General features: G+C 39.9%; 2 protein-coding genes across 4 annotated transcripts; both read left to right on the forward strand.

Annotated features, from left to right (window-relative positions):
• Positions 1 to 1,614: 1,614 nt before the first annotated feature.
• Positions 1,615 to 47,275, forward strand: PSMD14 (proteasome 26S subunit, non-ATPase 14). Of its 2 annotated transcripts, none has more exons than XM_052675499.1 (12): positions 1,615 to 1,976; positions 6,979 to 7,059; positions 9,988 to 10,039; positions 23,618 to 23,689; positions 24,027 to 24,146; positions 25,263 to 25,333; positions 26,258 to 26,408; positions 38,060 to 38,167; positions 41,177 to 41,251; positions 43,462 to 43,587; positions 44,721 to 44,783; positions 46,839 to 47,275. In XM_052675499.1, exons 3-12 carry the CDS (start codon positions 9,992 to 9,994, stop codon positions 46,935 to 46,937), a joined length of 933 nt encoding a protein of 310 aa, XP_052531459.1. In that variant the 5' UTR covers positions 1,615 to 1,976; positions 6,979 to 7,059; positions 9,988 to 9,991; the 3' UTR covers positions 46,938 to 47,275. The 2 variants fall into 2 exon arrangements, with proteins under 2 accessions (XP_052531459.1, XP_052531460.1); XM_052675500.1 differs by lacking the exon at positions 1,615 to 1,976 and adding an exon at positions 2,204 to 2,325.
• Positions 47,276 to 50,641: 3,366 nt separating this feature from the next.
• On the forward strand, positions 50,642 to 55,040 carry TBR1 (T-box brain transcription factor 1). 2 transcript variants are annotated; one of them, XM_052675487.1, is made up of 7 exons: positions 50,642 to 51,454; positions 51,735 to 51,889; positions 52,138 to 52,259; positions 52,476 to 52,634; positions 53,142 to 53,203; positions 54,072 to 54,189; positions 54,295 to 55,040. In XM_052675487.1, exons 1-7 carry the CDS (start codon positions 50,763 to 50,765, stop codon positions 54,913 to 54,915), a joined length of 1,929 nt encoding a protein of 642 aa, XP_052531447.1. In that variant the 5' UTR covers positions 50,642 to 50,762; the 3' UTR covers positions 54,916 to 55,040. The 2 variants fall into 2 exon arrangements, with proteins under 2 accessions (XP_052531447.1, XP_052531445.1); XM_052675485.1 differs by having other exon boundaries at positions 54,072 to 55,040.
• Positions 55,041 to 71,632: the final 16,592 nt, after the last annotated feature.

Consider the following 71,632-nt stretch of genomic DNA (forward strand, 5'->3'; position numbering starts at 1 on the left):
CACTGGGAGAATAAAATTATGAAAATACAGTGCAAATTAGAAAAATATAGAATGCATTTCAATATTTACCTCATTAATGTAATCTAAAAAAAAAAAAAAAAAAAAAAAGTTTTTGACCTTGTAATAATTTTAACAACTTTAGAAGACACTTAAATACACAAAAATCTTGAAGTATTAAGGACAAGACTGTAGCAGCTTGAATTTTCCAGGTAAAATAATAAAGAATGTAACTACCTGCTAGAAATATGTCTCATATTTTCTTTTGTGTGAGACAAACATGCAAACACACACATATACTCTCCGTTTTTTTTATTGTTGTTTTCGTTGTTGTTGTTGTTTGTTTTCCTTTTTTTCCTGAATAATCTGGCTGTGATTGCAATGACAAAATGCACTAATAGGTTTTGTCTTAATTGCATGTAATAGAGATGGCAGGTTCATGGTATAAACTACATTTCTATTCTTTATCTTTTTAAGAATATTTTGGGAATTTTAACTCTAGCAATTCTCTCAGACTAGCAAAGATTTGAAAAGAGATGGAAGAGACTATTAAAAGCATACTGTTTTTCACAGAGATCACCTTCTTAAAGAGCAGAATAGTAGATATGATGTTAATTGAATTTTTCTCTTTTCGTTCATTTTACACAGCGCAGTACAAAAACATAAGATTTCTGAAGAGGCTCATGTGCCATGGAAGGGGTAACTGTATCTGGCTGAAGTGTAATTTATAACACAGTACCTTTCCACTTGCTTCCTTGTAACCATCTGTGCGGTGAAGTGCTGACCATCTTCTAATTTTACATTCTCAATCCTTAAAGGAGCTTCAGAACCAAACTGTAATGCTGTTCTTGGTCATTCATTGTGGAAACACAAGAAATTGCCTTTTAGGTTCTTCAGTTGTTCAGTCAATAAATACTCATAATATTTTAGCAACTATTAGCAGCTTAAGAAAAGCGCTGTTCTAGTCAGAGTGAGTTCCTGAGACACCTAGATCCAGAACAGTCACATATTATCTGAAGAACTATTTGTGATTCCTCAGCCTTGTATTTTCCTCTTTTCATTTACCAATCTTTTTGTTGCTCATTTTTCTCCTGTGTACCATAAAGGTAACTGAAAACTCCAGTTTGTTTCCTTCACATCATTCATTAGTGTGCATGCTTCCATTTTATCTCAAATTTGTCTTCTTTGTATGGAAAAAAATTGTTACCATTCCACTCTTTTCCGTTTCTGCACATATGATTTTTCATATCTATGTGCATTTTATTACTTTTCTCTGAATCCTCTCAATCCTCATGACATCACTTTTGAGATGGCTGCATGCGGTGTTCCTACTAATCATTCTCTTTTTGATTTGATGATGCATTTTTGGAACATAAAACCATCCTATTTGCTGCTTATCTGCACATAGGTGCCAGTTGGACGCAGCCGGGCTCTGAGCTAGAGACAAGCTTAAGGTACAGTACTTGAGAGCAAAGCCTCCCGAGCATTTCACCTCAGCACTCAGTGTCACTTTAAGGACAGCGTCCTTCTGAACGTCACCGCTCCAAGAGCTCCAGGTAACTTTGTGACAGCTGCCGATTTGTAGGTGGACAGAATAACGGCCAACACGAGCGGAGCTGTGGCACCCGACGGTCCCCTGACTTCTCTCATGCTCTCAGGCCCGCAAGCCCCGCTCACGTCTCGCCTGCGCGCCTCGCGCCACACGAGAGGCGGTTTAACGGCCGCAGCAGCTCTCGCGCACGAGCACGAGCTCTCAGCGCGTTCCCGCAGACGGCACGCGCCGTTGCCAAGCAAACTGCTTTGCCACGGCTTCCTGCCCCCCACCCCCAAACCCTACTCCGGCACCGGAAGTCCCGCCGCGCGCCCTCTGAACCGGGAAGCACACGCGGGGGCCTGGGCGGACCGGCTTTGAATGAGATCCGGCTGATTCACGGCGGCCCGGGCCGAGGCGGCGCGCTCGGTGTGGGATCCGGACGGAGGTAAGGGGAGGCGGGGCTGCCCGCTCGTCTCAGAGAGGCGTCCGGGGCCTCGCCTGGCTGTGGGGTGGCCTCTCCGTGGCGGCGGGAGCGGGCCCGGGCGGCGGGCGGGACGGCGAGGGCCTTCTTCATGCGAGGCTGCGGCCGGGCGGAGTGCCGGGAGGAAAGGCGGCCGGGCCCCGGCGGGAGGAGCCCGAAGGAGCCGCGGCGGAGGGGCCGAGCCGGGCACCGGTCGGCACGGGCAACAGAGCTCCTCCGCCTCTTTCCTTTAGGCGGTGTCCAGCCGCTGCCTCAGCGCGGAGCTTCTAGGAGCTGTCTGTTGGGGACCTCGTGGGCCGAAGCGTTGCTGAAGGTGGGGAGAAGGAATGTCCGCGGCGGGCTGGGAGGTGTGAGATTGCGTAGGAACTGAGACACCATCACGAGCGGCAGCGCTGTTCCTTGCATGCGGCAGAGCTCACTCTTGTTCGTAGAACTTCAGTTAGGAAGCTGGCTGCTTGTAAACAGCAGACAGAGCTGAGTGCGGGCTGAGGTCATCGCTTAAAGAGGTATTTGTTTGCATTACAACCAGCAAGTCCTCCAGGACAGCAAGGACTGAGGTAGACATTTCTTTTTCTTGAGCTGTACAAAACGTATTTGAAAACTATAAATAGCCAGAAGGGTATGAGGCAATCTGAACAGCCCTATAGGTTTGCATGAAGCTTAAAAGCTTAGTCCTCCGAGCATGAATCCAAGGTGTACCTCACATACACGGGGTGCAGTTGGACAAAGTTTCTGCTTGGACAAAAAGAGCACTGGCTGAGATTTTCTGTTGTGCAGGCAAGGAAAGGATTTAAGCAGGTTCTGTTTATACCCTGTCCTCTGTGATAAGCCGACACCTGGGATAATTGGCAAGGACAGGTAGTTTGGCTATTTTGAACAGCAGGAATCTGCATGATGACTGCTTGGTGGGGAGGAACTGTTCTAGAACACCTGTATGTCTGCTCTCCCTACTGCACAGTTTTGAGGAGCTCATTGTCTATGTATAACTTTAAATGTTCATTTTAGGGTGATGCAATTTGTTAATGACTGTTCCCTTAACTGCTAACTTGTACTTCATGTACTTTAAACTTGTAAGTTGGTGTACTCAGCAGTACAGAGTGTTTGGCTTCACTCTGGGTTACCTCTGTAACTGCAGCTCAGCAATGGTGTTGCAGGATTAGACATGTTTGCTGTACTTTTGGAAAAAGCAGAATCAGGGGACCCAACCTGCCTGCTTTAGTGTGGTTCTGGTCTGTTAGTCTTTAAAGAACAAATAACTAAGAATTGTCTTAATAGATTTTTTTTTTCTTTTCATTTTTGTACAAAATATAAAAGAAGCTTTCTTTCTTCCCCCCCCACAAACATGTGAAACATCTGTTTTTGTTCAAGTTTTGCTTTTGTTCCATGTTTGTTGACTTTACCTGCATTGGATTTTTGTTCTTTTCTGAGTGAAATGATGCTTCTTTGCAAGTTGCAGTTCCTTAACTTTTTTTGCCTTCATAGCTGCTTCTTGGAATTGTGTTACATTTGCAGCAAAAACCTTAAACCACTTTTTCAGTTACTGTTGATAAAGTAGTTAATCTGTCTGCTGTGTAGGGCTTTTCAACGGGAGGTCTGACAGTATTTACACAAAACTGAGTCTTGTAGTCCTCCTAGGGCAGGTGGAGAAACAGTTACCAGAGGGGAAATGGAAGTTACACTGTGTAGCATGAAGCTACTCAATGTAGCAATTTCAGACTGGATTAAGTTCTTGTTACCTGAGCCTAGCCCAATGTTCTTGTTGCTGTTAGGGCACTCTGGTGGTGTTTTACCAACTCCAGAGTTTCCAATCCAGTAGAATTCTCTTTCGTTGAGGGCTTGCACCATGGATTTTTAGTACTGGATAGAAAGTAATTTACTGTGGTATGGAACTCATGCAAAGAGATTCAGCAATTTAAGACTATTTCAAGTTAATTTCAGAATGTGTGCTGAAATATGCTAAGTCACGTTCAATGTCTTTACTGATGATCTGGGTGAGGGGATTGAGTGCACCCTCAGTAAGTTTGCAGATGACAGCAAGTTTGGAGAAAGTGTTGATCTGCTTGAAGGTAAGAAAGCCCCACAGAGGCATGTGGGCAGTCTGGATAGTTGGGCTGAGGCCAGTAGGATGAAGCTCAATAAGACCAAGTGCCAAGTCCTATACTTTGGTCACAACAACCTTAGGCAACACTACAGACTTGGGGCAGAGTGGCTGGAAGACCATGTAAAGGAAATAGACCTAGGGGTGTTGGTTGATGCTTGACTGAACATGAGCCAGCAGTGTGCCCAGTGGCCAAGAAGGCCAATAACGTCCTGGCTTGAATAAGAAATAGTGCGTCCAGCAGGAGCAGGGAAGAGATTATTGCTCTGTACTCAGCTCTGGTTAGGCTTCATCATGAGTACTGTGTTCAGTTTTGGACCCCTCACTACAAGAAAGACACTGAGGCCCTGGGGCATGTCCAGAGAAGGGTAGCAAATATGATGAGGGGTCTGGTGCACAAGTCTTACAAGGAGCAGCTGAGGGAGCTGGGATTGTTCAGTCTAGAAAAGAAGAGGCTCAGCGGAGACCTTTTTGCTCTCTGCAACTCCTTGAAAGGAGGTTGTGGCAAGGTGGGGGTTGGCCTCTTCTCCTAGGTAACAGCGATAGGACTAGGGCTGAAGGCATCAAGTTGCACCAGGTGAGGTTCAGACTGGATATTAGGAAAAATTTCTTCTTCGGGAGAGTAATTAGGCACTGGAACAGGCTGCCCAGGGGGACAGTGGAGCCACTGTCCCTAAAGATGTTCAAGAAACTTGTAGATGTGGTACTAAGGAACATGTTTTAATGGACAGTATTGGTGGTAGGTGGACAGTTGGACAAGATGTTGTTAGAGATTTTTTCCAGCCATAATGATTCTATGCTTATTGAAATACTTTCTGTCCTTGGAAAAGAAGGGAATGAGAGATGCTATGAATTGTCTGTTTACTTTTCTCTGTTTTAATTTATATATTCATTTTATGAGTATAAAATATGAAATAAATGCAGGTAGGTGTGTAATCAATGCTAGCTTTTTGCATTTGTCAGCAGAGATGGGAAAACTTTCAGCTGTGTGTTACTGTGCTGTATGCATTCACCAGGGGAGAAGTGAGAGGACAGATCAGGCAGCTGGTATCAGGACAGAAGCATAAGCTGCATTCTGGTGCTTCTAAGCTTTCTCTCAGATATTATTGGATTGTGTTTGAAGTGGAAGATCTAGTTAAAATATGCTTTTTTGAAATGTGAATTGGTATCTGTACTTTTTGATGTCTGAATTGTCTGTATTTTACAGTAGTGTTCTGTGACAGGAGCTGCCCATAAAGTAGCATTAACACTGCTCATGAATGATAGACATGAGGAAGTGGAAGTGTGTGTGTGTGTATGTTTGTGGAGGGGTGTCAAATACAATAATGTAGGTTTTTGTGCATCTTTGGTAGCTGTGTGTATGGGAACTGCTGAGTCACGGCCTGAACTTCTGATTGATCATCTGAGGCAAGCCATGAGTCAGCCAGAGGAGCACAGGTGAAGGCAATTCACCTGTGCTGCCAGAAAAGGTGGAGCCAGACTCCACCCCTCCTAGACCTATTTAAGAGCTGACTACCAGAGGGGAAGGATCTCTTCTGGAGATCGCCTCTACTGGTGTTTTGTGGTGAGCCCAGCATAAGGGTAAGCCTTCCATTTATTCTCTTTTGTTACGTCTACTTTGCCTCTCTTGTTTATTTTGTGATTATAACATCTTAATATCCATTGATCATACACTGTGTCTGATGGCTGAAGGCTTGCCAAGCTGCTGTTCTGTGTCATCCTCTTTCCTGTGCTTACCTTTGTGCAACTGCATCTCTGTTACCCACTGTGCCCCAGACCGACCCAGGCAGAGATGGATAACAGTTGCTGTATTGCTGCACTTCATGGTCTAACACTAAATCAAGCATCTAGTGAACTATTTCTTATATCCCAGGAGGGGATGGAGAAGGGAGTGCAGGACTGCTAGGTGCCCAGCTGGCTGCAAGTATACAAACATAACAGACAGGCAGAGACATTCTTTGGGCAACTTTAGCTTCAAGGGTAGTTTGACATAAATTTCTTCTGGAATTTGGACTAGCTTTAGAGCGGCTGGCTCTTCCAAGACCTCATTTTCTGTTGTTGTAGGACAACTGCTTCTGGGATGCAGCATGAATTCTATCAGAGAAATGAATGGGGTTAAAACCAACGTTGTTCTTAGCCTATCAGTTTGTTGCAGGACTGCACAAACGGCTGCTCTGGCAGCACTGAGAAAAGCAGCATCAAGTTGTTAAGCAGCAGCAGCTTCCCCAGCGCTCCTTATGGTAGCAGTGACATTGCAAAAAAATGTCTATGAAATCATGGCCACAGATCTGTTTTAAAACACTGCACTGTGAGTGATTGAGTGGATGCAGTTAGTGGGCAGTGTTCTCTGGGAGAAAGATAACACAGGTATGAACTCCTACACTGGGTGTAAAGCGGCCTTCCTCAACTGGAGATCAGGTGAATGTGGAGGCCTCCCTCACTACTTGGTCACACCAAGGGCTCTGTACAGCACAGTTCTCAAATAGTAACGAGGAGCCGTACTTTCATTCTAACAGCACCAGAAATTATTCATTAGCTTTAAATTGTTAACACAGATTTGGTAGGATTTGTGAAGCTGTTAAGGTGGTATGAATGTGAAATTGTAAGTGGGTTCCCTTTGAAGCGCTTAATAATTACAGTATCCTTTCTTTCTTAAACTTCTTTCTGTATTGCAGAGGTTTGTGTTGCACATGGCAAATATACCCTTCAGAAATTTTATGGAAATAAAACTTCTAAAAAAGAGGATGTTTTGAAGTGATGCTTTATCCTTTCAGAGAACGTCAGTGCAACGTTTCTGGTTACATATGCTACTGTTTCTAATTTTACTATTTTTTCTCTCCTTCCCCTCCTTCCTTTTTTCCTTTGTAGGAAAGAAACTGACATCTTCATAATCAAACTGTGGGAGTTGCTGCTGAGTTTGTTCTGCAGTCACCTCTTGTTGAGCACCAGGTTAGAAATGCAGATTTGCTTTGTTTGTAAATCTGAAGTTATCTGAGTTAGAGTCTAAAATGTTGCTTAAGTTTTAAAAAGCATCATCACTCGCACTGAAATGATTGCTGAAATAATATTTGGGCATGGTGGATTGATTACCAATTTTTTTTAAATTTGGATGGTATATAGAAATTGTTCAGATGTGTTTACCTTTGTGCAACTGCATCTCTGTTACCCACTGTGCCCCAGACCGACCCAGGCAGAGATGGATAACAGTTGCTGTATTGCTGCACTTCATGGTCTAACACTAAATCAAGCATCTAGTGAACTATTTCTTATATCCCAGGAGGGGATGGAGAAGGAATTTATGAATGACTAAATATGTTCTAACCCACTAAAGCATCTTCACTTGCAAACAAGAAAGGAAGATATTAGTTGCCAAAGCTCTATCAGAGTCAATCTATGGAACTACTGAAATGATTTACGTAGCACCTACAATTCATTTCTGGAGATTCTGCATGTGCTGCTGCCTCGAGAATCTGAACATCTTCAGTGTAGTGGTAGCTATAGTATGTTATATCCCTACAGTTCCATTAGAAAATGGGATTTTTGATGTTCCAAAAACTGGGAATATACACTGACAAATAAACAGTTTGTGTAGCTAGTTGTTCCAGTCTCACTGTATATAAGCATGTTTTGTTGTATTAAACAATGTTCTTGCATAATTTCTACTTTAACGTTGAAGATATTCTGTTGGTTTTGAAACTAGAATAAATGCTATAAATAAAACATTAATGAGCTGGTAATAGCTGTTGTGTGTCACTTGCTAAAGCAAAAGGTAAGGAGGTATAAAATTTGTTATCTGATATTATTTCTTAAATGCAGGTAGGTAAAACACCTCTACCGCTTACAGGAAAAGCTTCCAATGCATTTTATGATTACTGATTACAGAGAGAGATTTCTCAAAATAAGCACACAGTCATGATTGATTAAAACTCTATTTTTAATACTTTAACTCTACTTTTTTTGCCACCACTTTTCAGCCATTGACAGTGTCATAAAGATGAATAATTGTTTTTGGATTTTAGTGGAGGCTTGTCTGCCCTAGAAAGTGAGACATTTGGCTTTAATTGTTTCCCATGGGTGTTTTGTAGAAGCCATTTATGATTTACTCACATAATAGCTTTAATCAGGAACTTTACCTTTTGATCAAAATTCTTGATTTGCAGTTTGTTGTGGTTTGGGACAAAGGGGTGTATACACTGTGTTTGACTTTTGCCTGTAGGAAAGAAACTGCTTTCATTGGCTACCTGAAGAGGCAGCTCTAACCTTTCAATAAATTCCTTTCTAATTCACGTAGTGCTGAGGTGGTTTTCAGAAAGCATTTACTAGTGGCTGAGGCTGCAGTTGTAAGGTTTGCTTGCCTTAGAAGCATGTCTTACAAATGCTGAACTGGAGTGAGATTAGCAAATAGCTTGTGTTATTGATCTGTGCCTTAGGTGGTGGTGTTTGAAATGGATGGATGGATATAGCTACAATAGGAGTTTAAAGAATGTATCTTGCTATAGGTTCTAATGGTGTTACTAGAAGCTCAAAATATTTGTTTTAAACTGAAATAAAGCCTGTTAGTATTTAATCAGTACAAATACTAACACATTTCAGAAGATAAAAATCCTAATTCCATCAGTATAAGGACTTCTATATTTTTAATGTACATAACCTCAGACTGTGTATAGTTCTGATATATGTGATGTAACATATGTTTTGAGGATGAATGTAGTTTGGGAATACCACTACTGATTTTTCTTGAATACTCTTACATCACTTTGCAGGCTTCGTTGTACTGGATTAAAACTTCTGCAGTTAAGAGTATGGTTTCTGATTCTTCACTACATTCCTTCTATTTTACAATTAAAATAAGCCCTTCTATTTTACAATTAAAATACAGTGTAATTTCTGTGAGACTTGGAACTGTAAAAGCAGTTGTTTTAAAAATAATATTCAGTATATCTTGTTTCCTTTTACTAAGAAACTGAATGAGTCAAGCAGGTTAAAGTACTGTTACACCTGGAACAGAATCCTTACTTAGATGATGAGGATGAAAGATTAAATTGCTTTTCAGCAATATAAGTGAATAAACTGCAGAGTAATAAGCATCTGCTCAATTCTTTAGTTGGACACCTAGGCATTTCTCATTCTTAGAGATCAATCCTTAAATCTGCAGCATAAAAATGACTTTTTTCTCTCCAAGACAGTAGCGAGTTGGTTGCCTTGATTGGAATAATCTTGCACTGAAGCAGTGCCACATGCAACACTGGAAATGTATTAAGTGACTGCACTGTCACTAATGTTCTAACTATATACACACTAAATGTTTACTTTACAGTATTTCTTTTAGTATAATGAGTTCATTAAAAAAAAAGCTTTTGATGCTAATTCAGAGATCCATAATCTGCTCAGTGTCTTTCACATGTAGTTTTGATGGTAACTGACAAGCTGTAAGTTAATTAGCACAGAACTTACTAATGAGGATGCTAAAATCCTTACTTTCACATTTTTATTGATGCTTTTTGAACAAATTAGAGTAAGCTTGTATGTATGTCTTAAGTTTTAGGAACTTCCTGGATGTAGGTGCTTTTCTTAAGCAACAAAACTCCTGCAGTTAATTGAATGATAGGAAAGTTTTGAGAAGTTGACAAGAGTACTCATCTTCAGAAATGGGGATAACCCAAAACCAAAGCAATAAAACAAGGTCTGTTAATTAGCATGGAAGGCAGCTTCTTGAATTAATATGTGGTGTTAATTAACAGGAAGTCTGATGTTGTGTTGTAATTACCACCAATATTTTTGACATACTGAGTGACTGAAGGTGAATTATATAGATAGCAATTTAGTAAACACTTCAGAGCCTGGGAACATTTTTTTCCTTTGTTTCTGTTTCTCTAGAAATATGGATAGACTTCTGCGGCTTGGAGGAGGTATGCCTGGCCTGGGACAGGTTAGTATATAGCTTGTCAACATCGTCTCTTTTTGATATTAATCAGTTACTGGAATATGCCTTTAATTATTTAAATCAACACCCTCCCCCCCCAAAAAACAGAATTCATAGGAATAATATCTGACTTCAGAGATGCTATATGTGTATGCAAATCACTGGTTGTTACAGTCTGACTGCTTTTGTTGGTGTGAACGCTTGTGTTGGCACTGTGGTTTTACAGAATGTTTATTAACCTTTAATTTAGTGTTTGAACAGTTCTAGTTTGAATTCAAAAGCCATGGAAATAGAAAACAAAATTCAAAATGGATTTCCAACAATAGGGGTTTTCAGAGCATTACTGTTGCTCTAAGTGACGGAGTGTTCCCGTTTGTTTCTTTGCAAAATAAAGAATTCAGTTTTTAAACGAGGTTGTGGTAGGCATTATGTCTGAATCATGTATGTATTTCATCACTTGAAGGTAGCTGTAGCCACCTGCATGTCGCTGGCTATTGCCCTTGCTCCTGTAACTCAGCTCACAGCAGAAAGGCCCCTCTGGCAGCCATTCTCTTCCAGCATGAAGCCCACATGTGTGTGGTTTCTCCTACCTCCTTTGTGTCTCAGGTGCTTTTTTTCTCTTGGCCAGTTGGCGTCTTCAAAAATAAAACGAAGCTGATTTTACCACATTGGGCTGCCAGGCTTTTTCCTGCCTACCATTGATACGGTGGGGTGGGGAAGGAAAAGAACTTCTTTGTCTGAGGCTTCTGGGAAGAATCCTTTCCTTTTGGACAGGACAGCACTCCATGGTCCCATTGGTTCCAGCTGTACACAGTAGAAGGCCTTTTCCTTCTCTCCTCCTCTGTTCTAAGCCTGGAATCCAGGCTGTTGTGCTTTGGGAAGAAACAGTTCTGTTTGTCTTAACCTTTGTGATGTGTGTGTTTGCTTCTGGAATCACTGAGATTGTGAAACCTACAGCTTCTTTTGGTTGCGTATGACGTGTCTGTGTCCGGTGATGTAATCCTGAAGCACTTGGTGCATATTCTAAACTGATTACAGCCTCTAGGTGTTTGGTTAAATTAGCTGCAACTTCTCATGAGTATTTTTTTTCCCTTTTTATAGCTAAAATTCTATTCACACTCTCTTAGTGAATCTTCAAGCAGTCCTCAGTTATTTTTAGTTTCACTTTCTTAAGCAGTTATTTCTCTTGTTCCTCCGAGCTGCCAGCCTGCTTCATGACTCTTCAGTTTTTTAACATCTGCGCAGTCTAATCACTCAAGCTTTCACTTCTTGGTCCTCTCTGAACTTGACGCATATCAAAGCTGTTTTTCAAATTTACAGTTAACTTTCTCGGGTGTTTTCTGAATTTCTCAGCTATAATTTAAGGCTTGATAGGAAACTGCAGCAGACAATAGAACATAACAGTTAAAAGAAGCTTGATGAACTCCTCTGGCAGCTTTGGCCTGCAAAGCTGCTCTGTTTGTTTAAATATGGAATTGTCTCTTAAATGAATTGATGAGAATGTGTTGGATTGAAAAGAAAGTGGAAAACTGAATTGCTCTTTATGCAAGTTGCTGCTTGCACTGAATCTCTTGGCTACTTCTGTAGTCTTTGGCTTGCTGAAGCAGTAGGAAGGATATTTAACCAGAATAATCTTGTATCCTTAGAATATGGTGTTTTGATGGACATTCAAAGATCACTTCTGTTCTGAGTGTTGACTGAGATGTAATTGAAAGTGAATCAGAGGACTTTGAGGTGGAAGAAAGAAGTTGGGCATTTATTTTCACGCTATAGGATAAATAGGGCAACCCATTGGAAGTAACTCTATAGTGTACTAAACAATTGTATAGAACTTTGTTTTTCTTTGAAAGTTTTGCTTTTAAGGTTGAACATAGTAAAACTACCTGTTGGAATTATGCAAGAAACATCTGTGTAGAGACATATGAAAAAAGAAGCACTTTTAAAGGAATGCCATCTAATTCAATTCAGCATTTGTTTTTTTTTTTTTTTAGCTAAAGTTTTGATTTCTTAGTGGGAGAACTGTATCAAATAAGATCAGTTAATAGTTGATTTGATTTACTTTTTAACAAATATTTGCGCATCAGCCTGATAAGCACAGTTACTGTTTGATCTCTACCATGGGATTCTTTTTCACTGACTTGCCTTAGTTTCTTCAACAGCACCTGTCTCTTTCACCCTTCTAATACCACCTATATTATATTATTTGCTTTCCACATTACTTCGAAACTCCAAGATGCTATTCCTACAGCCAGTTGGATTTGTTCTTACATCTTTCTTTTCAGAAGTCTTTAGATGTCTTGTATTCTACTTGGGACCTACTTCTAGCAAATCCATTTTTTTCTCTATTTACTGCTTGTTTATCAACATATTATTGAGTTGTTATTTGAAGGCAAATCATCTGCTTTCAATGTTGAATTGTCCAGAGGTGGTCAGTGCTAAATATCAATGACCATATATGCCTTCATGTGGCTGCTAAATATCTGAGAAAGACAACATCACTATAAGAATAACCACATGCATATTTTAGCTGTGTTTTCCACCCATTGACTTATGGTTTAGACATCTTATAAATAGTTTCTTTATTAGTCATATATTGACAAGGACTGTGTTCTTACAGAAAAGAGGAACGAAGATGCTTTGGCATCACATAAGCAATCCGCAGTGTTTTTTGTCTGTCAGTAAACTTAGTCATTTACTTTGTGTTCCTTGTATGAGAAGATACCTATGTTAGTTTTGACCTTGGTACGATAAGTAAGATCTTCTTTGAAGCAATTCTTTGTGCGTAATTTGGTTCCCAGCTGCCTGGCAGTTTAACATTTGAATTTCTGCTTGTGCTATATACACCGAGAAGAGTGAGTGGTTGAGGGATTTTAAAAAGATGTGGGGGACCTGTTAGAAAGGGATATGATACTTATTATTCCTTTCATTTTCCTTCTGTTGATCATCGGAGTTCAGATTTTGGAAATACCTTTATTTTCCTTTTCTTGTATGTTCTCTTCCAGCGTCTTTGCTTTGTCATGTTTTTTTTCTTCCCCTTTTCTGGTTTGTTCATTTCCATCTCGCTGTTGTTTCCCCTGAAATACTGCCCACCACTGTATTTCACTGGTGACTTAGTACTTGGTGCTGCATTGTACATTTGCTGCAGACAAATCAACAGGCTTTGTGGGGTACGTGAAAGCATTCTTCTTAAGCAGCAGGCAGGAATTTGGAGCAACACTCCTCTTCATTTTGTATGCTGAGCTATTGTTTGCTAGTGAAATGAGTTCCACATATGTCTCTATTAGACAATCCTACTGGATGTTGACTCAGAGTGTGAGTAAATGAAGAGAGCAGAGCTGTTTGCCTAAGACTACTGGAAGAGTAACCCAAACTATGCAAGTTCTTGTCCACATGAACACACCTGCTCTATTTCTGTCTAGGTGTAATAGGGAGCAGAGAAATAAGTAATACTTCTAAAAATTGTTTTTCATTTTATTTGAAAATAATGGTTTACATTGTTGTGTTGGTGTATATGAATGTTCTAGTGCATTAAATGGAAAATTTATTTGTGTCTTTCTGAATTAGCATATTTGATGGTGGGGGGAGGGGAGAATATAAAAATGGGATGGAAGGCAGAGAGGAGTGACCTGTTTCTTACAAGGAATGCTTACACCTTGACGTGGAATACAGAAAATAGAAGTGCAGATAGCTATTTTATTTGAATAATGGACTTGCCAATTAGCCATCAAGTGCTTCCATCTGTGAAATAGTTGATCAGATGGGTTAGCTGGGATGTTTCCAGATTAGGGCATTGTAAATGGCACTTGAAAACTGTCACTTTGATTATGAGGTTTAAAGCATTGCAGTGTCTGATTCAGTGGAACCTTTTCCCTCATGTTATCATGGGTTTTCAGAACATACTGATCCCATTGAGTAAATCTATGGCACCGTGGGAACTTGGGAGACCTGCCACTGATACGAAGTTCTGTTGCATCTGCTAATGTAGCCAGGATGGTTATTAGAAAAGAGCACTACTGGTTTGGTTTTCTGCAAGGCTTCAGAATAAGAGTTGGTGAGCTGGCAGACAAAGGAGGGTCAGACTCACATTAGCTCGTTTCCAATTATCAATTAAATGCAGGTTTTCTTGATTTACTTCATTGGAATAAACTGATGTGTCTTTAAGTAAATGGCATGTTCTAGCTGGCTAATCTGCATGCTAATATCCCCTTGTGTAATAAGGCAACTTATAGAACATTATTTTAGTTAATTGCTTTTTGAAACAGCTTGTTCTTAGTTTGGAGGATACAAGTGTGTCTGTTGAATGCTGTTGCCTTTAATGTAAGGAACTGGGTTGTTTTGTCTGCTTTTTCTTCAAAAAGCTTGGAGCGTTTCTTATAGTTTTTGGTATCTATTTCACCTCAGTGACTTTCTCGTTCCTGTGTCCCCTGGGTGTGTAAACTTTGTGGCCTGAATTGTGATGGCACACAATTCTCTGCTTCCCATGTATTTCAAACTTCTGATATTCCTTCTGAGAGTACTGTACCAGAGCAAGAAGTCTGAATTTGCAGCTCTAGAATTTATGCGTCTTTACTGTGCCACTGTTTGTGTGACGTTTTCCACTGAAGTCTCCAAGTACTCAATGTTTTTATTGCTAAAATAGTCAATATACATCCCAGCTGATTGGTGGAGGGAAGTTAAAAAAAAAAAAATAATAATAATAATAATACAGCTTGTGTGACTTCTGATTTTACTTATTTCCCCAGAAGATATCAATCCTTTTAAAGAGCAGCAAGCTTTAACATTTTCTCAGTGACAAACAGTAGTTGTCCACTGAAAACCATCCAACATCAATTCCTATAAAATTTTTGAAGAACTTAATGGCCTGCAGTATCTCCTACAGAAATTCTCAGCTTTCATATCTAAAATCACAGCATGGTTAAGATTGAAAGAGACCTCTGGAGGTCAGCTAGTCCCTCCTTGCTCAGGCAGATATACGTGCTTGTTATGTGTTTTATATAGCTGACCATTTTCAGGAAGGGAGAAAAGCACCTATGATAGAGTAAACCATGCTATTTTACTTCAATTGACTGAGCTGAGTATCTTATTGCATTGATTGGTTGAACAGTCCTTTGTTAAAGCAGCAAAAGTTGTGTGTCATGTTTAAGGCACCAGTGTGGCTCAGATCTGCTTATGCTCAGAAGATGCCAGCCTCGTGGATAGCGTAGGCTTACTTGAAAGTTGCTGGGAATTGCTAAAAGCTGACAGAGTTTGCCTACATTTGAAATATAGTTGAGTAATTGTAACATTATTTATATCCAACAGTGCTAATGGGGGCAGGGGTACAGGGGCATTCTGGAGTCACTTCAGGAACTGTCATACAATTGTCTAAGCTGACGGGGAACTTGCCCACAGTGTGTACTTTCTTCGTGGTGTAAAACATGCCTTAAAGTGCCACTCTACAGTCATGCTTTACTAAAAATAACAAAGCTAGTGGGTTGTGCCTGAGCATTATCAGCTTCCTGTGATCTACTATTTTCCTGTAAGCTTTGGAGACCATTTTTAGCACTCTACTCTTGGCCTCAGATTTTAAACTTCTTTATTTCTAATAATTAGGCAATTAGTTTCTCTTTCCTCAACATAATTGCCATTGCAGTCCAGCTGACTTTCCATAGAAAAGATAAAGGAAACTTAGGCAAGGAAATGAGTGTAGTCATAATGAGAAAACAGGAAAAAAGACTAAACGAGAGCAGTCATCTTTGTGCCTCTGTCATTATGCTTGTTCACTTGTAATATTTTCTTCTGTAAGCAGAAAACAGCTCCCATATAGTGATCAAAATTTTCTTCATCTGCAATGCTGTGCTGTTGAATAATAAGTTGCTGTGCCACTGTGCAGCCATTTAAAGAGTGCCATTTGAGCAATGGCCTGTTTTCTTCCTGTGGTGATGAAGGCTACTCTTCAGATTTTACTAGGACCATGTGTTAGAGGTGTTCTTTGTATTCTTTGTATTAGTATTGGTGGGTTTTGGTGTGCTTTAGGTTGACCTCAGGCATGGCCCACAGAGGGCAACCTGAACTGCTTGACACAGTTGTTTAGAATAAGACAGCGTCAAGCATAGCTTTGAGCACAGCTTCCTGGAGGAAGAGAAAAATTCACAAATCCTGATTCCTTCAGTGTTTCATTTCTAAACCTTAGTAGTTTATGTATTGATAGGAATAGATAATGAGTTAGTCTTAGTTCTATTCTGGAGTGAAACCAACATATAGTATTTTCTGAATTTTTCCTCTTTCTTTCCTCTATAATTTCAAGCTGTGAAGAGCAGTAGTTCTCAAAAACATATGTACACGCACAAAACAATATTTGCTTTGTCACCCTATTCATATGGATATCTGTAGTTAATGCAGTGATGCGGCATACTCATCATACATCAGACATACTCAAAAGCATCTCATGCTTTTCTGTGTGTCTCAACGAATTTTAAATGGGTAAATGTAAGCAGCCACTTCGTGCTACAGCTATTACTATTAGCAACGTAACAAAAATCAGAATATTGCAATTTGCATCAAATATGTAAATATCAGTGTATTTCTAATACATTTGAATATTGGATAATATATATTTCTTATAAAAACATTAACGAAAAGAATAATTAGAAAAAGTCTCTTTATACGAAGTACAGCGTAGCATAACTAAGCTTACCTTATCTCAAAATAAACTAAACTGGCACCATATCACTGCTAAATCCTGCTAAATATATATTTTCTCTTACTAAGCTGTAAGCCTCCACCTCAAATGATATTTCCTATGGGAATGTCAGAAACAGGAGCACTGTTGGTAAAAATATTATAATTTTGACTATTTTGGACATTGACTGTATGTGGGAAATCTTGCATTGCCCTTGTAGATGGATTGCTGTGCTTCCATGCAATTGTTAGTTATGCAAGGGATATCATTGAGGGTTCTTTTTTCTACTCAAGAACTTGTGAATGGACAGGCTAGAAACATAAGCTAAATTTTGTTGGATGATTCCTGTATATACACAAAACTAAAATTTTGGCCGTGTTCTCTGTTGGTAATTCTGTTTAATTTAAAACAAAGAAGTAGTAAAATTTTGGCTCTGCTGAAGGGGTGTTTGCAAACTGATGATCCCAACCCATTGAGCCAACTGCTCAGAGCTATACAAAGTTATGTGTTCTGTAACTTTGGGTTTTGAAGAGGAGGAAGGTGGGAAATGTTGAATGTTTCAAATCCGTCTATATTGTTGTTGTTGAGTTCTGCTGTAAATGTGAACCTGGATGATTTTTTTTTTTTTTTTTTTTTTTTTTTTGGTAGGAGACAGGGTTTTGTTAAACATACTGAGGCAGTTTTTCTTTAATCCAGCCTGTTAAAGTTTTTCACAAAGATATTTTTAATTTAAAGTAACGATTGATGCCATAATATTTCCCTAGCATCCCTACTCCATTTTGGAGTCTACAAGACTCAAACTAAACATATTACTGTAATTTTTATTTCATCTGACATATGGTGTAACAAGACAATGTGATCCTTTCAGAAATCTAGGCTGTTTGTTGAGGCTTATGGTATTTTGTGGTCTGTTATGTATGCTTGATTATAATTGGTATAAAGATGGGCCTAAACATACAAACTGTTTAGACATAATGCTTGCTTCAAAATATAATCCTGTTGGTGTGGAACTGACTGTAAAATTGTGTGTGTACTAGCTGGAAAATTGCAACAAAATTTTAAATTCCTATTAATTAGTGTGTGATTTACAGTGCAAATCAGTATATTTTCCCCTTCCTATGAATGCTATAGGATTTTATTTTTTTTTTTTTTTAATGAGTAAGATCATTTGCTCGATCATGACTGATTGCCCTGTGCTATGGGGAATAAAACGCATTGCTTCTGGTGTTTGTCATGACTGCATTGTTAAACCTTTGGGGCCCGGTTGGTGACTTATTCACTTTGTCACTTCCCCGATTGAACTCCAGTTGTTTGTTTTGAAGTGTATTGTCTCAGTACAGAGGAACTGTTCCACAGTCATAATTTAGATAAGATTTTTAAGTTTAGCAACGTGTAAAAAGAGGTATGGTTTTCTTAGTGTATATGTCAGCATATCAGGTTACAACTCTTCTCTACAAAGGCGAAGTACAGAAGAGCAGAAATGCTTAGGTGGCTTTTAAGTCTTTTTTTATTATCACCCCTACCTCTCTCTCTACTCACTTCTCAGGTTTTTGTGTCCTTTTTGCATGTATTCTATAGTGCTTTTCCTCCCATTCTGAGCTATACATTCACTACTGGGTTTACCTCAGTGAAAACAGTAGCTCGAAGCTCACTTCAAGTACCTGATCTTTACATGTATCCTTTAATATGCTAAATTACTGTTTTTTGATGGTTGTCATTGCTTTTATACCCTTAACGTTCCTTTTCTCCCACCTTCAAAACAAATGTGATTATCTGAAATGGTTACTATGAAGGAAGTAGAGGACTAAAGGAAAAGGGTTAGTGAATACTTACTTGCGTTCTAAAGTAGTGCAAGTTTTACTTTGTCTTTCTAAATTGTCTTGAGTTATAACAGCTGCAAATACGTACTGAAAGGGTTAAGTCGGCATGAAAGAATTCATTTCCACTTTAATGACCTAGCCTTGCTGGGTTAGGACGATGGGGAACATGCTTCTGACTTGTACTCCTATTGCCAATTAACACCTCCTATAACAGGTTGCCTCAGCTAGTCATTGAAGCAGAGGCAGTAGAAATAGTTTACATGCAGCTTGTTTTTCACACTAGTTGTTTAATACTCACAAAATTAAACTATTAAAAGGTTCTTTCTTCCCTTACTAGGGAAGAAATAAACACTACAGCAGTCAGTGTTTGCTTTTGTGTTCTATGTTCACATTTAAATTGTTCCAATTGCAGGAAAAAAAAGGAATGATGGTAGTGGTTCTTATATATTTTACACAGCAATGCTGTTTGACACAATAAAGATAAGATTTGCTCTACAGCACTTCACTTCACTTCGCTGCCTTTTTTATTTCAGCTGCCCCTGTAAAACCGTGTTTCTTTGTTGGAACTGCTGTGCTATATTTCAAAATCATCTTTTGTTCTATTAGCATGACACTGGAACAGTATTTAAGATTTATTTAGACAATAGGAGCTGTCTCCATTTGCAGAATATTTCTCAGTTGCTAGCGTAATTGAGTCCACCTCTTATACCTATCTGGAAAAATGTAAAATAGTACAAATAAGGAGCAGTGCAGAAATGACATTTTAGTTCACGTTTAATCAGCAGGTATTTTAATAACATAATAAATTTGGCTAAATAATTGATACCAGTTCACACCAAGAGAAAGATGGAGTAATATACCTAAAAGTGTTAACAAATTTGCTAAAAGTCCCAAGTAGGTAACACTTTGAGACGTTCGTTTTTATGCTGTTAGAATGGCAAACGCCTTTAACACTTCATCAACAAGGGCTGCCCAAGTAAAGGGCTGCTTTTTATATTGGATTATCCCTTTAACTGTTTGAAATAAAATTATGCACATCATGCATAATTTTAATACTTCAGTGTAATCATCTGTTCATAATTTGAATGCGATTCCTTCTGAATTATAAGTCATATTAGGAACACCAAAAATAAAAGGCATTTTAATTATACAGTGTTACAAATTGGGGTTCTGCCATTCTAAGCAAAGCCAGAGTTTGATTGGATCAGTGTCGCTGACCTTTAGACAGTCACAATGTGCACAAGTGCTTCAGAAAAAACATTGTTTTTCACTATGTAGCATAATAACTTTACTCTTTTTTTTTTTTTTTCAACGGTTTTTGAATTCTAATAATTTGGCATATACAGGAGTGATTAAAAATGCTGAATATTCCCTGACATTTCTAAATAGCATTTTCCTGCAGTTCCCCAAGTCCTAGTTCTGCAGTAAATTACTCAGTAAGTTGTGGGCCTGCAGAAAGAAGCCAGTATGCTGTTTTGCAGCAGGATGGACAGCCTCAAAGTCTGTGTAATGGGAAAACTGTGACCTTTGCCACAATGAAACCAAAAATATCAACAGATCTTCTGTACTACAGATATGAAGCTTTCTTGTTTGGGTTTCTGACACCGGTTAAATTAATTTAGTACTCTAACAAAAGAGCATCATCCTCATAAAGCAAAGTCAGCAGGCAGGGAAGTTTATGAACAATGATAATAGAACAGTACATGTGCAGGTCAGTGTAAAATACTTTGTCTCCTCATGAAGATCAATTAATAAAGTCTTCTTATTTGTTCCCTTCTTTCATGAAAGAAGTGTGTAAAATTCTGTGGAAGATGAGTAGAGCCAGCTGAAGAAGTCTCTAAACATGTAGTGGCTATGTGGCTGCCACATGCTGAGTAAGTGGTGCCCAGCTGTGACTGCCACCCTGGCACTGTCCTTTAGAGTGTCATCTCTTTCAGAAAAGGAAATGGTCAGAGCTGAAAGTCAGATGGTTCCTGTTTCCAAATGCCTGTTTCTTTCAATTGACATTATTTAAAGCCCAGTAAACTACTTGGATCTTTCAAGATTTATTCAGATGATTTTGTTTGTCAAATCTTTAAAAGCTTTGTGATAAGAATCTTTAATGAAAGTTGGGTTTTATATTTTTCTGTTGATGGACGATTGTCTTCCAGTACTGTTTTGTATTCCATTTTGCCTATGGTATAAAATAAAAGGGAATTAAACTGTTACAAAGGTAATTGTGGACAAGATTTAACCCTATTCTTCCTCAAAATTCCTGGATCAGTACTTAGGAATTAATTCAAAATGTTGGGCAATTTATTTTATGCTGATGTTCTAGTCTTTGTTTTTGGTATAGATTGAGGATTCATACATATAATAATATGTACGCTACAACAAGTTGTCTCATTTTCTCATATTTAGATTGGAATTGTAATCTATGGGGAAAACACAGTAAAAGGAAATTGTTAGATCTCCCAAATGAACAGCTGTGACCAAGGAAATATTTAGTTGATACGTGCTATATTATGTAGGAAAATTGGTTATTGATAAATCTACAATATATTTGCAATGAATATTACCATTAGTTAATTTTTAAGAGTTCAAGTAAATTACATAAATTGTATGAGAAGAGCTGCAGCTGATCTTTGCTTAAAGTGAAACAGTGAATTTATGGTTGCTGTCTGCTAACCCTTAGTGTAGTCCTTTTATTTACATACAACTAATCTCACACATAGTGTACAAAATCATTCTTAGTACATGCCATAAAAGACATGAGGGGGAAAAAAGGATGTGTGGGGAAAAAAGGATGCGGGGCAAAGTTGATTTACACCAGTGGAGTGTTTCCTTTTGCATTAACAATACTTCCTGTGCTGAAGATCAGTCATTGGCTATGGGTATGGACAGAGAACTTATCAGAGATTTCTGTTTTTAAAACTTAGCTTCCAAAAAGCTGAAGGGATCAACAGCAATATTGACATTTAATACTTCTGGAATATTACCACCACAAAAATGAACAAAAAAACCACCACAATTTGAAAGCTCCAAGTAGTACAGAAATAATGAAAGAGAAAGATTAGGAACGAGCTTAATAGGCTAATGCCCAGATTTAGTTTCTACCTTTGCTTAAGCTAACAGTATTTTAGCTGTCTTATTACAGAAACAAAATGTAATAATATTTGTCTTTGTCTCTTTGCTGTCAGTGTTGGCCTACTGACTGATTTTAAATAAAGAGGGAAAAGTTAGGAAGAATAATTAAATTCTTACAAGTTGTGAATGCAGGTGTCTGTGCAGGGGACAAAGCTGTGATTAATGCTTCAGCTGCTGGAAGGGTGTCAGTGTGATCTGCCTCTCTAACAGGCAATGGAGAGTCCACGCATGAGAGCCAATTTTAATGTCATAACCTGCAGAATAAACTTCAGTTAAAGTTCCTGAGTTTTGTCAAACCCGAACATTAGTTTCCCAAAAATCCCAATTCTTTAGTTAATAATGCGTGTTAAAATGGATGCTTGCTTGCAGTGAAGTTTTAAGATAAATCTGGGACAAATGAATATGTACATGGTGATGTCTCAGCATTGGTGTTACGGTTCTTCAGAAGACAGCCAAGGTCACTGCGTTTGTACTTCTGCACTCGCTTTTTACTCTCTCTGGTCTAAAACAGATAGCATTAAGCTATTCTCTTATTTTTCTATATATAGTCATGGATGCATAGGAGGGAAATGTTATCAAACTCAAGTTTGGTGGTTGGTTTTTTTTTGTTTGTTTGTTTTTTTCATCTGTGCTTTCTTCTTATCTGTGGTTAAATGGAAATCTCAGTCTGTGTGATTTCCAATATGCTAAGGGAAAAGAAGAAAATTTCTAGGATGAAGCAAGAAAGATGCACTTAAGAATGTAAAATGATGTATTTGGAGGAAAAATGTAATTCTGGAAAATGGTGAGGCATTTGGAGCTTCACCAGCCAAGTGGTTTGGTCATAGCTAAGGGACAAGTGGTTCTGGTGCTCTGGTCCCATGGCACGTTCTGGTGAACTGCTTGTAGATTTTTTCACTGTAACTGTTCTATTGCTTGTAAGTGTAGAATCAAAGTTCTAAATCTATAAAACGTTTATTTTCCTCTCTTAATGTAATGGTGAGCATCTTTTTTTTTTCCCCTTGCTCTGTGGTTGCTTTGTAGCCTTCACAAGTTTGTTCTGCGTCACTTGGTGCAGAGGTAACCTTTTGTCTTTTCAGTGGAAATCTGCTGCATGCGTGCAATTTGTTAACAAAGTAATGAATGTACTGCTAATTGGCTGTAATGAGGTAAGGTGATACGGAATTCTGTATGTAAGAGCAATATGTCTCTTGCTCTTCATGAAAGGGACAGTTAAACTGCTGCCTCCTGTGTTTTTCATTTTCAGCAATATAGAGAACCCGTTTCAACCAATCATTCACACCTGGGACAGTTGTGCTAATTTTTGAATAACTACTCATGAGGCAAAGAGCAAAGTATTTTGTTCACAGCTTTCCACCTAGGGATCGGAGGTCCATTTTTTCTCTCACTCTACCAGTGTATATGTGAAGTACTCCCTTAGCCTTTATCTGCAAGTCCTCTTTAGCAGAAAGCTGATGAAGCAAAGGGAAATTGCTGTTTGTGTTGGTGCCAGTTAATCATGCTAGCCCAGCAGCATTTACATTCACACCACTGTAAGAAACACATAGTTAATTGGAGAACTGGCCGTATTTTACAGCTGATGAAGGTTAGCATTGCAGCAAGGCTGACTAATGGAAACTTATCTGACTGTTAGCCTGGGTCCTTGTAACAGGTTTGTGCTGGTGCAGTGCTTGCCAGCTTTGTATGTGATGGTCTCTGTTAAGATTGCTCTTTGGGGTGGTGTTGATCTGGGGCTGGGGAAGACAGGATGGGGGCTCAGTGACTTTTATTACAAAGTAGTTTAGTGTCAGAAGGCACTGTAAAGATGTATTGGGGGCTTGGCTGTCCTTGTTTGCTTGTTTGTAAGATCTGCATCTTGCACACGAGTTCTTGATCTTACAGGTTTTTCTTTAATTTCATAATACAGAGTACAAAAGGTTTAGAAATGGCAGCATAACAACAGTGGAGAAAATACTTGATGATTTATTCTTTTCATAGGGGCCACCAACAGATGCTCCTGCGGTCGACACAGCGGAACAGGTGTATATCTCATCCCTGGCGCTGCTGAAAGTAAGTGTGTTTGTGCTCCAGCTCCAAGTGGTGCTGCAGGCTGAGCACCTGGCACCTCCCCAGGCTCTGTGCCCTTGGGCTCCTTAATGCTGCTCAGACTGATTTTTACAATATATTTAACACTGAGTGAAACATTCAGAATAAGAAACTTGCTGTTTCTCTTTTTTATGGCTTAATTTGTACTACTTTGTATAGTGCCTTACAGTTTCCAAAAGTGCTACCAGTTTCAAATTATCAATAGAGCAAGAAAAGCTACAAGAACTCTCCCAGGTCAAACTTGAGCCTTCTACTGCTTAAACTTCCATAGTTAAATAATGTCATGTCATCTTCATTCCAGATGTTGAAACATGGTCGTGCTGGTGTCCCTATGGAAGTTATGGGGCTGATGCTTGGGGAATTTGTTGATGATTACACTGTGAGAGTGATTGATGTTTTTGCTATGCCACAGTCTGGAACGGTGAGTTCTTTGTAGTTAGACCTTTTTCTTTCTTCTCCTGTATAGTAAATTTGTAAAAGCTTTCCCTTCCTTACCAATTCATGCAACTCTTATTTGAGCAAACACTACCTACCTATTAGGTATAGTGTGAACATGCGTAATTCACATATTGATACCATTTTAGACAGTTTATTATACTTGGATCCTGCTTGATCATTCGTGTTCATGGACTTCAGTAAAAAAAAAAAAAGTGACTTGTTGATATACATGTGGGTGAATATATCAATATGGAGATCACTTTGTGTATGTATAAATATGTGGTTGTAACATCACTTACAAGATATATAAATTGATAACTTCAAAAACTCATAGTAGGAGCCGAGGGAGGAATTAAAGAATGTAAAGATTTGATTAGAAGTCTATCATACCCTTAATTGTGACAGTGCTGTGGATATGCTTCAAACTTAATCTCTGTGATAGACCTTACAGTGGCACATCTCTTAAGTGATATTACTGTGATATGAAAAAATATGTATTTTAATTTTGAATAAATTAATGCAATGGACAGATATTTTAAAGAGTATAAAAAGCATAACTGGAGCTTATGATGCTTTTCTGGTCTAACTTAAGATATTGCTCTTAAAATATGCACACATCTCTTTGTAGCTCAAAGCTGCGAAACGATGCATTTGAATTATTTTGTCCTGTTTGTGTGCAGTAATAGTATGTAGCCAGTTATGTAGTCAGTTATGTAGAATTATCAAAAAGCTGCTGTTACTTATCTTGGAAAAAAATCTCTAGAGCTGAATTTCAGAAACAGGCCAAAGTTTACATAATTGAAAGAAAGAGGAGGAAAAAATGAATCCTTGTGCCCATTCACTCGTGTTTGCTCATAGTAGAAATTAGACATAAAAGTCAATTCAGAATCTTTTTAGCATTTTAAAAAATCCATTGAAATACATTTATATTACAAAACTGTTTTTTACGTTTAAAGGTATTCTAAAATAATCATTGCACTTCTTTAACATATGCTAGTGAGATTGTGTTAAATTTTTGTTTGTGAAAAGTAACAAGTTAAAAGATTTGAAGTATGACTTTATGTGCAATTGCTGTGATTGTTGTTTCCCTTTACATTAGGGAGTCAGTGTGGAGGCAGTTGATCCTGTGTTTCAAGCAAAAATGTTGGATATGCTGAAACAGACAGGAAGGTAAGTCACCCTGAGAATAGCTGGGAATAATAAATACTTTCTGCGTACTGTTTAGAAGAAACAGTTGGCTTTCTGCAAAATTAGTGAACACGGGGCTGTTTGTAATTTTTGACAAGAAATAATTGTCCCAGAAAATGGCTGAGTAGCGTAGCATGTAATTCACCTCGTGCCTTTCCATTGTCAGGAGGTTGTCACTCACATTAAACTTACATCTTTGATTATTGCACAAAAAGATTAGAATGCTGCTCAATTTAGTAAAAGATTGATTTTCTTTTTCAATTAGGACAGAGAAAGCACATTGTTTTAGCCTACTTTCGTGCAATTTTAATGAAAAGAAAAATAATTGAGTAAAAATACCGTAGTATTTAAATGAATCTTTTTTCACTCCTACCTCTCAACAGTTGTCGCCTGCTTGCTCAAATTCTTTTACTGTGGGAAAAACTTCAAAATTAATGTTAGCAAAAGGCTCAGCAGCTGAACAGAACAGTGCAAATTGCTTTTTGACTGAGTTCCTAGTTCTACTGCTGGTTTAATTGATATTTAATCCTTTCCCACTGTTGGTTTCCGTTGTCCATGTCTGAAATGGACTTTCTGCAGTGAAAATTCAACCCTCGATGCCAAGGAGTTAAAGAGTAGATATTTACTCAAGTGCTGAAAGGGTAAAAACTGGTTCAGGGAAGGTGTGGTAACAGGGTGAAAAGCTGAAAGCATGATTTTCCTCTGCTAATGTGCATCCCTTAATGATAACACTCTTTTGTTGGATTTATTCGTGTCCATGTTTTCACCATACTATGGTGAGTAATTTAAGTATTTCTAATGGCATTTTTTCACAAGTCACCCTAATTTTTGCCCTGAAACGTAACTGTTTCTTCTTCTGTTACACGTTTTTATTTTTCAAGAATTTCAATGTCCTCTTCCTTTCAGACCTGAGATGGTTGTTGGTTGGTATCACAGTCACCCTGGCTTTGGCTGTTGGTTGTCTGGCGTAGATATCAATACTCAGCAGAGCTTTGAAGCATTATCGGAAAGAGCGGTTGCTGTGGTGGTGGATCCCATTCAGAGTGTAAAAGGAAAGGTATAGTAGGCTTTTCTTTTTTAAAGGTACTTCAGTAAGAATTAGTATGAAGGCACTGTGGGTACGAACAATTGATAATCCAAGTGTGCATTGTTTTGGAGATTTTATTTTAGCCACAAAATCTATGATGAATTACTAACAGATTGGAATAGATTTAGCCCCTTAACGTAGGTACTAATAAGGCACTGATTTATAGGCGTTACATATGTTGACTCTTAGTAGCATTTCTATTCCAAAATGTTTTATGGAATAAAACTTTACAGAAGACTTGGTATCAAGCATTCAAGTTTTCTAGAAAACGTGACGATAAATGATTAAATATGTTGAATGATTATGAAAAGAGATTAACTTGCAAAGCATATTGGGTTATAGTTGTCCTTTGTTGAAATCTCTTTTGTTCTTGTTTAGTTCTCTTTTTATTTCTTTCTAGCCCCATATGCCATTTTCCTATTTCCTGCCTCATGACAGCAGGGAGCAGCTCTATTATCACCTTCACAGAGCTGTCTGCAAATGTGAGAGGCAATTCGATTTTGCTCAACCACAGGGAGAGTGGATTAGAAAAACTACAGAACGCACAGAAATTGGCTAGGTGGTTTACTGCTTTAAAATACTGCTGAGGTGTTTTGTTTGAGCATGCACTCCCATTGTATTGTGGAATAATTATTGAAATACATCATGATATATATCTATGGATTGTATTAATGTAATTTTATAAATATTTTAAAAGTGTTCATTTTCTGTAAAGCTGTAGTACCATATTTCCTGTGAGACAGACTATGGAGAAACTATTGAATGATTCTGCTAAGCTTTCTTTTAATTTCATAACAAAATATTCTGAAGCTACAATTGTGCTGCACCTAAATTGTTTTCTTGGTTTGTTTTATTCAAATTCTGATTTTCATCTTGTAGTTGCTTATGTAAAACAGAGGCATTTGAAAAATGAATAGCTTGTGGTTGTTTGGAAGATATTAGACATCTGAATCAATTCTGCTTCCTTCTAAATTGTGTAATTGATGTATTTTGATAGTTTTGGGGGAGACAATTGTTGCATTATGCTATTTAATTTGTGCTGACTTTTTTCTAGAACTTCTTCTGTAGGTTTGCTTAGCTTGCTTTAATTTTCTCTTACCAATATAAATATTGAAACATTATTTTTATTTTGTCAAACTATAATTTGGGGGTGTGTACTAATAATGTAGAGCTAACTAGCTGTTAAATCCATTGAGGAGAAAAGCCTCCCAGTAAGTCATGCTATGCTGCTATGCTGTACCACATTTGCTCACTATGAGCTGCTTTTTTTTTTTTTTTTTTTTTTTTTTTTTTTGCTAGTGTTGTTTGACACAGATGCCACCTTAAATGAAGGTCTTTGTTCTCTTCATGAAAAAAGCTTTGGCATTTTTATTTTGAATTTTTGTCCATCTAGATGTTTCTCAGTTACAGCTTTTTGCATGGCAATGCTGCCGGTACTTAAGATCACTGGAAGTCTTGCAATGTTTGTTTTCCATGCAAGTGTAGCTGCTACAGTCATTAAATTACATTCTCAGGTTTTGTATCTTAAGGAAAAAAAAATAAATTACATCTGTCATGTTTCTGGCAGTGCATCCCTAAATCTTTGAATTTGAACCCCCCAAATTGTGTCTACTACTTCTAATTAATCTCTAGGTTTTGGGGTGTGAGACTGGGTTATTGAGTCTGTATGATTTTTATGTCTTTGTTTGAGAAGTTCACTTACTTAGATTAGAATGTGTTTTGTTTTAGATGAACTGTAAGAAGAACGGACTTATTAGAGTTGGTGAGGTTTTGTAGGTCAGGTTTGACTGCTTCATGTGTGTGGCTGCCTTAGTATGCTGTCTGGTGCATCTTGGTATGCTGGGCAATTTGAGCTGTGCCTTTCTCAGGGCCTGTGTTTCCCCACTGCCAGCAGAACAAGAAATGCTGGCAGAGGTAGTTTTCTTGCTGTAGTAGCCACTACAGTGGGGGGTTTTTGCGGATGTGTGTAGCTATGTGAGTCCAAGATCATTATTCATTATACCTTTTACCAACATAACTATCTGGCAAAAATTACTGTGAACATGTGGCATAGAAGATTTTAATATGGTGTGTTTTGACTGAGATTAGAAGTATTTAAAAACAAAGTCCAAAATAACACAGTAGCTGATTTTAAACCTGCCGGAGAGCAGTCCGCGCCCAGATAAATGGCTGCGGCCTGCAGCCAGCGAGGCAGCTGGTGCTGGGGAGGAAGGAAATGGGGCAGAGGTAATTTTCACGCATCGGGAAGATGAAATGAATTCTGGTGAGAAGCTTCAGGTCCATCTTGTCTATCCAAAGAATTAAAAGGTGGTTTGCCCTGTCACTGGTGGAAAAGTACAACTTATTAACTTGTTAGCTGTCCTTATCTGGCCATGCATGTTCTGATTCCAGAGATCTGCTGGGACTGGCATTGGTGACTGCAGTTCAAAGACAAGAAGATGTAAAATTTTCACCAGTTTCAAAAAAGATGCATTATGTCGTCTTAACGGCCTTGAACAAAATGTGAAATTCACGTTAAAAAAAAATTCTCAAGTAGGCTCATGGGTTAAATGCCATTTTAGGACCACTTATGGACCACTGTGGCCATTTTAGGAATGGGATATTTTTACACAAATATAGTAGGACACGCGAAATACAGGATTCTAAATACTGATCTTTACATATATTGAGGCTGATAATGTTCCAGCTGACTGTAAAACAAACTCACAGCAGATCAGTGAATTTTAACTGAGGTCACTGTTGCCAGAAACCAGAGAGAAGCAGCTTTGTGTTGGCATTTTTTTTTTCCATTCTGTGAATGAAGTCAAACATGGTAAAATATGGACAGTGGACAATCTGGCTAGCTGTTGCTTGATCTTGTACTTATTACCAAACTTTTTGTTTAATCACCCCTCCAGTTTTTCAGTCTGTGAAATGGGAGTTGTGATACATATTTGCAATATTCCACAGAAGTAATATAATTAAAGTTCTCGAATAAAGTTAAATATTGACATTTTATATTTCTTTCCAACATACATTTTTAAATCTCTGTACAGAGAATTATATACCTTTGCCAAAGGTTAAAAAAAATTTTTTTTTTTTTGCACCTTAGGTTAGCAGCTGTTCCTTACTTCTTGAGGAAAATACTACATTACAGTAAATGTCATGTAGTTATAGTTTTTACTCCACAAGTATTAACTATATAATAATACTCATTTATGCTAAGAAAAAGGGTGATGTTTTCTTTTTAAAATTCGTTAAAGCCTTAAGATTTGTTTAGTTTACTTATTTAGCACTGTTAGAAATCTTTATTTAGAAGAAGTCACCGTTTATAATGGTGTGCTTTCCTGAGAGGTAATTCACTGGTTTCTGTCAATTAATAATTGCTGACAAAATTTTGTGAAATAAAGTTGATGAAGTTTTGCCATTTATGGTTTTGAGTATTGTCCCTAACAAACCTCTTGTTCATACAGCAAAATTTCCTGTCTGTTGCACTGTAATCTTTCCTAGCAAGGCACTGTCAGAAACCCTGGTAGGAAAATCTGTTGTTTTCTGAAGAAAACTTGTCTTTGTGATAACTCTTTATAAATTGCACTTTGCATGTTTGTCACCTCCTGGCAGATAAACATGCTGTGCATCTTAATCCCATGCTCAGACCATATTCTGTAACTTTTATAGAAGAGGTTTTTGCTTTGCTATTTTATTATTACCCAAATCTCATTCAGAAGGAATGAGGAGGAAAAAACCTTAACTTTTAACTAGTCGGGTGGTAGCAGTCATTCTGGTGGGAAGTGATCTCTGGAGAACTAGTCCAGCTTTGTGCACAACACAGGCTCAGCACTGAGTTCAGATGAAATCACCCTAAGATTTTGTCCACTCGAATCTTGAGATGCAACAGACTCCTAGGATATCTGTTCTAATGCTTTATTATTCTTGCAGTGTCTGTTTTTGAAATAAATAAAATTTTTGCAGGCATAGGGTAAAAAAGTAAAGTGCCATCACAAAACTTATATACGGTCAAACAGAGTTCATTACTGAATGACATGTTCCAGTACTATTTCTCTTCCCCTCTCATTGGTACATGTGTTAATTCTAGATCTAGGTGTTAACTCATGTGCAGTTTGTTATGTATAGAGTGATATGGTTTTGGCAATACTTGATTTTAGTTTCTAACTTTTTAATTTAATAGGTTGGGGTTTTTTTTGTTCAATAATTAACATAACGAGTGATTTTGTTTGATTTTATAACTTGTTACTCTAAAGGAATGAAACCAAAAGGAGGCAGAAAACAAACAATGACTCTTCTGGATGTTGGAATTGCCACCTATCCTCAAAAATTTCCTTTGGCTGAACATAAGTCTTACACTAGTTTTCTAAAACGCACACTTTCAGACCTCCATTCTTTCACAGAGTCACAGAATAGCCAGGGTTGGAAGGGACCTCAAGGATCATGTATCTGCAACCCCCCTGTCACATACAGGGCCACCATCCTCCACAGTCAATACTAGAACAGTATCCCCTTTCATTGGGGCACTGTTTTCTTTCCTCTTCATACTTTTCCTGTTCCCTTGTTTGTTGGGAGGTAGTGGCTACTTTAAAGGAGAAAAAAAAGCAATACTTAAAATGAGATGTATGGAGAGACTAGAGTAACACATGAAATTTGAAATTGAAAATAGCCCACTAGGGATTAAATTTATGAGAACTTTGAGAAGTAGGTAGGAGCTAGCCACCAGGACTTTTTTTTCACATGCACAACTTCCCCTCCTCAGTTCACACATTTATCTTAGTAATTGTTTTCTTAATAAATCTTCCCCAGAAACAGGCAAAATCAAGTCACAAGAGTACAGCTTGCAAGTATTACTAAAAAAAACTAAACAAAACGTGTAATGGATTGTGTTGTCCACTACTGATTTGAGATGCAGTTGTTGACTTTGAGTTATTATGCACTTCATATTTTACAATAAATTTCCTTTTAAAGCATGTAGTATATATACGATTTTATATCAGAACATTTTTTACCTGGACAGTTTTCATTATTAGAACTGGACTTATTAATGTTATTTTCTGTTGAAAAGGAAAAATTGTAAAATACAGAAGGGAACTTTACAATGCGTAGTTTTGTTTGAAACTGTTCAGAGATGGAGATGATATCATTCTGTATGCTTTGTACAGCAATTAAGTACTCTTATGTACTTAATTGTGTGTATAAACTTTGAGTACTTGTATAAACGCCTTGAGAATTGGTATGCTACTGAACAGTGAGGATGGTAAGGCCCTGGAACAGGTTGCCCAGTGATGTGGTTGATGCCATGTCCTTGGAGGCTTTCAAGGTGAGGCTGAATAAGGCCTTGGGCAGCCTGATGTAGCTGTGATGTCCGTGGTCTTTGCAAGGGAGTTGGACTAAATGGCCTTCAGAGGTCCCTTCCAACTTTAAGGATTCTATGGTTCTACGATTGATTGTTAGTAATTTGTAGTTTTTGAAATTAAAGGGGAGAACCACAGCAGCTGAGAAATAATAGTGGAGGATACTTTGTCATTAACAATTTGCATTGTTGAGGCTATTGTCATAAATAATTACAGGAACACAGTAATATGTTTTTGTAGTGTGATTTTAGTCTTTCAGTTGCCGAAGCTTGAAGACAAAGTCTTTCTTTCTTTATTAGAAAAAGCTTTTTTGACAATGTTGAATCTTTCTGCCTGTGTACTTCTCTGTTTGCTTCTGTCACTAATGTTGGTCAACAGGACTTGACTCTGTCAGCTGCCATAGTAGCCTGTGGCGTAAGGAGGGCAACCGTATTCAGCAAGAGTGGGATTACCAGTTTCATGTAACAAACAGCTAAGTGACCACCAAATGACTGTTGAACTGATTAGTTGAACTGTGACATTTCTTACCATTGCCAGGACAGTGCATGTTATAGCAGAGACTGCTTACTGGGGCTGAAACAACTGGCTTGGATCTAGGTAGGAACCAACTTATATCTAGATTTTCGATAGCACCCTGATTTGGAGAATAAGGAATAAAATAACATTCGTGTTGCTGTTGATTACTGTTGATTCAATAAAGGCTGATGCATTTTTTTTCCCTGAAGAATCATGTTTGTAGGAGATGAATTGCATCTGCACTACAGAGTAGGCCACTTGGTGTTCATGCATGTGCATTTCAGTTGAGGATATGATTTTTCTGAACGTAGGCATAAACCACATTTGCATTGAACTGCTTTATCACTGCCACTCTTCCATGCATTTGCTACGGTTTGTACGAAAGCCAACATTTTTATTATAATTGCGTATATTCAGAATAACATGTTTTGCATATTTTAAGTCTCAATTTTTCTTAGTGTGATGCCAAAACTGTTAATATCAATGCTGGTGTTCCAGATTTTTAAAACAACATCCTTTGGATTTGCTGTGTTTAAATTAGCAATGTATACTTACCTATGAAATCATTTTCACAGGTTACTTCAGTTCATGCCCTTCCCTAAAACAAAAAAAAAAATTTCAAGAAGACTTTTTGTTGGAAAGCATTAAATGTTTAATTTCCTTTTGCCATAGTGGATGTAGAATAGTCCATTTATCTTCATTAAGGCATATAGCTTTAAAACTTGTGGTTTGCTGCTTGTGAGTTATGGATGCATGCCCTCACTTGTCAAAATAAATGTATTATACTGTAGTCCTCTCCCCTCCCAGTATGGATGTTGAAGTTGTATAGCAGATTTGACCACAAATAAGCAATTCTCTAAGGATAGAGAAGGAAAATGCACATACTCCTAGGAATATATTTTCCAGAGCTAAAATTGACATTTTATAAATAATTTCCATGTTGCAAACTTCAAACTCACAATCACAGCAATTCAGTGGTATGCATTTGGCATGAGTCGGTTTCAGTTCTTAGTGCTTTTCATTGGAAATGGCATAAAAAGTAAGATTTCTTTTAATTTTTTATGTTGTGGGCTTACAGGGGACAGAAGATGTTCTTCACTTGTAGTTGTCTAACAGTGCATGGCAGCATAAATAACGAAATGGTCATAAACCATAGCTGCACTTCTCAGGTCACATGTTCCATTTCATTTTTAAAGAATCTAGAAGCAAACTAAGCAGTCGATAACAGGTCAGTTGCAGGTGAGAAAAGATATTTTAGATGGGACATTACTTCTTTTTCCACACCTGGCATAACCACATTATATCTTTTGCAGAATTTTCTTTAAGCACTGGCGTATTTGTTCACAAACATATGGCATAAACAATGCATTGCTATTTGAGTTTAAAGGATACAATACATTTGTAAAGATAGTCACCATATGTGATAGAATCTTCAGTGGAAAAAATATTGATGCTAGAAAAAAATGTAATTAAAATAAAAAAGACTGGCTTACTTCTTACAGAACTTCAGCATTAAAATATGGTAGACCTTGCCTTAAGTGCTTAAGTCTTATTTGTAGATTTGATGTTGAAGGAATTTAATAGAATCACGTCTATAAATTACTCCTAAATTTCTCATAAATTTTTTTCAAACACAAAGTTTTGAAGGCTGCTTTAGAAACAGTGGTTATGTACCTGGCACACGGTGTCTGAAGAAGCTGAAACATATCTGGCTACTGAACATTCTAAATTTTTAATCATGCCATTATTTTTAATAAATATGCACAGATTAGAAAAGACCAGATTTCTATCTAGTTACTAGTTGAAGAATCCAACACTTGTGAGTAGCCATGAATTGTATTAATTATAGCTATTCTCAAATTTATAAAGTAGACTGAGCATAATTATGAATTTTGTTTCTGGAAGTCAATTATGTGGTCTCTATTGTGGTTAATGACCCCAGGAAAATGTTTGGAAAATACTGTATAGTTATTGTTTTCTAGATTATTATGCTTTTTTGAAGCTAAGACAGATGTACAAAAAGATGCAGTTTTTATTTTGTATTGGCAGCTTCCAAATATTTAGTATCTATTTCCAAGAGCTGCAATTAGTAAAGCATCCATGGTACTGAAATCCACACATCCCACAAGCTAATTATATTTGCAAGGTCAGATTGAATACATATTTTCAGAAAAATAAAGGGTTATATAAATGTGTCTTCTACTTGGCTGTTATATCACAGTTTGTTGATCTGGAGTATAATGTGTACAATTCACAAATTTGTCTGATAACAGAAAGTGGTGTGTGATTGTGTTTATTTTACTAACCAGTATATTCACAGCAATCACTTCCAAATATCTCTCCAGTAAAGATGTGTTAATTACAAAACAGACAAGGTCTTCTATTATATTAAAGCTACTAACAAGAAGACAGCAGGAATCACACATGTAAATAGCATCATCAACCCCTATTTTAGTCCTCTGTTTTGATCTGTGAGTTGCGCATAGACCAAAGGTGCTATTAAAGACTCAGTATATGAAATAGGCAGCATTATATGAACAAAATTTATTCAACAAGAAAACAGACCTTTAACATGAATTTAACAAGCCTGAGAAATTATAAACTCTCATATGCTGCAGATTCATGCAGTGATAATAAACAAAAAAGGAAAGTAAGAGGTTTCCTTAAGCTAGCCAAACTGCTAATGGTTTTGTTATAAGCTGTCTGCTATTGAAGTGACCCCTGTAAAGTCTGAAGACACTTGTACTCAGAGAAATTAACTGGTCAGAGCGGTGAAAGAGATGCACTCTGGAATTGCATTTGAGGAAAATCTTACCACCTTACTTCTGGAAAATATCCCAATGCCACAGACTTTTCTTTAACTTTTTATGTCTTTACAGGAAGATGATTTAGCATGAAACTTGAAAACTGGTTTTTACTAACACACTGCAAGATGCATTAGATAATTGAAGTGCAGTGACAGCTTAAAAAATTTGGATGAGACATACTGACTTCTTTGTGAAATTCTGAGTAGTGAAGTGTGGGTTTGTGCTGCTTTTGATTAAACCTTAGAGGTTCATTTTTTTGATGAACTGTCTCCGAAGTTTCCATAGTCCAACAGCGAGTGACCACGTTGCCGTCACCTGATTGCATCATGCTGTACTTCAAAATACACAAATGCAGTAAGCTGACTTCAGCCCCATGCACCTCCGAGCGCTCACCCACAGGGGTTCTTTTCTCTAATCTTACTGCAGCATAATTAACACCTAGTTCACCCATTGCTCATTAGTAACTGGACATTAATGAGTATTTATTTTTATGTAATCCTTTAACAGAGGAACCGATTTGTTCTCACCAAGAAGAAAGCAATTACATTTTGTGGAAGCCAATATATAGGATTTGTTGTTGTTTATGCTTTTATTGCGTATTAGGTCTAAATTTAGCCTCCAGGTTGTTGAGCATGTTAGTTTCTGTAAGATGGTTGCTATAGTGATAGCAGCAAATTCCTTTAATCTTAGTGTAGTTAAAGTATTTAGTTACCATTGCTCGTCATAGTGCAACTAAGATGAGAAATACCATCCGTGTGCATTGTTCTGCCCTTCTAGATTATAGGAATTATGGTTTTATCCCTGTGTAAAGTGTGCAGTTTGTGATTTTGGTTCTTCACACAGCTTTGTTATGCTGCCCAGCTGAAGCAGTGCTGGTTGCAGTCTGGAGAGGCCATGAGTCCTGCCTGGCCTGGCACTGCGCTGCCTTGCTAGCCTTGCTTGCTCCTCAGAGCCAGCTATTATTTGCTTGATTTTTTTTTTTCCCCTCTTAGCCAGCTTGTCTCAGGAGACCTGCAGTGTGGATTTTTTCTTTTTTTTTTTTCATAACTCAACTTTTTAATTTATACTGCCTGTTTGTTATGGTTGGGCATTTCCAGGTGTTCATAAATTGGAGCATCTGTTTAAAATGGAACACAGAATTTAATAAAATGGCTTGTCATGAGTATTTTAAGGTACTTGAAAAATCTGATAGTAATAAGAGGAAAATCTGATAGTAATAAGAGGAAAAATACATTTATTTGAGGTCAATGAGATGTATGTAAGCTATTGAGAATTAAGGGTTTTTTAAAATAATTTTGTAGTATTAATATAATGTGGTTTGCATTTGCTGCTTATTTAGTTTGGCTTTATTGTTGTCCAGAAATGAATTATCACTGTTAACTGATGTTAATTGGGTCACGGCCTAATATTTTTAACATAAAATTGTTTCATATACTTTCTACAGTATATTCTAAGCTGTGATAGATGCAGACAGGTCTGGCAGCTGAGAGGCCACTCAGTAGGCTGTAGTGATAGTGAGTGATACTTTGTCACTCAGCATGGCTGAAATAGTGGGGCCTGAAAAGTAAAGGTGATGAGTTAATAGGCTTTTTAAGTTTACAATTTGAAAGTATTTTGTGATAAATACTTGCTTACTAATTTCATTTAAACATCAATTATAATTAACAATTATAATCCTAATAATCCTTAATAATTATAATCCTAACAAACTTCATATGTATTTAGTTATTACTGGTGTTAATCAAGAGGAAAATGTTAGGACAGTGTGGAAAACCCAGTCTCGCCTTCTCCACAGACTTTTGGTAGGAGACAGTGGTTGATTTCTTCTTGATTCATGACAAAAGACTTAGTTCAGCTCAAATACCTCAAACTATCAGACTAATCCTATAAATGTATCTGCTGTTGACCAGCCTGTAGTATGGGAGAGAATAAAAATGATTGCAGTAAAAGCAGCTGAGATTGAAAATATTTAGCTTGAAGATCTGGAATAACTCTTCAATGCTAGGCAGAAAAGTTGTCTGCAAAGACTGGCAAGAGCTATTTGTGTGGCTATGTGATACTGGGCCTTGTCAGAAGACTGGGGCCTGAACAGGAATGGTTGGCTTGTAATGGCAAGTGCCTGGTGAGAGTTAACTTTTTGTGTGTATTGCTGGTATGTCCTCAGTTCCATCACATCTGGTGTAGAGTTGGATAGGTGATTGGATTTTATTCTTTGGGCCATGAAATACCATCTCCAAATATTTTCATAGTCAAATTCAGCACAGGGCAGAACAAAAATCAGTGATGAATTTACTTTATTTGCAAAGAAATGGCTCTGAATAATACCTACTGTGTATCTTTAAATCATAAATGACCTTGGTTTTCATATACTCTATTTTTTACTCCTGAGCATGACACTGACAAGGACTTTTTAATCCATCAGACAGTTTATAGACCCTTCCGTAGTCACAAGAAGCAAAAAGCATCTGACTAGAAGGGAATACATGGGGCAAGTTCCTTGCTAGCTATAATTTTCTTGTCATTTCAAGTATTGTGGTAGTATAATTGATGTGACAGGACTGGGCTTTAGATTCAGTCCCTTAGCTTGTGCTCACTTTCAGTTTTAGTCTCTCTCTGTCACTCACTATGACTGGATAAGATTTAGGTGACAAACATATGCATACCTTTGAAGATTAAGAGTAAATGTACATTAAAATTTGTTATCTGATTATATAATGTATATAAAACTTGCAGCTTCATGGAAAAGATAGTAATTGGTGTCACCTTACAATGCAAGGTAGTGTAGTGTGCTGATAGCATAGCCAGCAGGAGGCTCTTTTTTATTAATATTATAATTAAATGATTTTCTGGATAAAGGCCAAAAACAGATGAGAGTTGATTGTGCCTTGTCCACTGTAGCTTGGCACTATTAGTTGCATTTTCTAAAAAGAATTGACTTGACATCTTGTTTTTACAGGTTGTTATTGATGCCTTCAGATTGATCAATGCTAATATGATGGTCTTGGGACATGAACCAAGACAAACAACTTCAAATCTGGGTCACTTAAATAAGCCATCTATCCAGGTAAAACCAGTGTTGATAATCCTGTAAATTGCAGGACCTTTTCAGCATTTTGGGGGGAAGGTGCCTGAAGACAGTACACTACAAGTTGTTTATTGTTCTCTGTTTAGCATTTTTCTGCATGCCTTTAAAAGTGATGTGAATCATCAGTGGAGTTATGTATATGAAGAGTTCAAAACTGAGCCCTAAATTAGCTAGAAAAGCATGAATTTCTGTGTAATTATTTACTGCAGAGGTTAGAGCATAAATTTTTTTTAATGTAAACTTCTAAAAGTAACGATACCACACCACGTGACATGAATTAGGTAGGCTATTAAACTTTTTCAGTTTTGCAATTTTAAATTAAAACTTTCTTATTAACTTGTCTAAACCTTCTGAAGTTATTCTGGAACAAATTACGGAAATAATGTTGCCTTTCTGCTGTATGCATTGCATATTGTTGTGTAACATGCAATTTGGATTTAAACATGCAATTTGGATTTAAACTTGCATTTTGTCTTAAAATTTGTCTCTGATTTTGATACGATACAGTAATTTGCTGGGAAAAAAAAAAAGTGGAATAGGAGATTCAGTGGATCAATTGGTCGTTTGATTGGTTGTCTCAACTATAACATTTCTGTTCTTTGGGAATGTTGTCTTATATGTATTTGGAACCATTTTGAAACTCGATATTCAGAGTTTGAATTCCAAAATTAACAATTTTGCTAGTAAGACAAAAATGTTTGTCTTGAATGAAACAAACCAGTGTTTCAAGATACAGCTTCTGGTCTGAAGCAAGTATTCCCTAGAGTAATTTAATGTTTTTATCTATCATTCTTCTGCCTCAATGTCTTTCTGTTTTTTCTCTTCAGAAAACTTTTTCCCTTTACTGCGCATTCTAACAGGCATGTGTACTTGCATCCTTTTCTTTTGATCCTTTACTTAATAAAAATAATATCTGCTAGATAAGCATGCTAGAAAAATGACAGTATGCTAGTCATGATAGAACTCATGGAGGGGAGAAATGACCTTTGAGAGACTAGATCACCATACTCTTAGCTTTCAAAAGATCAATTCATTTTTATTACTTATGCATTGAAACCCTTTCTTATTAAAATAAATTATTAAAACCAGCTTATTAAACAAGATTGTTGTATTTTACTTTTGATTTTTGAATTGGCAAAAATCATGAACGTGAATAAGTTTGAAACAGATGGCTGCTGTCTTGACTGGGTATAGGCAAGCCCGTGCTTGCATCTTTCAGGTTAATATCCTAACTGAGCTTCTCTGGATCGTGTGTAATGACTTCCCTTGTAAGCCCCTGAAGTATTGTTAAGTTTCATTATTTTAAGATCACTGTCACTACACTGTGGCAAATTTTAGCCATGGGAGTTCTGGGTTTCTGTTGTTAGGGAGTTATTTGCGTAATTTTTTTGCAAATTGGCAGTGAACTGTTGCAGTGTCACCACTAAGCTAAAAGCCGTGGCTTGGTCTTAATGCACAGCTGCTTTTTTCCTGCAAGGACTCAGTTTGGTCTTGCTTTTATAATAAGTACACTGAATTACTTGGCTTCATCCTTTGTTGTTGTTATTTTTTCCCTATTTCCTTTTTTTCTTTTATGAGAAGCTTTTTTACTTGTTCTCTGTCTGTGCATCCAGTTTGTAAGGCATGTAGGAATGGCAGTTCCCATTGAAATGGTGTGCTAAGAGTAGGGTTTGCTTTAGAATGTAAAGCGTTTATTTTATGGGCTTCAGTTTACGCTGTTGCATTTGCCAAATCACAACTCCTCGCAGTGTTAAAGTAGAGTGGTTGTTTACCTTTTGTGTTTGTCCATACTATAAAGAAATGGTTTGGGTGTACGGAAGGAAAGTTGGAGAAAGTAAGGCACCTGTCAAATCCTATGTATTATAGGAGATTTGCAACACTCCCACAGTGTCTACAACTGTTTTTAAAACAAAGCAAATTCTTATGCAGCAGTTGGAAATGACAGTGGAAACTTCTTATTGCTAATAGCTTCTGCCATAAAGTTCTTTATTCATGATAAAATCTGTATTTGATAATTCTAATTATAATCAGTAAAATGAGTAGTGCTTATCCTGAACTATTAATTCTTGTAAAAGTAATCAGTTGGTTTTTTTCAAGTCTGTGTATCTTTGAAAAGAAATGTGTTAAAAAATGCATGTCTGAGAACATTTCCAGCTTTCATCCAGATAATTTTGGAATGCTGAAATATTAAGTTGCGTAAGATGCAAATGCACATGCATTCTGGATTGCTCTAAAGAATATATTTAAACATGGACAGGTGGAACAATTGAAACATAAGAAACATTTGTGACTGTGGCTTAAGTGTGGTTTATCTGTTTTCTAAATATGTGCTTTGTATGTAAAGTTTTAATTGAAAATAGCAAATTATAGTTTTGCTGAAGATTTATCACATAATTTTTTAAACTCCGCTGCACCAAATCCTAATCCAAATCACTCTTTACTCACAAAAAAAAAAAAAAAAAGTAATCCACATGAATAAAATAGAAAATCAGTGCTTAAAGATGGCGTATCACCTCATCTCGGTCACTCAGATTATGAAGTTTAAAGACAGATTTGGCAAAGGTGCAATTGTCAGAGGATATTTTTGTATTTGAAATTTTAAAATGAGCTTTGGTGTGTAGGGTGAATGTGATGCGCATAGTCAGCATTCTTCTGTTTCTAGCAGAAAGAGATGAGTTTTAGTAGAAATGATACCCAAATTTATTGAGTGAGGTAAGATCTGGAGGAAATATCTGTGCATATGTATTGCTCAGCATTTGCAGGCAGCTACTGCTTTTTCTTACAATGGATGGGTGTTACTGCATGGAATAAGTCCAGTTTTAGAAACAGAAAGTATAACTGTCAGTTAACTTTGAAAGAGACGAGTAAGAAAAGGTACATTTACTTGAAGTGATGTCTGAAGATGGCTGTGTTTTAATGAACTCTTCTAATATCTCTTCATTTCAATGGCGGGTAATTTTTGTGCTAACTTTACCCTGAACTTTACAGGCACTAATTCATGGACTGAACAGACATTACTATTCCATCACTATCAACTACAGGAAGAATGAACTAGAACAGAAGGTAATTATTTTTGCTTTTATTCAGAGAACAAAGAACACTGCACAAATTACATGGGATTTGTGAATTCTGATTTTAATTGCTGATTCTTTCAGGAGTTGTTTTAACAGTTCCTGGCTTATCTTCTAGAAAGCACTTAAATATGTAGTACTGTTGATGAAACCTTCTGAAAATTCATTCTAACGTTCATGTAAGGATTTTTGTAACATTTGTGTCCATGTTTCACAGAAAGTCCTCGTGCTGTTCTCCACGCTTAATGGGTTTGTACAAAGTTGAGTTATCAGTGATGTAGGCTCAAAGACATACTAGCTGCTTTAGGATTTTTTGGCAGGAATTACAGATGCTGGATGGCTATATTTTCTAAAATAAATTGTATGACCAAGGAGTCTTAGGTTTTTATTGGCTATAATCACTTCAACAGAAGATGCATCCAGTTGGCATGAATAGAGCTCTTGAAGACACCACTGAGTATCAGGAAGGTAGTGATGTCCTTCTTACTTTCACATGTTTACAGAAAGTAAAAAGTATTCAGTAAATGAGAAACTGAGTCTTTTGTATCAAAATTCCTCAATCGCAAGTAAAATTCTCTAGCTTGACAGTCTCAGCCAGGAGAACAAACAGGGGAAGGAATCTTATTTATCATCTACAAAAGTTAATTCTTGAAAACCCAGGTTCTAAGGCTCAGTTACAACTGCATGTTCGTGACTGTGTTGCCATGAATAGTTGGATTTTGTGATGCAGCAGTCAGAATAGTTTTCTTATTTTCTACTTTTAGAGAGCTAGAAGTAATAAAAAGAGAAACAATTTTGAATAATGGAGGAATATGCTTGCAAGACTGCGCTATTATGTAGGACAGTTACTGATTCAAAAGAACTGGATGTCTTGGGAAATGCCTATACAGCATCCAGAGGCTCCCATTTCTATTAAAGTACGACTTCTTATCTGAAGTTCTTAGTCTGAATTTGGTTTAACGGTCTACATATGTAAATGGATTTTGCCAGTAGGAGAACAATCGTGACCGAATTAAGGAAGCTTCAGTCTGTGATGCAGTTATTTCTACCTCGCTCTCCTAAGGCAGGTTTAGATGACAGAACACCCTCATGGTGCTGGTGGTGATCTGTTACTTCCATCTGTAGAAAGAAAAGTACATGCTTCATCTATTAAAGGAGCAGCCCATCACACAAAACCATGCTTTAAAATCCAGATAGCCTAGCTAAACTGTCCATATGCAGTTTGCCCACAACTCCTTCTGTCAGTAACTAAAATCTTGCTAATAAGAATTATGACACTTTCAGTTTGGTTCGTATGTTCAAAAGCCAGGTTTCTTTGGAAGCAGTACATTGGATGAAATAGCTTCTTTCTTTCATTCAGGTAATGGGAACTGCAGGGTTTATGGATTCTTAAAAACCTCTGTAATAAATGCTTGCAAAGTAAAGGCAAGCTGAAACTGTTTGCTGAAGTAATGCTTCTTACAGTCCTTGAGTGTGCATAACTGCAAAATAGGTTTTCCTAACAGATGAAAATCAGGAAATTGCCTTTGTAACTATTTCTTTTTTTTCCACAAATGTCAGAATGTTATCAGAGAGCCAGGCACATTTCAGATATTTCTAATAGCCCATGCTTTTATCGCCATCAAAAATGTGCTTCATTTTGTCATGTTTTTAAGGCACTTTACTTTTTAGGAGGACCAACAAAAGTCATATTTTGGTTCCCTTGATGTTCATTTCTTCACAACTGCAGCAGCTGCTTTGTACAGTTCAGGATGATAAGTTAAGCCCAAATACATTTAATCAAAGCGTTAAAATATTTTTTCAAGTTTAACGCAGGCCAAAAGCTTCAACTCTTCTTCACCTGGCTGCTAAAATGTTACTAAAATGTTGCTAAAATGTTACCTACTACTTCTTTAGCAATACACTTGTGCATACTCAGCCTCCAGCAAAACCACTAAATTACCAAAGGAAAGAGTTTGTGTAGCTGTAGATGTGACCCTGGTTTCTGCACTTCATTTTTTAATTTAGGCTTCCAAAATTTTTGATCCTTAAAAACTTAAGGGAAATCTATTGTCTGCTTTAGTGGAATACTTGATAATTGTATTTCCTTAGACACTGCAAGATCAATATTTTTTATTACACTCTTAGTACTGTAAATCAGACATTGCCATGGTATTTGAATGTAGTTTATGATGCATGCTCTAAACAGGTTTTATTTTGCAGATGTTGCTAAATTTGCATAAGAAGAGTTGGATGGAAGGTTTGACACTTCAGGACTACAGTGAACACTGCAAACTCAATGAAACTGTAGTGAAGGAGATGTTAGAATTAGCTAAGAATTATAACAAGGTATTCATATCCCATAATGATGTAATTGTAATGTTTATGAAGAAATTAATCCTTGATTTCAGAAGTAAGGAGGTGATTGTCTTAAGCCCTATTCAAAATGAATTGTAAAAGATTTGGCTGTAAGAATGAAGAAATTGTTGCAGGAACTCTTTGGACCTTGGTGATTATTAAAGTGCTGTGATACATTTTCAGGCTTTGTCACAAAGTTTTTGCCCCAGATAAGCAAAATGTTTAATTACGTGTTTCCCTTTGAAATGTGAGTAATTAAATTTATTTTGTACTTGGTGAAGAGAATCTCAGATTCTCGCTCTCAGTTCAAAATGAAATTGTGCTCTTCATTCCTTCAGCTAAGGTCTACTTGGCCAGACTTCAGAATAGCAGAAGAAAGGTTGTTTATTGGTATCATTATAGTAGAGAGGCAGGTAGTAAATATTTAGAACTCATTCTAGAGCCTGATTGCATGCTCTTTTTAGAGAAAGAAATTGTTATTGAGGCTGAAAGAAGAATCAGTTATCTGTACTGTTCTAATACTGGCCTTTTTTGAAATATTAGATCTCAACAACCATTCCAGAAGTAGTAAGCTTGTCAGTCATTATTGATGAGGGCTGTTTTTTTTTTCTTAAATCTTCTAAGAAGCCCTTAAAAGTAAAATTCAGAATTTCATTCACTAGGTGAGTTAGTGGATTTGCATAGTACAGATGCTGTATCTGAAGACAACAGAATATGATAAAAATGTATCGGTGACTATAAGCACTATAAAATGTACTTGTGATCAAACCTCTAATATATATTGAAACAATGTAGACAACTTTCTTTTTGCTTTTTGTTGTACCAGTTCAACCTTAATCTTTTAGCATTTTTGCTTAAAAGAGATTTGTGAATCCATTTTGCTTATCTGACAATAAAACTATTCATGAGTATTTGCCTTGATCTTTTGCGCTGGCACTTGGTAATTAAACCTATGTCTGCTGAAAAGCTGAAGTCCCTTTCTTTTTGACTTTCTAAAAGTGTTGCTGTTTGATTTATTTTATTTATTTTTTTTTTTTTAATTGAAATATACTTGAGAATCTCATGGCTTGGGGAAAAAGTAAATGAAATCTGAAACATTGACCTTTTCTGTGTTTCGTTCACAGGCTGTTGAAGAAGAAGATAAGATGACACCTGAACAGCTGGCAATAAAAAATGTTGGCAAGCAGGTGAGGTGTGATGAATTAGAGGTGGAATGATACGCTTCCTTCATTCTAAATATTAATTTCCTTACATGTGCGTAGGTGATTTTATTTGTACATGCAAGATATTCTCAATGCTCCAAATAATGAATTTATTTTTGCTGAAGATTGTTTTGTAGGGCACAAGGCTTTTGGCCTTAGGTAATCTTTAGAATATCGGCAAGTTGCACTCTATATGCATTTGTATTAGATGCTGAGGAGCACTGTTGAGATTTGGTAGCTTTTCCTTTTTATTCTCCTTTCCAAGGAGGTACACAAAGATATCCTAATCTGTTGTACTGTCAGGGAGGTCAAAACCAGGAAGGCTTTTAAAGAATGGCAATATTGAAAAGGTGAGAGCGTACTTTGTACCTTATTGTGGCTAAAGAACCAGCTCACCCCATCCTCCTTTATAAGCACACTGTCAGTGCTGAGCTCCAATATGTGTGAGTGCAAGTAAGCTGCATTGCTTCCTATCGCTATTGGAGTGAAACACTTGAGAACCGTAACTGAAACTGAAAACCTCTATTCAAATCATTCCATCCCTTTGCAATGTCCGGATGCAGAGGGCTTCACAGAAAAATACTTGTATGTATGACTTTGACCTACAAGCTGAGGAAATGTGCTCTGGAAAAAAAAAGGATAAACAAGCAAAACAAGTTGGTAAGAGATTGTTCATAATTCAAGAAAGGCAGTGGAAACAAGAAATAGCTTTATAAGTGAAGAGTAAATCCTTGAAGAACCAGTATTTATTGTATTGCTAATAACAGAAGAATTTAAAGGATTCTGGATAGCTCTTACGTGCTTCTAGCAACTGTGTCATAACACATCTACACTATTGTTCGGTCACACATGTATTTCTGTAGCAGTCAGAACAATAGAGTGTATGCTCGTCTACACAAACATAAGTATATATAATAAAACATGTAACAAGGTTTGTATTTTAAGAGCTTTGATGTTATCTTAAACATGATTTGGGCTTCACTCATCTTTTAAATCATTATGAGGGGAAAAAAATATGTTTTGATTAAGTTCTTTCTAAAGAAAAGCCATTTTTCCTGATAAAATTACTAAGTAATTTTCACATGTTTTTATTTCTCTGCAACTTATATAGAAAATTTTGTAAACAGACAGCTGCTCACAATAGGTTTGTCAGGTTACTTGGAACAGAGAATATTGGAGAACTACATGATCTTTGAATTGTTTAAAGAAAGATACCATATGTTTTATGGCATTCTTTACACTGATTTTCTGGTTCATACTTATGTAAGTTGAATTGGTTCATTAGATTTTGACAATAATTCTTTTTAAGTACAAGTTAAAATTCCAACATGTGATTGCCTTCCGTATTTTCTTTATGCACAAGAAGGTGACAATGCTGCAATGTAAATAAAATACTAAAAATAAAGTTTTTAAAATGTGCCAGATAATGTTGTGGCGCTTTCATATTAATTAATTTCATTTCTGAAAAAGTTTATGAATGTGGCCAAATGTTGAACCCCCAAATAATCAAATTATTCTATGTGAATGCCCAGAAGTGCCCACTCCTTTGAGCAATAGCCTGGAGGGATGGGTATTTTGAGAATGCTCCTTAGGTTTAACATTGCATTTTTCAGAACTTTGAACACCTCGTTGTGCACTTGTTTATTTTTTGTGGGCATTTGTGTGCTGATTTTCTCATGGTCCTACAACTACTCAAAGATTTTACAGGACTAGGTTGCACTTTTGCACAGATATCTGAAAACAAATTGAAATTGAGGTGAATTCCTCATGTAGTATTTTGTTTTTAAAACTCACAGCTGTTGTGGTACTCTTCAGTGGCTGTATAGAAATGCAGTCCCTAAACTGATTCTCAATTTCTCTGAGTGATGGTATGGACTAAGCAATTTCTGAATTTCTATATGGTAAGTCTAATTAGAAAACAACATTTTGGAGCATCACCAGCCTCTTAAACTTGCAGTGGTTTTGCATAGAAATGATGTAATTACAAGTATTCATGGAGACATTTTACTCATTTCTCTTATGGCATCTTTTGTGTTTCAGGACCCCAAACGTCATTTAGAAGAGCATGTGGATGTGCTGATGACTTCAAACATTGTCCAGTGTTTAGCTGCTATGTTGGATACAGTTGTATTTAAATAACCCATTTCCTGTTTGTGATGCTTTCTGTGTATATTTGTTTATTGTTTCTAATACTCACAAACAGAGACTGTTGAGGCAACATTTGGTTAAACAGGGACATCTGACTTCATTTGCAGTCTAAGTCTAAGCAGCTCTCTAACACCCTCCAGTCTCTAACTGTGCAGTTGCTTCAGTTTCCTTACATCAGGGTCTTTACAGATTCCAAAGCAATTTAAGAACACAATGTGGGCAAAAGTGTATTAAATTTTCATTTGATATTTGGGGGAAAAAAAATCAGTAGTACATATATATTTTGATTGTTGCAACATAATAAAAATACATTTACAAGCCTGTCTTAAGTTCTGGAAGATCTTCTTTGTGAAATAGTGGGGGGAATTAACGATGTAGAAAAAGTGCTGGTGAAACACATTTCTACCCACTGTCGCACTACTGAGATAGTAGTTGCTAGGACAGCAAAAAAAATTTTCTAATGAAACTTGGCTCCCATTGATTGTCAAATATTCTTTTTCAGATTAAAAAAAAAAAAAAAAAAAGGTACTAGCACTGAATTCCAAGGCTATAGAAAAACCAAAATGCTGAAAGTTATGCTAACAGCTCTCTTTCAATAGTATTCAAACTGTAATATCCACAGAAGACAACTAACCTTAAGAAAATGCATTCAGTTATGCTGATAACTGATTCACACAACGCTCACCAGCGGTGTCATAAATAGCAGTATTCTGAGAATATATGCTGAAGTGGCAGAGGCTGCTCTAAGGTTATAGGAACCTTTCCTCCTGTGAAAGAGGAGGTACATGAGGTGCCCGTATGTATAAATATAAGGAAAGAGTCCCAGCTGGAATATGACATTTGAAACCCTTTCCACAGACTGGAGAGGAAAATGCTTCCCACAGGGCGAGTGGGTTTGGCTGTGTAGTTTAAGGCAGACAAAGCAAAGTACTGGGCTTTAGGGGGTGCCTCTGGGTTTGGGCAGGTGCTGGGGAGTTTGGTTGGATTTTTGGTGTTGGAGGTGATTAGGCTGCTTTGAGCCTTTTGTCTGGTGGAAGTGTTCTCTTTCTGTGTCACTCATTCATAATGTTTCAACTGCTGGAATTGTTAAAAAACTGTAGCAGATGAGTATTTTAAAACTCCTAGATACATCTTTTTGTTTTGTTTTGGAGTATTTTAAGCAAATTGACTATTTACATGGTAAACAAATGGACCCTAAAATTATGTCTTATTTCTGACATGGTGCTGAGGAATTTTCTATTTATTTGTTCATTATCATTCAAATATTCTTCTGTTTTCTTATTTAGGCTTCTAACTATTTTCAAGTAGCTCTCTCTCAAAGTATATTTAGCATGCATTTACTTCAGATGGAAACATGTAGATTTTTACAGCTGCCCTCCTTATGGCCTTCCCTCTGCCCCCACAGTAGGCAGCAGAAAATGGAGACAACAAACCACGTTTGCCTGCGGTTAAGATCAGTGGAAGTGCTTTCTGGCCATCCCTTGAAGAAGGCTTATGAGGGCCAGGCGCTTGTCTCGTGTGTCCCCCTTGCACTGGGAGGGACACGGCTACTGGGGGCTGGGGTAACATAGTGCTGTAGAATGGGGGGAGCTCTTGGCAGTGCTCCATGTAACATGCATGCAAGGCCAGGGCAAGTAGGCAGCTAAACCTGTAGTTTGTGCACATTCTAAATTTATTTTGACAAATGTACATTTTATAGAGGGTGGCTGAAGAGACTCTTGGAGATGCAGATCCCCTGCAGCATGAGCTTATGCTGCAATGCCACTCTTTCCATCCAGTACCCGGTTTCACTTGCAGAGGCATGATTTTCCATTTACTGAGATGTTTCGTGAATAATCAAAAAGCTGTTTTTGGGGGCATCTCTCCTCATTTTTGTCCAGTGCTTTAGGAGCTACACAGAGGAGTGCATGTGTGCGTGCAGTAACCTGAAAGGCAGCCACCCAGCCCAGCGGAAAGAGGTCTGTGGGCAGCTGCCTTCAGAGCCTGCAGCCACAGCCCTTCATTAGCAGCCTGACCCCTCGTCACCTGTATCAGTGAACCTCTCCTCCTGTCTGTGACGGTTCTGGAGCACCACCTGCCATTGCATCTCTCTCCATTATACCAGTTTAGGAGTTGTGCACTGAGGATTTTTGGCATACATTAACACTTCCATGTGATTGGCAGTATACCACTGAATTCATTGCAGCTCTGCGCATGTATGGGGGTAGCGACACAATTCAAGGCCGCATTTCGTGGGGTCGAGCTATGTTTCAACATAGCTCCTGCCTATGTACCCAACCCCATTCCCTTTGCACTGGGGTTGAGCAGAGAAATGCGGAGGCAGGCACGTGGGTGAGATAGGTCAGGGGAAGAATTAGGGCTGAGAGGGATAAAGCACCAAATAGGGAAGACACAGTACAGAAAGTTGCCTGTGCCATGCCACCAGACTGTGAGCAAACACCTGCTTTTTGCTTCATGCATGATTTTGTTCAAATAATTTCCACGCAGAGTGTGCAGAATAGCTTCTCTGACACATCAGCCGCTGGGACGGGCTGCTGAGCGATTCCCAAATGGCTGCGAGAGGTGGGAGTCTGAACCTGCCCTGTGATGGGTCACGGTGCTGCCAGCACACCCCAGGCTGAATGCGCGAAGTTGCCACCGGTGTGCATCTGTGGGGCGGCCCCGGTTGCGTTAGCCGGGTGTGGAATTGGAAGCTGGTGTCAACTTGGAAGAGAGACGGTGGGAGGCATCCCCGGGGTCCAAAGCGCTAAGGGAAAAATAGCAAGAAAAATCAACCGAGTGTACTTCCCTCCGGAGCAATAATAATAATAATACGGACGCAAGCGGGGCTTTTAACAGCTCTTCAGTTCGCCCAGGGAGGGCAGCGGGAGCACCGGGGGCCCCAGAGGCTCCTCCGCGGCCTTCCCCGGGTTCCCCCTCCTCTCCGCCCCGAGGGCCCGGGCGGCTCCGGTCTGCGGCCGCGGCCCGGCGGGAGGAGGTCGTGCGCTGCCGCGAGGCGCCGAGCCTTGCCGACAACGGGCTACCGAAGCTCTCCCTCCCCTCGCAGAGCCGCGTGCGGGATTGAGTCACACCGAGGGGAAACGGCGGCGAGAGGCGCTAGCCCCGAAGCAAGAACGGATGGCTGGACGCCGTCCGTGTTGTTTTGCTGATAATCCCCGGCATTACGGCGCCCCGATATGTATTTCCACGGAACCCGTGAACGCGCGGCGGATGCGTCGGGGCAGCCGGGCTGCACGGTTCTCGCTATTCCCCAACTCGGGGCCGAGCCCCGGGGCCCGGCGGCCGTCCCCGCAGGCGGGGCGGGGGCGCGCGGCGTTGGGGCCGCGTTCCAGCCGCGGTCGAAAAAGAACAGAAATGCGGGAAAGGTCACAGAATAACGAGCTCTCACAGCAAACACGCTCTTCCCTTCCCCCTTCGCTTTCCTTCTATCTCACAATAAAATCATCTCCTTCAATTTGCCATGATCGTCGCGACCGGGAGCCAGGTGATTATCCTAATTAATGTCTATCTAATTAAATTACTGTCAGCGGTTAACCAATGGCAGGAGCCGTTTCATCCTCTCCACAAGCAGCGAGATCAAAAGTGAGTCTTTCCTGATTGCTGCATAGTGTCAATTGGCCAATCTCTTCTCCCAGGGAAGAAAAAAAAAAAAAAAAAAAAAAAAAAAAAAAAAAAAAAAAAAGTAAATCAAACGTTTGGGAAGCATTTGGTGGATGAAGTGCTTTCTGCCTACCGAGGGTCCCAGGATGTCTCGCTTCTGGTAGCGAGCAGCCCTCAGCTCCAGGGACTGAAGGGTTATTGCTGCGGTGCAGAGCGATGCAGCTGGAGCATTGTCTTTCTCCCTCTATCATGCTCTCCAAGAAATTTCTCAATGTGAGCAGCAGTTACCCACACGCAGGCGGATCCGAGCTTGCCTTGCATGATCATCCCATTATCTCGACCACTGACAACCTGGAGAGAAGTTCACCTTTGAAAAAAATTACCAGGGGGATGACGAATCAGTCAGATACAGACAATTTTCCCGACTCCAAGGACACACCAGGGGACGTCCAGAGAAATAAACTCTCTCCCGTCTTGGACGGGGTCTCCGAGCTTCGTCACAGTTTCGATGGATCTGCCGCAGATCGCTATCTGCTCTCTCAGTCCAGCCAGCCCCAGTCTGCTGCCTCCGCGCCCAGTGCCATGTTCCCCTACCCCGGCCAGCACGGACCTGCTCACCCGGCCTTCTCCATCGCCAGCCCTAGCCGCTACATGGCTCACCACCCCGTCATCACCAACGGCGCCTATAACAGCCTCCTGTCCAACTCCTCGCCGCAGGGCTACCCGGCGCCGGGCTACCCCTACCCCCAGCAGTATGGCCATTCCTACCAGGGCGCCCCGTTCTACCAGTTCTCCTCCGCCCAGCCGGGGCTGGTGCCGGGCAAGGCGCAGGTCTACCTGTGCAACAGGCCGCTCTGGCTGAAATTCCACCGGCACCAGACGGAGATGATTATCACCAAGCAGGGCAGGTAAGCCGCCGCCGCCGCCGCGCGGAGCCGCCGCGGGAGCCGCCTGCTGCCACCGCCCCGGGGGAGCCGCCGGGACCCGGGCAGCCCCGCGCCCATCCCCACTCGCAGCGCTGCGCCCCGGGCGCGGACCCGCGACGGGATTTTATTCCCCGCTCGCTGCCGGGAGCTGCGAGGATGGCATCGCCGGACGGCTCCTCCGCGGACACGAATCGCCGCTTGCTTTCTTTTTCCTTTTTTTTTTTTTCTTTTTTTTGCCTTTTTTTTTTTTTTTTTTTTATAGGCGCATGTTCCCTTTCCTCAGTTTTAATATTTCTGGTCTCGACCCCACGGCTCACTACAATATTTTTGTGGATGTAATTTTGGCGGATCCTAACCACTGGAGGTTTCAGGGAGGCAAATGGGTTCCTTGCGGCAAGGCAGACACCAATGTACAAGGCAAGTTTCTCTAATTAACGCTTTTCTCGACACATATGTAGGTGAGAACGATTAATTAAAGCCTTTGTGAGCCGGCTCGTATGAGGAAAGGCCGGCGATGCTTTGAGAAAGGAGAGGGTGGAGGAGAAAGCGGAGGGCGATAGGGAGCGCGGTGCGAGCGGGGCCGCGGAGACCGGCGCTGCCTGCGCGGGGCTCCGCGCTCTGCGGGCCCGGTGCGAACCGCGATGCTGCTCTGTCGTTCTGCCCAGGGAACCGCGTGTACATGCACCCCGACTCCCCCAACACGGGAGCGCACTGGATGCGCCAGGAGATCTCCTTTGGGAAGCTCAAACTTACCAACAATAAAGGAGCATCGAACAACAACGGGCAGGTCAGTGGGGGGAACGGCTCCGCTTATTTTTGTTGCCTCGGGAGAACCCCGAACTGCCCGATCGGACGTATATACGTATTTTAGTCATGATTTTACATGACCGCGGCCGGCTGCCGGGGCAGAGGCGCTCCGGGAGGGCGGCGGCGGGTCCTTCCCGGCCCCGTCCTTCCCGCTCTGATCCCCGCTTCTCCCCGCTCCCGTCCCTGTGCCCGACAGATGGTGGTCCTGCAGTCTCTGCACAAGTACCAGCCCCGCCTGCACGTGGTGGAGGTGAACGAAGACGGCACGGAGGACACCAACCAGCCGGGCAGGGTGCAGACCTTCACCTTCCCCGAGACGCAGTTCATTGCGGTCACCGCCTACCAGAACACCGATGTAAGGCGCTCCCCGCAGGGCGCGGCCGCTTCTCCCCCGCTCTGAGCCCTCCGCTTTGCCTTCCCCCGGGGCCGAGCGCGGCGTTTCCCCGTGCTCCGCTCGGAGCGGCCCCGCGGGGACCGTTAGCACGGCCGAGCTGAGCGTTCCGCGGCGTCGTTCTCGGTCTCAGTGCCCGCCGCGCCCTGCCCTGACCGCGCGGCCCCGGACTCCTTGTGTTCATCGCGGCGAGAGATCGCGTCTCTGCCCGCGCCTGGGTGTATTACGGGACGCAGATCGAGTAACGATATTTCTGAAAACACGGGGTTAAATGGGATATTAATCGTAATTTTTAGAATAAAGTAAATCTTAGCGTTCCCTTTGCGATGTCTGTGGGCACGCCGCCGCGTTATCTCCGCGCCTTAGCGGCGATTCGGCCGCCGGAGCGCGGCTCGGTCCCGTCTGAACGCCGCAGGCGGCAGCGGGGAGGACGTTCCCTCTCTTACGCCGCGCTCTGCTCCCCTTCCCCAGATCACGCAGCTGAAAATCGACCACAACCCCTTCGCCAAAGGCTTCCGGGACAACTACGACACGTAAGTGGCCGCGCCGCGCCTCAGAGCGGCCTCCGGGGCAGCGGGCGGGGGCGGCCCGCGACTCCCGATGCGCGCAGCGGGGAGGGCGCGGTTGCGGCCGCCGTGTTCGTTTCGTGCAGCTGAGCGCCAGGCGCGTCCGCCCGGTTTGATACTCGTGGGGCTCCACCGTCTCCGCTGCCCCTGGGAGAGTCCTGTCGCCCCGCGCTGCCCTGGGATCACCGCGTGTGGCTTTCCGAGAGGCCCGGTAGCCTTCGGCCGAGAGGGCCTTCGCCCTTTTTGGAGGGAAAAACTTGACGGGGAGCTGCTGCGAAGAAAACGGGGGGAGGGGGAAGCTTGATGTTGTCTCGCACGTTGGATTTGTTTAAGGGCCAAGTTTATTTTGGATAAGAAATTCCAGGAGGCGTGGAGGGTTAATTAAAGCACAGTTTTAGCCTGAATTAAATACAGATAGCAGTTATTCATCCATTAAAGTTTTTATAATCGCAAATTGCAGCCCAGCATGGGAGAATTATATATAGGCCACGCAGGGATGCGTCTGGTTCCTCTTTTCCTACAGTAGGTGTTTAAAGATTAGCTTAATTTAAAAACTGTAAAACGTTGACGATTCGTCTGTGATTCTCAATAATAAGTGTTAAGCAGCCGCCACAATCCCGTAGACTGCTCTCCGCAGTGGCCGGACCGGGCCGACTGTTGCGCTCGTAGCGGGAGCGGCGGCTGTGCGGCACAGACGCTCTCGGGGCTCGGAGACGGAGCCCAGCGCTCGGGGATCCCCGTTCAGAGCGGGGCTGAGGGCGTGGGGTCGCGAGTCGGCCGTCCGTGCCCAGGCCGTGGCGGCTGGCACCCAGCTCTGTCCCCTTCGCTCCCGCAGGATCTACACGGGCTGCGACATGGACCGGCTGACGCCTTCCCCCAACGACTCGCCCCGCTCGCAGATCGTGCCCGGGGCCCGCTACGCCATGGCCGGCTCCTTCCTCCAGGACCAGTTCGTGAGTAACTACGCCAAGTCCCGCTTCCACCCCGGGGCAGGAGCCGGCCCGGGACCCGGCGCCGACCGCAGCGTGCCCCACACCAACGGGCTGCTCTCCCCACAGCAAGCCGAGGATCCGGGGGCCCCCTCGCCGCAGCGCTGGTTCGTCGCCCCCGCCAACAACCGCCTCGACTTCGCCGCCTCCGCCTACGACACGGCCACCGACTTCGCCGGCAACGCGGCCACACTGCTCTCCTACGCGGCGGCCGGCGTCAAGGCGCTGCCTCTGCAGGCGGCCGGTTGCGCGGGGCGGCCGCTTGGCTACTACGCCGACCCGTCGGGCTGGGGGGCCCGCAGCCCCCCGCAGTACTGCAGCAAGTCGGGCTCCGTGCTCTCCTGCTGGCCCAACAGCGCGGCGGCAGCGCGCATGGCGGCCGGCAACCCCTACTTGGGGGAGGAGGCGGAGAGCCTGGCTCCCGAGCGCTCCCCTCTGCCGGGCGCCGAGGACTCCAAGCCCAAAGATTTGTCCGACTCTAGCTGGATCGAGACTCCGTCGTCCATTAAGTCCATCGATTCCACCGATTCTGGGATTTACGAGCAGGCCAAAAGGAGGCGGATCTCCCCCTCGGACACCCCGGTGTCCGAGAGCTCCTCGCCCCTCAAGAGCGAGGTTCTCACCCAGCGGGACTGCGATAAGACCTGCGCCAAGGACATCGGCTACTACGGCTTCTATTCGCACAGCTAGGCGCGGCCCGGCCCGGCCCCGCCGCCGTTTTGCACAAGAACCTCTCCGCGGTTAGCGCACTGACCCCCTCCCCATCCGCCCCGGCCCGGCAGGGGGGGAGGCAGAGCTGCCGCCGCCGCCCCCCTCCCCGCCCGCCCCCGCGAGGCCCCGGGCGGCCCCGCCGCACCCCACTGGCAGTAGGATGCTCAGCCTCCAACCGTACAGCGCTTCCTTCCTCTCACCACGGATGGATACCGGGGGACGATAGTGCTAGTGGGGAAAAAGAGCCTGTGAAATGCCTGTACATAGTACTTAATTTATTACTTTTCTTTAGTTTTGTTTCCTATTCGTTGCGGTTTTAATTTTGTTTTCACTGTTAAGTCGTAACACTTAGATCCTGTTTAAATCTCCCTCTTCTGCCCCCGCGCCCTTCCCCAGCCCGCCCTCAGGTGACCGCGAGCGGAGTTCTGTCCGCCTTTCTCCACAGCTCCTCGCATGATCGAACCCCGCCCTGCCCCGGGCCGCCACGGCTGGGGCGCAACTGAGCTTCCCTCCGGCAGAACAGAAATACTTCTCGTAGGAAAGTCGATTAAAGTAGCATGACGCCTTCCCAAAGCAAAATTAACTGCCTCTGTATCTTTCTTTAAAAGGAATAGCTCGACAGCAGCAATACCATTATTTTCGTGATATTCCTCTTCCCCTTGACCCCGAGTGCCAAATCCATTACCGGTCCCTGCAGGTGCCAAAAATGCTGACAAACTCTTCTCAAATTTCTTTGCAGTTTTCCCCTCTTTCTTTATATCGCTGTAAATCTTTGTAATGAATAATCTTGGGAAAAAAAAAAAAGACAAAAAAAAAAAAAAAAAAAAAAAAAGCTATAGACGACTGAATTGTTGGTAACCATAGTGTAGTCCAGTGGAGATGAATCGTGAGTTGTATATTTTACTGCATTTAGTTTTGGAACTGACTTTTTCATCAAGTAGCTGACCGAGCTTTGCCTGTCCGCCTTGCGGACGCACCGCGAGGGCCGAACGCCCCGCCGCGCAGCCCCGGCTGTGCCATGGCGGAGCGGTGCCGTCCCGCGGCTCCTCCCGGCGAAGCACAACAGTAAAGACTTCGGATTTCGAGTAGCAAATCCATAAAATTAACGCGTTTTTATATGAGAAACAATTACAAACCGAAATATGCATCGGGCTAAGTATTCGGTCTAGGTTACACTCGGCGGGGAAGTTTCCTAATAGAAATTCAGGGTCATAAACGTGTGTATATTTTTGACTCTTCTGTAAATCGAATGTTGTGATTTTTATATTCGTTCTGTTATGTCCGTGGAACTGAATACTTTATACCAGTACATGCTCCATTGAGAAATGTTTCGGTTTTTGCCCGTTTGTATCGTCTGTGTATGACAAGTAAAATAAACCTGGCAAAACGCTCACGTCTGTGGGGCAGCGCTGCGCCGTCCGCGAGAGCAGCCGGCGGGGCCGCCCGGGGCCGGGAGCGAGAGCTGTGCGCGCGGACGGGAGGAGCGCCGTCGGGTCGTGAGGCGGAGGGATCTTCCGTGAAAACCCCGACGGCGCTTTGTTGCGCGCCACGGGAGCCCAGCGGCTCTCTCCTGTCGTCCGTCGGTCCGAGCGTGCTGCTGACACCCGGCCGCAGGCCCGAGCGCGCGTGCTTTCTTTTCTCGCGCTTCCGAGGCTCGTGGCGCTGCCCCTCCGCTGCCGCGCGCCCGCGCAACTCCACGCGGGGCTCGAGCCGGGGCTCGAGCCGCCCTCGCGCTGCGGGAGAGAGGTCGCGCGAGGGCAGCGCGTGCCCCGTCGGGGCGTTGGGGCACCGCCCGCGGGGACGCTCGGCGCCCGGGCCGTGACGCGGTACCGAACCGCTCGGAGAGATGCGGCCCCGCGCCGAACTGCGTTCAGCCCGCGCCCGCCGCCCCGTCCGCCCAGGCCCGCGGACGGGCTGTGCGAGGTTAACGACACCGACGCCGGCAGCCCGCGCTGTCCCCCGCCCCGTGGGGTGCGAAGGCCAGCCCTGCCACGCGCCGTGCTTCCACGCGCGGCCCCGCTGAGGTGAGCCCGCGGCCGCCGAGTGGCCGGCCTTGCTGCGGGGAAGCGGACCCGGCGCCTGTTGGGTCCGGGATGGCCACGCAACGTGCGACAGATCTGAGCCAAATCCCCTCCCGTGCCTCAGAGATAACGGTGTTCCGTAACTATTCCAACAGGAGGTTAGAAACCCGTAACTACTCCTGCGAGAGGCTGGAAGAGAGAAAGACTGCAGAAGGGCTATTTCTTATCGGTAGGTCAACCTGCTACTATTACACTATTATTACATTATTATTATTGCTGTAGGTGCGGGTGCATATCTGTCACACCCATGTTTGCACCTGAAGGTGCTTGCGTGCCCCCGAGCGCAGCATGCGGCTCTGACCCGGTGTGCTCCGTGCGGCTGAAACAAACCCTGCGTCTGATTTGTCGGAGCGGCAGCTAACCGCGTGCGTTTCATGTGAAGTGTAATCTTATTCTGTTCGCGCCGAGCAGGCTTTTAAATTAATTATTCTGGAAAATAACCTGGTCAATTGCCCCTCCTTTGCTTTTTTATGCTAACAGAAGTCGAGCTCCAAACAAGGTGGTCCTCAGAAAGTAACCCGAAGTTGTTTTGCTAATACTTTTTGCGATGCTTCACATTAACGCTGTATGGAATGCAATACAGCCATACATGCTCTGCAGATTTTGCATGGGTACGTTATGCATATTTGATGACACATTGCATATTTTAACAAGGTTTTTAATGACTGATTGAAATGTTTGCTAAGATATTTTTTAAGAGCTGGAGGAGAAATGGTTGTGGAAAATGTGTGTAATAGAATAGTGATAAGGATGGGAGGGCTTTGATTGACAGCATGAGGAAGCAGATGGATGACTAGGTAGGTCAGAGGTAAAGATGCCTTTGACAGCTTTTTAAGTTCCTTTGGCCATTTTGGTCCAATGAATCATGCAAAACATGTGTACATTACTAAACTGATGTCTCTGCATCGTTTACTGTTGGAATCCTCATCTTTTCAAACCCACCCTAACCTTCTTTCATCACCACTTGACGTGCTATGTCTAAACTAGATTGCAAGATCCTAAGAAGGCAAGAATCTGTCTTGTATTACTTGTCAGCAAAAGAAAAAAAAAAAGGAAAAAAACCCTCATGTAAACCTATGGAGCTAGAAGAACAACCGCGACAGATTGGCAGAATAGGCGTAAGGTGGGACACGTTCTTCTTAATTTTCGCTGTCTGGTCATCACTTCCCTCCCTTAGGTAGTGCTTGAGGGAGCTGTGGTGAACAATGATTTTTTTTTCCCCCCACCTGGCATAAATCTGGATCTTTATAAGACTGATAAGAATCCTAATTGCAAAATTTTCTTTTTAATGTTATGTAGTGAGTTCTGTTGCGATAGCTTCCCTTGCTGTCTGTGCTTTCAGGTGCTTTGTACTCCCCTCACAAATTACTTTATCAACTGGAAATGCTCTGGTTTGTCCCTGTAAAAGGTTACTGATTTTGGAAATCTTATTTGAATTGCATAGGAGAATTTTAAATTCACTGAGATACAAAAATAGAATGTCTGTGTACTGGGAAAAGCAGAAAAAAAAGGATTTTGCGTGAAAGTATGCTTTCCAGGTACTGTTTCTGAGCAAAATGGATCCAAGTCTTCATTTTAAGTATTAAAACTTGCCATGGATGTGGTCTCTGGTGGGGAAGGTGTGACTGGCTAGGAGCGGGGGGCAAAGTTAAAGAAAAAAATGGAAATAGCAGAGTGATAAGTAGATGGAAGGCAGCAGACTGTTTGCGTTCAGTGCCCCATCTTCTCAGCTAGATAGATGTAATATGTTTGCAGTAGTCCAGAGAGCCACTCAGCTCAATGATAACATTTTGCGCATTTATCAGAATGCATATTAATTTGGGAATGCACAAATAAAAGCACTGCGTCACCCAAAAGCTTTCCATTTGTTCAGATTTGTGCATCTGAAATATGTGTGCATCTTTGAAATGTGTATATATAGATGTATGTTTTGAAGCACAGGCAATATTTTCCTTCTTATAGAGCTAGGATAATCATTAATTCTTAAAGACCCAACGCAGCTGTTCCTGATTAGGTACAACTTTTGGCCTGTTAAAAAAAATGACACAATAAAATTGGTGATGTTTTATTCATGCTATCAGTGCAGTTCCCCAGGGTTGCTGTGTTTCTAACACGAAGGGGCTGATATGAGTATGAATGGTCTTAATATAACTTATTTTAGATCAGTTAATTTTTTTTTCCCAAAATTTGAGACGGAATGGGTGAAAACATCAGGTGCATTCCTTCTGTGTAGAAGTGTCTACACTATTAGATCGTATTAATGAGCATTTATTTCTTAAGCTTTAAATAAGAAACAGCTGGTTATGACTTTGAATCTGTTTTAAGAGACATTTTAGGTAAAATGTTGATAGCTTGTAAATGTGTATTCCTGCCTTAGTCTCTGATCGTGCATGCAAGTTCATATGTGTGAATAATGTAAAGTAAGAGGTCAGTCCTACAAAGACTATTCTCTTGTCTTAAAAATTCACAGACATAAATGTTTTCAGGATCAAGGCCTTTTTCTATAATTGTGATATTCATGTACCTTGAAGTGACTGACTCATTTAGAATACACTTAATAATTTGATTTTTTTTAATATAGTAGAAACACCGCATTGATGAGTTATCCGAGCACATCAGACAAGCTCCCACTTCAATCATCTGTAATACATTTTCTGGCTTATTTGGGTCTATATACATATATACTTACACATACTTATACAAATTTTGATTTTCTAGTCCTGGCACTGACACTGCATTTAAACTTATTTTTAAAAGTCACATCTTAATTTCCACGGGGCATGCTACAGAACTGATTTCTGTAAGCAGGCTTTTTCTTCATTGTACATTTAGTTACGCATTGACCACTTCTCTTTATCCAAAAGCTGACAGCATTGGTCTGGGACTGAAGGGGAGAATACAGCACCAATATTTGCAGCTGAGAGAAAAATTCAGGCTGCAGGAAGATGTCCTAGTTTAGATGGAGACACCCTCCCACCAAGAATTAAACTGAAATGACAAATGTAAATTAAGAAATGCTTTTGGTGATTGCTTAGCACCTTGCTACAGCCTATTTACCTTTGTGGAAACGTTAACTTAAGGGGAGATATAATCTACCCGGGATAGACCACAGCTCAACCATGGGCTCTCCATCTGTGGGGCTCTCCTGTTGAAGGTGCTGACACAGTATGGGGCTGGCTGTGCTTGCTGTCTGCCTGAGGACAATCGGGGCTCATTCCCACATGTGGCCACGTCTGCTGGGAACTGCACCTCAGGGCCTCACAGCAGCACTGCCCTTCTTTCTGTTGCTCTTGCATCATTGTCTACATTTTATTAGATTTGATTTACGGTGCAGCACCACACATAAATGACTGCTTGCTGCACTATGTTCTCTGTCATCAAACCTTTACAAAATATCCCCCCTCCTTGCATTGCCACCACTTTATCCCTGTTCTTCTAAAGCACCCTCAGCTTCTTGTGTTAGCAGAAGAGAGCATTGGGCTTGGATGAGCTGCAAGGTGCCGAATAAAAGGTGAAAGGTTTTGCTTTCTATTGACAGATCCTGCATCAAGACATTGAAAACACTGTGTGAGGGGTATGGACATTGTTCAAAAGGCTCTGAGTTGTTTAGTAGCCTCTAAAGGCTAGGCAGGGGGGTTGGAACTACATGATCTTTGAGGTCCCTTCCAACCCGGGTGATTCTGTGATTCTGTGATTCTGTGATTCTCTGCTAAGATATTATGAAAATCTCACCGAGAAACTTGCAGTGCTTCTGAAGTCTGCTTGTCCTTCTGACAGCTTTTTTTTTTTGGACATATTATCGAGCAGCGACTTCAGGCACTAATAGAGGATTGGTATTTTTGGTATATATTACTTTTAAAATTATCTTTGATTAGATTATAGGAATAATTGAAGCTTCATTTGTGCTTATTGTCAAAGCTGATTTTGATGCTTTAATTGTCTTTATAGTTAGATCAAAACCAGTCCGGCTGATGTATGCTGTGCAAGAATTCATCCCCCTTTTAGGGGCAGTGTTTAGGCCAACAGGATTCCTTTAGTATTAAAGAAATGTTCAGAAGTTGAATGGGAGAAATTAATCAGATATTTTCACTCCTATACGTGTCAAAAATTTTGCAATGTCCATTTTTCTTTTCACACATTTTAAAGTCTTATTTAGAGTAGCTCTTTTTCTTCTGTGTTGAATAGGATTAAAAACCCTGAGGTTAACATTCCCTGTTGTATTTTTAAGCACTTCAGGGTTTCAGTCATTGTATTTCCTTACATTGTTCACCTAAAATTTTTGTCTGATCATTGATATCAATGGATACTGTTTGAAATGTTTTAATTTTTAATTGCAATCTGATTCATTTTTATAAGGAGGCATAAACTAAAGTAACATGAAGTGTAACAGCAGAAATAAAAACTTACCATGATGACACATGGATGTAAGATTGCTTCAGGAATTCATTTCACTACATACCAGTTAGGTGGATGTAGCTTAAAAGGTCAGATCCACAGTGTACATTGGCAGCCTGTGCTCATTTTTGCAAGAAAACAAGCTCGTTTCATATTATACTGGAGAAATAAGCCAAATGATAGTCCAGTTACAGTGTAAAGTTCAGCAGATACATACGCCGATGTATTTAGGATGAGCACTTATGTCTGTTTTGCTCTGGCAGTGTTGCCTGTTATGGATTCTGGGATGTTTTTAGCCCTTGGGAATGAAACTGCAGTTCTGTCACCATGTCCAGATTTCCCATTGATAGATGGTCAAGGGCAATGCTGGTGAAGGGCAATGCTGGTGCTAAATACATGTTCTGCTAAGTGGTACAAGTGTATTTAATTTCGACATTATTTTGATACCTACAGATGCACTGGATAAGGATGCGGGAGAGTTTAAGTCTACTCTGTGTAACTGAGACTTTCCTTGAGGCTGGGTTTGCTGTCAGTTCAGTGTTCTGAAATCACTTGTGTGGAATAGTGCTGCTGCAGGGGAAAGGCAGCCCGGTGGGTGACTGTGATCCTAGGGCTGCAGCAACCCAGCAGTCCCACTCAGAGGCAGGTGGGCATGGGATGAGTTTACCCGTAGCATGAAAGTTCTCCCCAGAGAGTTGTTTAGGACAGCTTGTGCATTGCTGAATGCCTGGCTGATGAATAGGAGTCCCTGAGCTGATGAAATACACCAGTAGTCCCCAGGCAGCCTTAGGTCTCCTTCTATGGAAGATCTCCAGAGGTTCCATGAGCTCCAACACCTGCCTTGCTCTCCTGCACCTGTGTCCCCACTGGCAATGGCTTCTTCCATGGCTGGTGCTGTTCAGAGCTTGAGCATGTGGGCAAGTGCTCTCTCCTTTTATGGGGGATGCTGTAACAAGGGCCTTTTCTTACTCATGATTAGTGAAGAGGAAGAGATGTGTGGAAGGCTGTTTTCTTTTTTGTCCCAATGCTTTTGTTTACATTTGCCAAGTTCCTTGTGGTTGTAAAGTATTTCACTCCTATTAAAAAAATATATTTTTCTATGAGTTTGTCTGTATATGAGTTTAATCTGAGTTAACAGGCTTTCTTTGTTAGTTTTCTGCTAGGCAGCAAGTAACAGGAAACTCCTCATATGACAGGGGTTGCATTATAATTTATAGGGTCACCATCGATCTGAACTTGATTCTTTAGAACTTACTTATTCCCTTTGCATTTCTAATGCTGTTTTCTAGAAGACTATCATCAAGAGGATACCTTGATAATACTTTTTAATTGGGTTATTCCGTATAAAAATACTTAACTTTTAAGAAATTCTAGTCTATTTTGCAGCTGAAAGTATATCACATCTACCTGATTTATATTTTACCTATGGGATAAAATGTTCACCTTTTGCATCCTCTAGTAATTCAATATTTTTCTTCTGAATCGTAGGAGGATACTGTAGCAGCAATATGCTTTTTTCTTTTCATTTTTCTTTTTTTCTTTTTCCCTAGGGTTACATAGATAAACTATTTTGCTTGATAATATTGGATTTTATACATCTTATCCTACTTTTTTCTTTACTGTTTTTCACTAAAAAGCAGTCAGTGTAATGAAGCTTTAGTTTATATTTTTCCACATTATTGTACCTCCTACTTAGGAGCAACTCAGCTGGAATTTTACTCCAAGACATTACATTTTTCTTCCTTTTTTTTTTTTTTTTTTTTTTTTTTTGTGTGTGTGTGTGTGTGTGTGCGTGTCTAAGGCTGAGTATGCATTGTACAGAAAGATCAGCATGGTTATTATACTTACAATGCCCTTTGCAAAGTTTTGTGTTGTATTACAATGCTTGCAGTGACAATCCACAGCTGCTGCGAGGCTGGAAATTTTTCTTGAGCATCTCCACTGTTGGACTGAGGGGCGCACATGTATGAAAGCTTGCATAGGTATCAGCTCTCATTGAGTTCTGTCTAGATTTGCATTCTAGCTGTAAATCATGCAGCTGTGTGAATAGCCTTAGCTAATCTGAGAGATGCATCTCTAGATTCTTTTCCAGCCACTGTTACTAGAGGCTTTGCTTCTGACAGTTTCCATTTTTGGATGTATAATACAATCACTTATTGTGCACCTACGTGCTGAAGCTAGAGGCTGCTTTTCATCTGTTCATGTTACAATTAGTTATGTAAATAGCAACATATGCTGCAGTGTTCACCCATCCTTTATAGAACTGTTGGCTCAGGCTCTGCTTAGAAGTTAGCTGGCAGAGGTGGTTGGTGCTTCGTGGCACAGACTCTGAAGACAGTGCCTTCTTTATCAGTTTCCTCTCGGGTGCAGTGTTTTGTCTGTAGCACTTGTTTATACACCAAAGCCAATACTTTTTGGAAGTCAGACTTTCATGATTCCCAACATCTGTTTTGATTCATGTGTAGAAGTATGTGGGTAATTGCAGGTGTGCTATTGGGCACCTCCCATCTGCATATGTTATTCCATTTAGGTTACTTCTCTAAGTTTGAACTTGTGCTTCTCCCTGATGAATTTGAAACCAGCCCTTTAGTGAGATTTGGGGGATCAGGGTATCTAATTAAACTGCATTATTAATTATCCCTATGTAAAAACCTTATTATTGTAATCTCTTCAATATCATAAAATATTCCTGTGTCTTCATGCAAAATGCCTCAGTTAGAGAGTCTGATTGAAAAGGTAGGATGGCAAAGCAGCACATTGCAGATGATGCTTTAGGAGTGCTCACATGTGCTTGGTTTTTCAGTAGGGCTTCTGAGTATATGAAGCACGAGTTTCCATTGTTGGAGCTAGAGAAACTGGACATACCTAATTATCTAATAGCTTTGCTCTGCCTCTCTGTACAGAGCTCATTCTTTAAAGATAATTTTGGTTTGCAGTGTTTTATGCTGTGGCAGTACAGCATATTTGTTTGATATGGAAGCTCCTTCAGAACTCACTAACAAAATTAACTAAACGCTTAATGTAACTCTGCCATTACTTGTATCTATGTGATAACACCATATTGCCAAGGGCATGTAATAGTAAAGCAGCAGTGTGATAGTCAACAGGAGCTTAATATCTGGGACAAGATTGAATTTGGATGCTGTGAAAAGTCTCTGAAAAATAATTCAAACAACGTTCAGGTGGGAATCCAAAACTCCACTGTGCATTGATGAAAAACATCCTTAGATATTTTAAAATTTACAGACTAGCTAACATACTCATATTTAAGGAGCAGTTCGGAGTCTGTTGGATGCATAGACTAAAAATAAAATGTGCTAAGTGAATATATTTCCTCATAGATAAGGAAAATTCCTAAACCTAAGACATCAAAATAATGAAGCTATTATAGTCTGAAAGGTAGTAAAGAAAATCCTGTAGTACCGTAAAACTGTGTTGGAGGAAAGGACACACCAATCAACAGGCTGTGCAAACAGGTTTTCATCAGAGTCTTCATCTGATGTCTTCCATCAGGATCATTAACAAATAGTTACAAGAATGAGATCTTTTGTTCTTGTTTTAGGGAAGACCAAGCATTAGTCTTTGAGCTAGAAGATTTTAATTCCAATGTAATTTTACATGGTGTGTGCATTAGGCTCTTTTGAGGATACGAGGTTTTGTTAGCAAACATCTCCTCTTCTGTCATATGTGAGGCATTCATGTTACTAAATTTCTGAATGTGTATGGTGGCTCTTGAAAGGGTAAATTCCAGTTATTAAGTGTTCCACTGCTACAATAACAGCTACCTTTCACTGAGATGTGGATAGCTGTGCGAATTCAAATTACTTTTTCAGCCCTCATCACAACTTAAATTAACCTTTTAAAATCCTTTTCCATTAAGCACATGTAACATCTGTGCATAGGCAAATACTTTAAAACAAACTATAATTATGTTAATCATATTATTGATAAGGTAAATGCTCAATGTTAAATGTAGTAGTGAGGATTTTAATTTGACCCGATCAATGAGTTAAAATGCTATTTCTGTAACTATTTTCTTTCTTTGAAAGTCAACCTATTCTCCAAATGTACTTAAAATGTTAATAAACTATTAAATGAACAAGTAACACTATATTCAGCATTTTTACACCATTTCTACAGTGGATAAAATTGTAGTATAAAGTTGGTGTATACTCGATAACAATTTACATGTTTATTTTACCATCTGGTAAATGTGTAAACGATATTTTGAGAAGCACATTTCAAATTCACTTTAACAACTTATCCCCGACAATATGTATCCTATCTCATGTACTGACTAGAAGGATTTTGAAAACCTCTCAGAAAGAAATGCAGTAACAAAACATATAATTTTTTTTGTGATGCTTAAGATCAAGCTTAGCGTCAAGCAGAGGTCTCACTATTTAGGAAATATTGCGGTATGACAGTGGTGCTACAGAGAGATTTCAGGCTATTTTACACACCGTGGTATAAAGATATCATATCATCTTCCCTAAAGAAGCCATAGGGTGCATAGGTAGTAATAACAAAACAAATACTGTACGCTATGTTGTTGTCTAACTGTATTGTATCCTTTCCAGGGGGTTTGAATTTGCTATCTCTTGTGTCTAAATATGGGAAGCTCATTATTAGAAGTGTTACAATGAACCCCAAGTGAATTGCTTTTCTCGTGTACTTTTACAGCACTTTGACACTGCAGCCTTCTGCCTTTTTATTTTAGTCTTCTGTTTATTGGTCTCTCTGGATTAAATTGCAAGCACTTTCTTAAATATAACAGACTAGAGAAGATTCTGTTGTAGCTTGGCTTTTGTTCACTCTTTCCTAGCAGTTACTGAAGTTAGCTGGGGGAAGTAAAAAACCAAAAGGCTTCCTTTTCTCCTTCTCTAACCCAGTAAAATTTAAAAAACCCCCGGCCTGAAAGCAACTCTGCCTGGAGAACACCTCCACATTAATTACCATCTGGCCAATCTGTAAATGAGGTTTGAGAGCAGATTTAAATGCAGGCTCCAGCTAGTCTGTGACTTGTATTAATCCATTAGTATTTATGAAGGGATTTGAAAACATTAAGGCAGCTAGAGAGAAGGCAGCATTCTAACTTCTGGAAATCCAGTTAGGTACCTATTTGTTTGTTCCTTGACCTGGAACCTGCTCAGCAATGCTCCCTTAGTGCCTGTAGCAGCCAATTTTCCTTGAGTACAGACGTCAATGATTTGTGTCTAGGAGAAAAACAAACAGGCAACACTCTTAAAACACCTGCTAAAATGCATTGATGAAAAAAGATATGTATAAAACCATTTGTTTAAATTCTACTTAACTTCTATATCAAAGTTAATGAATTTAAAAACAATATTTGTTTTCAGTTATGTGCTATTTCAATGTGTGGGGAGAAAATAGTGATAATAATAAACCACAAATTTAATCTTAAAACATGTATTTGCATTCCTCCACAAGCTAATTAACCACACTGAATTTAACAGTACTGATTTGTTTAATTTAGACATTAAATGCATTTCACTAATGAATTTCAGTTTTAGCAGCTTTTTTCTCTTCCCTTACAGAAAGATTAGACAAGACCTTATTTGATTGTAAATCGGCACAATCAAAGATGATGTAATTGTTAGCAGGCTGTTAAATTTTGTTTTTCACCTGTCTTCCCTTTGCTGGCTGCTTGTTCTGTCTCAGCTCTGTGAAAAAATGCTGTCAACCTTATGTAAACAATAATTTATTATTTTGTTTTTAATGAAAAAACAACCCAGAAGCCCTTTCAGCAAAAGAGCAGTAGCGTTTAGGACACCTGCTATTCTAAGAGGTCTTTGTACAGTGTCTAATCACTTCATAGGTAAAATCCTAGCTGAAAATGCCTGGAACATGCAGAACTGAATCTGAGTTTTGCAAAGCAAATAGCAGTTTTCAGTATATACTGAAATTATCTTTCTCTTTAGATAGGCTCCTGATAACTGTTAATGTGGAAGTAAATGTCCAAGAAATTGCTCAGAGGTTTAAAGTGATTACTGATTGGAACCATCTGGAAGAAATGGGCAACACCTGGAAAACCTTCTTGATAGTGATCTACAGCTATTTCCTGGAATGGCTCAGGTATGAAGGTATGTAACTCATGGGCTTGGCCTTGAGGATTGAAAAGCTTTATTTTTTTTGTAGTGTGTTAGAATTTTAATATGGCAATTTTCTATGAAAAATAATTTTGTTCTCTAAGCATTTGCTGTCATACATGGTGCTGGCCAACACTAGGCAGGAATCTGCCCATTGCCTTGTCCGTGATCATGCTGACCATGGTGGATTCCAAGACTAGATCTTTTGGCTTGAAAGCATAAGCTGTATGCTGGCTTAAAATAATGTTTGCTTTTTAGTGAAATATTATCCAATCTCACTTAAGAAAGATTAATTAAAAAAATGACCTTTCAAAAAGTGAGTTAAAATTATATGCTTGGTTCTCATATTGTTAATAACTGGTGCTCCTAGGCCTCCGAATCTTCTTCCCTCCTACGCTTTTCGGTTTGTTCTCTTATTCCCAAAAACTGTAAATATCATACTGTGTATTCAGTATTCAAGTTTTGAAAATAAAATTGTAAAATAAAATAAGACTTCTTGTTTTTATGGGTTTTGATGTTGACTAAAATGGATCTTTTAAAGTGACATAAATACATAAGTGTAGATTATTGCATTTATTTTAGACTACCATATGGAAAAGCTTATTATGGGGGCATGTGGAGCACAAAGCCAATTAGAGATACTATTGCTTCTTACTGTGGGCCATTGCCTTCTTCTCTATATTCTGTGGAAGCTAAACTAAATAGCTTTTAAGGAAAATATTAAGTGTATTGTCATAAATTCTCCCTATGTACTCCTGTTCTTTACTGACAGTCAAATTTGCATCAAAGAACATGACTTGCTGGCAGCTTAAGTAATTGGGGGAAAAAGCAGTTATTCATACAGAAACAAGAGTTGGCTCATTACAGCCAATCACCTGAACAGCAAATGGTATGACTGCCAATAGATGGAGAAAAAGGCAAGTCTAGTGGAAAATAGGAGCGTTTAAAGGCCAAGAAAAGACATATGGTCTGTCTATGCTTGCCTTATATGCACAGAAATTATATATTAAGCTACAATTTAGCCACTACCTCAATGTGAAAATTCTTTTTTTTTTCCATCTTCATCTTGGGAAATTTAACAGATTTGGTTAGTAATAACTGACTTTTGCTTTTGTGTCAGTATTTGAGCTCTATACCAAAATACTACCTGCATGACTGTTATCTTGTATTTGATTCTGCTATGGCCCTAAAGGATGTATTTGTGAAGAAAACTCTCTTTCACAGCAACTGCAAATGTGAGTCTGTTCTGTCCTTTACAGGTGTCTGTATTTTTGTACGAATAGACAAAAGAAGAAAGCAGATCATTTTTGATTGCTGTTTTTCACAAGGTAATCTTGTGGTGGTGGTATGAAATGATTTGCATCTTCAGGAACAGTAAATATTTTTATGGTTATCTCATTTGTTGTGTCATAATTCTAATCAATTGGCAATGTTTTCCTTTACTCTTTAAAGTATGTAGTAACATTCCTGTCATGAAATAAGAGTCCAGATTGGGTCTATGAGTTTCAAATATATTGGATGCATTGAATTAGTTACCTGATAATCTTTCTGATAAGGAACTAGTAAAAGGTTTGAAATACAGCCCTTTAAAACCTGTTTCTCATGTAGGTGCATGTTATGTAAGAGATCATATTCTGGGGTCTATAAGAGCAGTCTGAATTTTAAGAAGATTTTATGTAGTCTAAGGTCTGTAAAACCTCATAACAGCTCTCTCTCTCTCTTTTTTTTTTCTTCACGAGCTTGTTAGCTTTTCAGGTTTTTTTGTTTTGTTTGGTTGTTTTTAATTTTAAATAAATTCCTTATTATGACCCATTCCAGGGTATGCATTCATATGGAATTCTACCTTTTTTTTCTTCTTCTTCTTTTTTCTTCTGAGGCTGTGCTCTGAAGTCCAGTGGTTTCTACTTTCCAGACAAATACTCATATATTAACCCACTTGGAACCCCCGACATAATCTTTATGGCCCTAAATTCTCCATTTTATGTATCTGAAAGAGGTATTAACATTGTTATTTCAGGTTTGCGTTCGTAGATCTTAGAAAAAGTATTTTAAATACCATCAAATTTCTCTGAAAGTAAGAAATACAAATGTCTTTTGACTCCTGAATTCATTGTAGTGTTATAAGAGTGATAAAGTCTACATTTTTGTTTTGGAGGAAATTTCTGAGTTAATGCAGGAGCAGTGGATGGAAAAATTATTATTGCAACTGGCTTGCATTTCAAATTCAACATGATAGTTGTTATGAAAATCGTGGAATTTGGAACTATTTAAAGAAAACTATGTATATTCTTATGTGACATAACTACATCTATAGAGTTTCTAATTGGATCCCATGACATGATACACTTGCAGCTCTTCCCCTACCCTTGCCAACGTTAGGTTCTTTCACAAGTACTTCTGTTCTGCTCCCTCTGACCGCCTCTTTGCGGGTGAGTGACCTGCTGGCTTCATTTCCCTGTCTCATTTCTGCACAAGCACAATAAAATTATCTTAGCTGGTGGCCCTTTTGACGTGGAATGGCAGAAGTGCAGCTACTTTATACAATTTGAATCTGACACATGTCCTACAAGGTTATTTTGGTATATATGAGGTGCAGGGTAGAGAGAAGTAAATGCTTGCACAGTTCTGAAAGAATGCTCTTAAGAGAAGTTCTTATGAAAATACTGTTTATTCTGGGGTCATCCTGCATTTAAAGTAGAACAAAGTTTTATTTCAGGAGGTTCCATCTTAATGATCACTTTTATCCACATCCAAAAAATCACTGTGTAGCTCTTCAATAAATCCTTAACAGGTAAGAGCAACCTAGGAAACAGGAGCCTTCCCCCAGCAGCGTACATCGTAATCACTCATTTATTGTAACTCCAGTTAATGATATTAGAAGTTACACTTGTAAATTCCCCCACGCATTAATGAGAGCACAGATTCCTTCAATTTAGTTAACCATCTTCCAGTTACCTGGCACTTTCCCCATCCCTTGCAAGATCTCAAATATTTAATTAGACTCTTTAAAAAAATATTATGTTTTTGAATTACTTTTTTTTTTTTTTTTTATCCCCCACCCTCCCCCCGCCCTTCCCCTTCATTCAGTTTGTTGAGTTGTAATTCTTGTTGGCCTGATGCCTTGGCAACATTCAGCAGTTCTAATTGCCTGCATAGTCTGGCCTAGTCATGGAGCCTTTTAACTTTCATTCAGGCTTCTAGCAATATCAGCCTCACTGGTCACAAGCTTCCCACTCAGGTTCCATTCGCAGCCCTTTCGCTGATTACTTGTTATGTATTTAAAGAGCTCCATACTGTTTATTTCATTTCCTATTTGAGATAGTCTGTTTGCTTAAATTTTTAATGCTAATTTAATTTTAAACATATAGGGCTGTCTTCCTGGTCAAACAAGCCAGAATTTTGCATCCATATGTTACGTTAAATAATAATAGTACAACAAATAATAACCATAGCTTTCTACTTCTACAATGTCTACCATTCAACGATCTGAAAGCATTCTTCTTTAAAAGTGGTAAAATGGTATCAAGAGACATGAACTACTTATTAAACATTATGTATGACATCTGTTACAGAGCCAGACATAGGACTGAATAGTTTGGTTTCCACTAGTAGCAGCTAGTCTTATAATTGCAATATGCTATAGCAATTGTTAGGTTAAAATATGCTTGGATTGAATGGGCTGTACCCTCATAGAGAGATGCATAGGTGCATTGTGGAGGTGTTTGTTCTCACAGTATCTCCTTTGGTGGCTTGCTGTGTAGGATGCATAATAGAACGGATATTCACATGGACTCTGTAAAACTTATTAGCTTCTGTAATCATAAATTATGTTGATTTGAAAGTTGTTCTGTTTAATCTGTAATTGACAAACCTGATGAATTTTTGTCTCATTTTGTTTTCTGTCTTTGTTTTCTGTCTGATTTAGCATTGCCACCTCATTAGATCTCAGCAATCTTCTGGGTTCCTATGGCTATAATAACTCCTTATATCCCTGTGGAGATAATATGTTCACATTATAACCTATGCTTATATGATTTGAATGTGTCCTCTCTCAATGCTAGACAGCACACAGAGATTGATTAAAAATGGTCTACCACTCAGTTTTATTTT

The sequence above is a fragment of the Tympanuchus pallidicinctus genome, unplaced genomic scaffold (genome assembly GCF_026119805.1).
Source record: "Tympanuchus pallidicinctus isolate F22 unplaced genomic scaffold, pur_lepc_1.0 scaffold15, whole genome shotgun sequence".
NCBI classification, from domain to species: Eukaryota; Metazoa; Chordata; class Aves; order Galliformes; family Phasianidae; genus Tympanuchus; species Tympanuchus pallidicinctus.

What these genes read in the sequence shown, in the direction of transcription:
- PSMD14 (XM_052675499.1), top strand. Translation starts at nt 9,992, where the DNA reads ATGGATAGACTTCTGCGGCTTGGAGGAGGTATGCCTGGCCTGGGACAG. An exon ending in GTATGCCTGGCCTGGGACAG is followed by an intron (nt 10,040 to 23,617) that starts GTTAGTATATAG and finishes TTCTTTTCATAG; the next exon opens with GGGCCACCAACAGATGCTCC. An exon ending in CTATGCCACAGTCTGGAACG is followed by an intron (nt 24,147 to 25,262) that starts GTGAGTTCTTTG and finishes CCTTTACATTAG; the next exon opens with GGAGTCAGTGTGGAGGCAGT.
- TBR1 (XM_052675485.1), top strand. Translation starts at nt 50,763, where the DNA reads ATGCAGCTGGAGCATTGTCTTTCTCCCTCTATCATGCTCTCCAAGAAA. An exon ending in GGCAGACACCAATGTACAAG is followed by an intron (nt 51,890 to 52,137) that starts GCAAGTTTCTCT and finishes CGTTCTGCCCAG; the next exon opens with GGAACCGCGTGTACATGCAC. An exon ending in TTCCGGGACAACTACGACAC is followed by an intron (nt 53,204 to 54,071) that starts GTAAGTGGCCGC and finishes TCGCTCCCGCAG; the next exon opens with GATCTACACGGGCTGCGACA.